The sequence below is a fragment of the Sinohyriopsis cumingii genome, chromosome 7 (genome assembly GCF_028554795.1).
Source record: "Sinohyriopsis cumingii isolate HCF-2022 chromosome 7, ASM2855479v2, whole genome shotgun sequence".
Classification (NCBI taxonomy): domain Eukaryota; kingdom Metazoa; phylum Mollusca; class Bivalvia; order Unionida; family Unionidae; genus Sinohyriopsis; species Sinohyriopsis cumingii.
In genome coordinates, this window is record NC_142967.1 from 6,927,996 (window position 1) to 6,988,943 (window position 60,948).

The 60,948-nt window shown below is 34.5% G+C and overlaps 1 protein-coding gene across 2 annotated transcripts; it reads right to left on the minus strand.

Annotated features, from left to right (window-relative positions):
• Positions 1-10,465: 10,465 nt before the first annotated feature.
• LOC149794691 (suppressor of fused homolog) lies at positions 10,466-58,058 on the minus strand. 2 transcript variants are annotated; one of them, XM_089964299.1, is made up of 12 exons: positions 57,861-58,058; positions 33,035-33,169; positions 25,352-25,485; positions 24,855-24,997; positions 23,768-23,853; positions 22,387-22,459; positions 21,802-21,985; positions 19,050-19,146; positions 18,309-18,452; positions 17,828-17,966; positions 17,308-17,376; positions 10,466-16,874 (listed from the first exon to the last, which is right to left on the minus strand). In XM_089964299.1, exons 1-12 carry the CDS (start codon positions 58,031-58,033, stop codon positions 16,803-16,805), a joined length of 1,449 nt encoding a protein of 482 aa, XP_089820425.1. In that variant the 5' UTR covers positions 58,034-58,058; the 3' UTR covers positions 10,466-16,802. The 2 variants fall into 2 exon arrangements, with proteins under 2 accessions (XP_089820425.1, XP_089820423.1); XM_089964297.1 differs by having other exon boundaries at positions 25,352-25,488.
• Between the last annotated feature and the right edge of the window lie 2,890 nt (positions 58,059-60,948).

The following is a 60,948-nucleotide window of genomic DNA, read 5'->3' on the forward strand; positions in this document are numbered from 1 at the left end:
TTTCATTGGTTAGTTATCGTTAATCTTTAATTTTTTGATGCATTTCTTTTTGATAGAAGATTTAAGGCTTTCTAGTGTTGTAACGGTATTTATGTTGTTTAGTCTGTTGATGAAATTACCTATAGCAAAGTGCTTAAGATTTTTTCAGGTTTTTTATTATTTCAAGCCCTACAAAAGGATACCAAGTTTGTCTTCAAAGAGGATTGAAGCTCTAAATTACACGGGCGTGAAGGAAAACATCGTTATGTTCATTCTAATCATGCTTGCCGTATCTCTTTGTGTTTTAGAGGTCATATTTCTTTTTAAGTAAATACACGCATCAATAGACAGACAGATTGGGTCATCATCCTTGAGTTTCACTGTACTTTCGGTTCTTTACTTCATACAAACCCCAAATTTATTAGTTTGAAGAAAAAAAAAGATAACATGCCCCTCAATACTGTAACACGTCTGTTCTGACTCTACCGATGTGAGTGTGAGTGTTTATGTTAAAATGTTTAAGTGAGATATAAAAAAAATGGTCAGCTTGAAAACGCGAACCAATACTGTGACGCTCAGTATTTTGATGTGGTAAGAAGAAATGGTACAACACACACAAAGAGGGCTTGTAAGTTCACATTTCAGTCTGTCTGCACTGTAATAGTAACAACGCAAGAACATAGGGATTATTATGCCACACAGTCCTAGAACAAAACAATGCATCACCCGTTGTAAGCCATTTCATTGGCTATACTTGTTTTCTTACCGCGTTCACTTCGAATTGACTTGAGTAGCTATTCACACAGTGACGAGAATGGCCATGCTTTACTGGGTCTATCCTATAGGCGATTTATAAAAAAAAATTTTTAAAAAATTAAACTAATGCACGAACAATGGTTCCATGGGCGATCCCATGGAAATTGTGTCCGTCTTATTGCAAAATACATCAACATTTAATTTAACCGTGCAGATCGCTAGAACAAACCTCTGATCATATACATTTTGAAAAGTGTTGTGTGACACGGATCGCCATTGTCGCTTGGTGTCTGCTTTCTTCTTCGAAAAGAGATCGTTTCGTCTTGACTATACAACTTTAATTTGACTAAGTTTTACGCACTACTTGAACTCATACATTTCACGTTGTAGGTGTAAGCCGTCGTTCTCAGTTTTCTGGAAGTTCGTTTTTGCGTTTCTCAGATGTGATACTATTTTTTATGGACCGAACGAAATTTCTTTTGGCGTGAATCAGGATTCGTGGTTTTGTGGCATCATTGGAGAGCATTGATGAAAACTCAGTTATGTCGTCTTCGAAATCGCTGACACGGATCTGAGCTAACACTTCAGGTTTTGTGTGAGGCGATACGGTACATCATTGCCTTTTACTTCCTCAATGAAATCGTTTCATCTTATTGCAAAATTACATTTGACTAGGTTTCATACGCAGCAGGTCCCTGTATATAAGGAGAGTGTCTTAGCGTCAGAGTATTCATTCCACTCTCAAACGATCAAGAAGATGGAAGAGTCAGCACAGATCGACCTGCTGGTCAAATATTTGCTAAAAGTCATACGAAAGCATAATTCACAGGCGAAAGTGGCAACAAAACTTACTCTTTTGGTCGTTGATTTGATGAGAGTCATACGAAAGTGTGTGCTAATGAAGTTTGCTATATCTGCAAAGGTAAATGGGTATTTGTCTCCAGAATACCTGCTTCGTCTAAGAAAGAGAGACAAAAGTCAAGAAACCTAATATCGTTGTCAGGAGAAAGGACACTGGAATTCAGAGTGCCCTACGAGAAAAGAGAAGAAACAGAAACAAGACGAAACAGAGAAGAGGGATTCAGAAGAAGAAGAAGAAATTGAAGATGATGAAGAACTTGTACCAGTAAAGACATGGAAATGGAAAAATTGACAATGTGAGTCGATGCGTTGGCCCTGATGTGAAATTTCATACTACCTTCTAGAAGAGAATAGACCAGAAAGAAAACGTAAGTGTCTCTTGGTCTTGACATTGTATAATAAGGATGGCGTGTGTTGTTTTTACTCACACTTTATGAAATTGTGCTCTTTCACCTCTCTCTATCCCTCTGGATCATGTTTTAGTTAGAATTGAAATGGAAGGATGTTTTCCTTCACGCACGCTCTTTAGGCATGCAAGTCGGTAAACAATAGTCAGTCTATTCATCCATCATTTTGTGTCTTGATGTTTCCTAAATCACACACTGATGCCATAAAATAACGGGTTAAATGGGTTTTGTAGTGTTGGGAGTGGGGGGTGGGGTGTAGGTGTTTGGCAGAGTTGGTCATTGCAGGTGAGGGCTTAGGTGCTTTCAAAAAACGTTTTCTTCTTCACTCTGTGTTGATGGAATATAATGGGTTATTTTCTTCACTCTCTGTTGATAGTATATATAAAGGGTTATTTCTTCATTCCGTGTGGATAGTGTATAATGGTTTTCTTCTTCCCTCTGTGGTGTGCGTGTGTGTGTGGTGTGTGTGTGTGTGTGTGTGTGTGTGTGTGTGTTCGCGTACGTTGTGTAGATCGTATACTTGGTTGTTTTTTTCTTCTTCTCCCGAGTGTGGATAGTATATTTGGGGTTTTTATGCGTTTGTGTTCGTTTGTGTGGATAGTATATTTGGGTCTTGTATGCGTTCGCGTACGTTTGGATGGATAGTATATTTGGAGTTTGTATGCGTTCGCGTACGTTTGTATGGATAGTATATTTAGGGTTTGTATGCGTTCGCGTACGTTTGTGTGGATAGTTTATTTGGGGTTTGTATTATCTCCCCTCTGTGTTGATAGTATACGTGGGGTTTGTATTATCTCCGTTCTGTGTTGATAGTATATTTGGTTTTTTTTTTTCCTCTTCCCTCTCTGTGTGTGTGTGTGTGTGTGCGTGTGTCTGCGCGCGTATGTTGTGTGTGTGTGTGAGTGTGTGTGTGTGTGTGTGTATTGGTCTCTGTTTGTCCCTATAAAACTCACTTTATCACTATCATATACACTCTACCTACCTACCTACAGTAGCGCGTATTCAGGTCAGCCACTTGCAACACTGTTGCCATTTATCCCCTAGAGTTCAGTACAGTGACGTCACTGACGCTGGAAATTTTGAGACTATAAATATGGACTTGGGGATTTCCACATTTTGTAGCTATACATATATAAGTTCATAAACAGGAACGTCACTCAAGCTGAGGCTATAAAAAGATGGTGGGATTTTCCAAAGGAATAACCCACAAGTTGGAGCTATAAATAGATAGTGGGATTTCATAGGAATTTCAGCTGATTATAGATACATAGGTATTTATCCACGATCGTCACACAAGTTGATATTGTAAGTAGTTACTAATTTTATCCATTTTAGTCTAAACCATTGTAACTTAATTTTCGGGGATATGTTTATTTTCCTTTAAATTCTGGGACAATTTCGTCATTTTAGCGTTACTTTTAGTCACATCCATTTTGTCGTTGAGCATTTCCTTGATTATAGCTATTTATAGCATCATTACAATTATGCAAATTTTTGAACACCCCAGCAAGATTTCAGGTCTTGGTAATGTTTTATATATAAATCTCACGCTTGTACTAGTGTATGTATGTTTCTGTCTCTGTTGTGTTTGACCCTCTTCCATCATTGTCCCTAGACAATCCCACCATGTTCAATTCCCCTTGACGCTATACAGACCCACCATGTTCAATTTCCATATGTTAAATTCCCCTAGTCCCTAGACAGACCCACACTCTATTCCCATGTTCAATTTCCCTTGACGCTATACAGTCCCACCCTGTTTAAATTCCTATGACGCTATACAGTCCCCTATTCCCATGTTCAATTCCTCTTGAGACTATATCGTCCCACGATTTTTCTCCATGTTAAATTCCCTTGAGGCTATATGTTCCCACGATTTTTCTCCATGTTAAATTTCCATTGAGGCTATATGTTCCCGGGGGGGGTCTGTAATGCTAATTCCCACTGAGGCTCTAGTATCCCCATTCACTACTGGAAATATATAAATGGCTACTGTTCAGTAATGCAGTAGTAACTGATATTCTACAGTGGAAATATATAAACGGCTACTATTCAGTAATGCAGTAGAAACTGTTATTCTACAGTGGAACTGTATAGACGGCTACTATTCAGTTATGCAGTAGAAACTGCTGTTCTACAGTGGAAATATATAAACGGTCAAATCATCGTTAATTCGATATGTATTTCAAGGAAAATGCATGCGAGTAAATATATATGTATAATAAATTCATTCACTATAGAAAAATCCATTATCACTAGTTACATTCCCCGTCTATTAGCTAGCGTGTACCGTCTATCAGCACTTAAAAGTAAAACTACTGAGTACACGGTAAACGCATACATTTTATCAATCGCTATGTACTGTTAATATATCTAAAGTATTTACTACTACACTATAAACTGTAGCAAAATATAACTTGTCCCCATTTCAGCACAATATAAATCGTAGAGGAAAAGCTATTCCAGTGAAATGTTGTTTCACTGCACTGTGAAACTATATGTAATCTACAAATTCCAATTTAACGCGTGCAGTGCACAGGTTTAACCCGTGAAGTGCGTGCTTTGCATACACCAGGAGTGTAAACTAGTCCAGTGGGCACTGGTTACCAACTCAATGAATAATTAAGAAGTAAGCTAACCGGTCGTACAAAACCGAATATCCATACACAACCTTGGGGCCCCGAATGTCCGAGTGGTCTACAGCGCTCACAGTTACGGATCACTGCCATCTCACCTCTGGCTACGTGGGTTCGAATCTCGGATTCGGCCAATGTGGGTATATGAGAAAGCTTGCCAGTAGCTTCTCGTGGGTCGTGGTTCTTTCCGGGGTTTTCCCGGGTTCTTCCTCCACCATTAATACTGGTGCGCTGAAAAATGGCGTTTAACCATACAACAACAACAACCATACAACTTTAATCCATGAAATCAATCAATTAGACGTGTCATAATCCTCATCTAACAGAGCAACCAGCAAGACATCACAAGAACAGAGTTCTAGAAGTGGTGATACCTGCTTGGGCCCTGAATGCAGTCAAAGGTTTAGGCCTTATTATTGTATCAGGGTGGAGCCTAAGGGGAAAGGCTAGGAAAGCAACACACCGGGCCTGGGAGGAAGACCGCATGCACAACAGCGGAACTGAACAGACTCAACCAATGCTGAGCGCCCCTTTCGTCCGTCGAGCCCGGGAAAACAAGACCTCCACCTCCAAAAACAACACCACCTTCAGCTTCAAGACTAGAAGCAAGGATACGATCTACAGTGCCACCAATGAGTTCATCTCAAATGGGGAGGAGATGGCAAGGCAAGGGAGAGAGAATGAGAGGTAAAAATAAAAGAAAGTAAATAGAGGTCCAAGAGGTAACTAGAAGACAAGAGGCCTAAAGGAACAACCTCACCCACCACGTATAGCAGCAGCACTACAGCCGGTGAGTAAAAATCATGGTGCACCGACAGCACAGCCTGAGATGAGAACAGTGACAAAGTAAACATAACCTAAGCAGCCGCCATAGCCCCTGCCCAACCAACTAGTGGCAAGCTACCTTAACATCCAGGCCGTGTAGTATAGACTGGAGATGTAGCATTGAAACGTCACACAGAAGACTTCTGGACAGTCTCGGCAGCCTCAGAGACACTGAAATGCGAGTGACGACTCGATAGAATACTGAAATCCAACTTCATAAAATCAGCAGAGAACATTAGTACTCTGGAGCAGAAATATACAGGTTGTCCAATCTCTCTAGCGATGCCGACTCTAAACTAGACATGAGAGTAAAATAAGATTTCGTCCAATCCATCACAGTTCGGCCTCCGATGAACAACCTAATGATTGCAGACATGATCGATCCAGATAGATCAAAGGAACGTTATAGACACAAATTGGAGCCGTCCGACAACCGGAAGCCGTGTTTGGTCTCACCATGAGATGATCCCTGTCGACCCTTTTTCAGGGCTAAAATACTTGACACAAATGCCTAAGGGTTTTCACTTTGGCTTGAACACCCATTTTGATAATAACTTGTTTTGTATGCAAATACGATCCATTCGTCCATCGTTCCAAAAGATTACTCGAAATTACCTAATTAAGACCACAAACGTTAAGGGGTCACAGTGACCTGGTATTGTTTTATTATCTTTCGGACAATTGAACGTACACAAGTGCACTAAATTCTAACATAGTACAAAGTATGGAAGTCTTTCAACTGGTTAACTTGATACTAATTACAATATGTGGCTTACACACACTTAGTTATAGGGAACAGCCCAAAGTAGATAACTACGCAGAATTTGATCGAAAGTACATTTATATCGTTTCAGCATGATTCGGCTTGCTCTTGGTGACTCCTGCCGGACTTCCCCTTTTCCTCTTCCGGGCATGTAAATTAAATATTGTGCTTTGCATGCAGTAAAGCATCGAGTGTGTACTTGCTACTCATTCGAAGGAAAATTAAGATGTGCACACAATAATTAATCCCCTGAAAAGCGTGCTTCGCAAGCATTCAAGGTACAGACGTGCATTGCCGGATGGCCAATGTACATTTAAATTCCAAGATTGAATGGGGCCAGTCATGCCTTTCATCGCCGAGCCTATTAGCACTAAGAAAAAGGATGATGTAGTACAACATTGTAAAGTAGGGAAGGTGGGGAGGTCATTCCATGTGATGGAGAGGGTGGAGTTCCTCCTTGAGCAAGTCGAGGAAATGTCCTGTTGCCAGATCAGAGTCATACTAGCAGGGAGCTGACTTCACTAACAACAGCAAAGAGGAGGAATGTGCATAAGAGAGAAGGGTAAAGAAGCAGGAAAAGAAGGAATCCGATTTCAGCTCAACAATGCCAACTGGATGAAGATCCAGCAAATATTCCGAAGATTGGGTCATCTAGACTGGATGCCGGTGGAGAAGAAGGAGAACAAGGGAATATTAGTATGTCTATAAACACTTCCTTGTGTGTGATAGTATGTTTTATATTTATATAGTAATGTATCTATAAACACTTCCTTATCCTTGTGTGTGATAGTATGTTTTATATTTAAGAGTATAGTAGTGTGTCAATGAGAGCTTCCTTATCGTGGTGTATGATAGTATGTTTTATATTTATATAGTAGTGTGTCTATAAACACTTCCTTATCGTGGTGTGTGATAGCATGTTTTATATTTATATAGTAGTGTGTCTATAAACACTTCCTTATCCTTATGTGTGATAGTATGTTTTATATTTAAGAGTATAGTAGTGTGTCAATGAGAGCTTCCTTATCGTGGTGTGTGATAGCATGTTTGTGTGTTTGTGTGTGAAAGTGTGTCTACTTCACCCTTATTTTACATCCTTCCATTTTCGTTGGATAGCATGGGTGAGGTAAGGTGTGTGCTTGGATAATAATAAAAAACGGGTGCTCGGCTGTATATGTGGTATGTTTGGATAGTAATCCATGTAACCAGGCGCGTTTGACACCATACAATGTTTCAACCTATGAAACACTTTTGATCTGATAAAAATGTTGACCCTATAAACCCTATTATGCCATCCCCATGTTAAACATATGGACCGCTTTAACACAACAGAGTTTCCCGTTTGACCCCATACCAGACTTTCCAGGTGAACATATGGACCCATGTTAATTTGTTTTATTTTTAAAAATCAACATTAATAATGGATTGATCCAAACATAACATGTGAATACATATCTTGACAGGGTACAGTGATCTTTATCACAAAACCATTACTGCTTTCATTTTAGCTCACCTCTACCATGTTCATGTGAGCTGTTGTACTGCCTCTGACATTGGTGTCAACATTGATAAAAACATATACAACGGGTATTTGTTTTAAAAAATCTGAATGTATTATTGAGCTGTACAACAAAGTCAGTGCAATCCCTCAAAATGCATCTCTACACACTTTCTCAGTCCGATTATCCGAGGGTCCCCAAGTGGCCGAGTGGTCTAAAGCACTAACCATTACGGATCACTGCCATCTCACCTCTGTCTGCGTGAGTTCGAGTCTCGGGTTCGGCTAATGTGGGTATGTGAGAAAGTTTGCCTGTAGCTTATCGTGGGTCGGTGGTTCTTTCCGGGGGTTTCCCAGATCCTTCCTCTACAATTTTTACAGCCCGTCATGTATATCCTATCGTGTGCTGAAAAATGGCGTTAAACCCTACGCCACCACCACCAACTGATTATCAATTTATTAAATTCTATTTTGAATTCATTCTTTACTATGTCATTCATACACTTGAAAACAGCATTTCCAAATGCATTGCTGCTATCAAATCATTTGTCCCGCAGAGAATTTTTGACAACTGATTCAACTAAAGATTATGTGGAACTAAAGCAGGGCTGTATGTAGGATGTTGCAAAATTTGGATGTTAGGCTCCTGCACAAAGACTGTCCTGACGACGGATTTACATGCCGTTGTCATGGAGCAGATGAATAACACGGATACCGGTGGGCGGATGGATGGTTTGGTATTGTTACAAATTAATGCCCGTCGTAACAGAATGATCATCCACTGTATATAGAGCATTTTAATCAATTGCCCCATTGAAAACTTCCCACGCAGCAATCAGCAATCGCAGACAACGGTCTTTTAGAATGTGGGCCATCTTCCATGGATTTGAGACCATCTTTAACATGATAAAGCCACCTCAAAATTGCACAATATGACTGAAAATAACAGCTTTGCACTTGATCCAAGTCGGCCTTGATATCAGTTTGAGATTGCCGTAAGTGCACTTGGATTTTACATTAAGCTTCAAGCTAACTAGCAGAACTGTTATCATTTTCCGAAAATATTTACGTTACGTCATACGCCTATATCTCCAGCTGTCCCGCGTGCTGTAGACAATTTTGTAGAATTTTATTTTTGTCTTTCGCTCAGCATTAAACTTATTAACGGGTTCAAAGAAACAAAAAATGTTATGACAAAATATTCAAAACTTTTAAAATACATGTGTATGTGTACAACCTCGCTGCATCGTAACTGTTCTTTTCCTCCTAAGTCTTTGTGTGTTTAGGTGATGACCAATTAGTTCTTTTTGCATCCTGTATACATACGGTTTTACCTCGGATGACGAAACTTTGTGAGAGGATGCATCGTGACGAGTATTACACAAGCATCACAAACGTAGGTCACTGATGTCCACATTTCATGCTTCACTGACTTCAGTTCGATCTCAAATATTATTCGCACCAGAATCAGAAATCAGATTAGTTTATGCATCTCTATCAGTAATACACCCTTGCAACAAAAATTGTTGCTGATCTACATTTCAGGTTTAATTGACTTGGGTTTTGTTTTTGCTTTAAGCTTATCTTCATATAGATTTTTACCTTGAGTATACATGCTGTTATACGCAGAATTATGAACTTAATGAGGGGATGCATATTAATGAATACAGCATTCTCATCTTAAAAGTAGACCCTAAACGTCTCATTAAAGTAGGTCACTGTGACCCATATTTCATATTTCAAAAACTTTGGTTACATTTTTTTGGGTTTTTAATGCTCCTGCTTGAATCACTGAAATAGATGATTGTATACATCAAATTAGTATTTTACACATACCCCAAAGAGGTACGTGACCTATAGTTTACATTTTGCAGGCTTTTAGTACACCTTTACAATCGAGGTCACTGTGACTCACATTTTATGCACGACTAAAATGGGTTTGGTATTTGTGTTTAGCTCATGACCAGATTCATCCATGCTAGTTATATCCTTTCATTCTGTGATAACTAGTTCTGTCTGTTGTTTAGTCAGTGTAAACTTTCCACAAAAATGACTATCCACTATACATCGTCTCAATATCACTAATCTGAATCTATCTACTTCATGATACTGTTTAAAATTGCTACTGTAGACTAGTAAAAGCTCTGATGAGGTGAGCTATGCAGTCAGTGATTATATTCAGGTCTTTGATATTTTAGGAATCAGAAAAGACAAAATAGCTTTATACACTCATCATTTATCGGAAACTGCTACTACGTAGTCTTAAAACATGATAGATGCATTGAAAAACATTACTCCAAGTAAGAATAGATCACAGTGATCTGCTTTCCGCACTAAAGTGATCAAATTTAGTACCATTTCTATGCAAGTTAGAAATTCAATTAAATACTTAAGCCAAGTCGAATTTTCTCGTTTTACGCTTTTTTAAAAACAGAATTCAAATGAAAGTCATTTAAAATTTCTAAAATGCATCTTTGGGTCACATATCTGGTTTGCGTAAATTTCTAAAATGCATCTTTGGGTCACATATCTGGTTTGCATAAATTCCTAAAACGCATCTTTGGGTCACGTATCTGCTTTGCGTACATTTCTAAAATGCATCTTTGGGTCACATATCTAGTTTGCGCAAATTTCTAAAATGCATCTTTGGGTCACACATCTGGTTTAAGTAATAACCTTCGGATTGCTAAAGAAAAGGTTAGGTATATAAATACACAAGATAATAAAACCAGAAACCTGGTAGTCTTTCATTTCCATTTTTATTGTGACTGTATTATGAAGTGTTTCCAGCACTTTAAATACAAACATGTATATTATGATAAATAAACCACAGCAAAACATCCTCTCTCACACACATAACATCCTTGCTGCCCATAACTACCATTGGTTTTATAAAACCAATCCCAAGAATTTCAATCAATTACACAATTTGTCTAGAACATACATGGCATGCCTTTGTCTATTTTTTTCTTTCACAATTCCATTACAATTGTTCTGATAATATAAACAACTTGCCATCATTTTTTTAAAGAAAAAAAAATCTTTTAATAACAAATTTCAGTCTACAACAAATAAAATACAGATAATTGTTTTTAAACTAATCTTTTCGTTCACTTATAAATGTGATCTAAAGATTTTGGTGATGAGAACTTAAGGAGAATTTGTCCATCGTGGTGGAAAGCAAGACAATGCACTTGCTTTCCGGCTGCAGGCAGTTGTCATCAACAATTGTGTAATATATTGGTTATAGTTTTTCATTTCAGTTTAAGCTCAACACGCAGACCATAACCTTATATTTCCAATCTGGGGTGGAAATCATTTCATTTGTTGAGATTAAAGTTTAAAATTTTTCTACATCAAGTAAAGATTAATGCATATTTAGCATGAATGCATGCTGATAATACACAGAGAAAACCCTAAATCCTATATATGAGTGAATAGGCACACAGATCATCAGCATGCAATAACATTATGCCTGAATGCAAAAGTTGTATGTAATACCATAAATATGGGATTCACAAACTGTCAATATGACATTTTTTTTAATTTGCATGATTTTTAGTTTGAAAAAAGTTTATCAGACTCCACTCAATCAACTGATTCAATTTCAAACATGCCTCCAAGATCAAATAAAGATCAGTAAATGTTAGCCTTTTATGTGCATCTAAAAGGGAAAATCTTGTGCACCAATATAAAAAGAACCTATTTTTTTCACAATGATCTTTCATCAACTATATACATTTTTCCATGTAAATTATAACGTGTACGTGCACTTGACAATGTTTAAAAACAAATTCTAAACTAGATATGACATAAAAAGGTAACAAGTGCCCTAATGTAATCACAGGTGCAATGTATTTTGAAAAGTACACATACTACAGCCTTTACTAAATAATTCTTACCTATAAAATGTATGTGGAAGATAAGTTTACAATTTATTGACTTTTGGTGTATCAAAAAAGCACAACAAATCAAAAACAATATCAAATATGAACTTTTAATAGGTTTAATAAAACTTTTCTTAAACTTCAGAAATGAAGTCTGTCTGGAAAACCTGAAGTTAAACATCTTTTAAGAATGTTATTGTGCTTTTCTGTTGTTTTTATCTTAGTTTTTGAAAGAACTTGGCCTTAAAAACAAAACTGCATGAATTTTCCTGTGTAATTTCTTAAAAAGGAAATAAGGTCACATGATGTGTTCATTAGTTTAGATCAACTCATACAAGATTACAATACATTTCTCAGATACAATTATAATGTGCAAGAATGCACAAGCATCGTTCCAACAAGAAAACATATTTCAATATAAAATATCTTGATGTCAAAATGACTGAATTATCAATATAAATGATACAAAAATTAAAGTGTCAAATAAAAACATAACATATTCTGAAAGGTGTATCATAAAACTATGGACATTGCACAATATTTCTGAAACAATGAAGCATTATTCATGTGTAGTTTGATTAATTTTAGTGATCCAACAAAGGCATCAATTAAAACAAAACCCCAAAATAATAACTAAAATTGATGCAATTTTGAATATAATAATTTTTTCAACAAAAAAGTTTCTGTCAAAACAGGAACTGCAATAAAACGCTTCCTTATGAATAAATTACTCATAAAAGTACGTGAACTAATGAAACATCCATCCTAAGTTACTGGCTAAATAAATGAAGGATTAAAATCAAAATTTATTTACATTCTCCCTTGAAACAAATGACAAAATTTACACAAGTTGAGAAAAAGTCAAAGTGAAAATTATTTTTTTTAAAGAAAAAGAACTGCAACATGGCAACAAACTAGTCTGCGTCTTTTTCTGTGGTTGATACATGTTGAGAATATGACAATCTTTTGTATATAAAAAAAAAATGCAGAAAAATATTCACATGAATTGTGAAATAAATCAATTTTAGTGAATCTGAGTATGCCAAATAATTTTTCTGGTCTCTATAACAATTGAAGTAGGCCACACTTAGATAAAAATATATTAAAAAATGGTCATATCTATATGATTTTCATTTAAAACTTCCTCTCTGCTACCAATTGGGTAGAGTGCAACATTTAAAAAAAAACTGTCAGATCCAAATGCAAGCACTGACTCCAATCTGCTATTGCATTATGTGCTAACAGGTTAAGGTTCATGTTCTTCTACTGTTTAATCCTAACAAACAGCATAACCCTGATCTGCTATTGTATCCTGTGACTGCATATATGGGTCTCTGCAATTTGTACTTCAAGCAAGACGTGTGCAAGTACACACTGTAAATGTACTTGGTTATTTGGTATGCTGTTTATCTTTTTTAAGCTGTACAAATAATTTAAGGTTTAAATTTGAATCTTTGTAAGTGCCCAAAATCTAAAACATTTTAATAAGGATAAGAAAAGTGCTGCATTTGCCCAAAAAATAACAGGAAAAAAATTATTACTATTTGTATTGACTTGTGGCACATGAAAATTTGCAAAATATACAGTGTTTTATGTATCTACATTAAATTCTGATATACAAGACTTCTTGTCACTATGTACCATTCTGACACCAATTCTTGTTTTGGAATGCAATTTGTCATCATTGATAAAGCATTAAAATGTGTCCTTTTCTCAATGTGTGCTTTAAATGACAAACTATGAATTGTTTTAATCAATCAGACCATGTCTTGACTGAACACACACACACACACGTATACAGGGTTAGTGTCCAGGATGGCCAAGTCAGCATCAAGGAAAACCCCCGTTAACGGTTGGATATTTTGTTTGTATGCAGAAAACCAGATGCCATTCCATTCCAAAAAATTGTAACATCTGGTATTGTATGTTGTACACAAGTGTTCAGATATAATCCCAGAGTGATGACTACCCATACCTCCCGGGCAGATAGTTACACATCCTGATCGAGTTATGTCTAGGCAATGGTTCAGCATTTATTACAAAATCTTGCCATATGAAACAACTTGCCCAATCCTTATTTCTATTATTTCAAGAATGTTGTAATCTAAATTAAAATAAAAACATGTTGCAAACAGTACATTCATGACTAACAACACTTCATCAATAAAGACCTTGATTATGAACATAGAAATTAATTTTTCAGATTCATAACTTCAATCATATGGATTTGATGGTTTAATTCCAGTGAAGACGTAATGGATAAATTATGAATTTTAATAATTGACCTGTATAGACCTAGACATAGTGGAAAGATGAAACACCTGACTCGAATGTATACCAACCAAAGAAAAACAAGTCTGACATGTCAATTTGTTTAGTGAAATTACAGAAATGCAAAACAAATGGGACTCTACTATAAATCGATTGTAACTAAACCTAGCTTTAAAATAAAAAACCACAAAATGTGTCGTTATGAATTATAATCATAATTAGTACTGACAAACTCCCTGCCCTCTATCCATCTGCATTATAGAACTATTACTTTCTAAATATATTCCTAATACATATGTAAATATACTATGTTAATGTTTACCATAAAAATACTAAATTTTAAAACAGTCAAATTTTAGTTTTTAAGCAGTAATAGTTTATGATACATGCCTATGCATACATTTTATTTTGTTATTTATTCCTTACAAACAGGCTATGAGCCAACAAATCAAACTGGTACAATATCAATCCTACAAGTTGTACAGTAGCCAACAAAATCAAATTGGTACAATTTAAATCCTACAAGTCGTACAGTATCATTCTATGTCGTCAATGGAACTTGTTTATTTAAATCAAGGGATAGTTAAATTTCTAAGCCAAGCAAAATTTAGCAGCTTTGCACATGGCTAGACAACACAGTTAAAAACTAAAGTTTAACTCTTTCATGCCATATTCAGATATGCTGGAAGAAATAAAATAATAATGATGCCTTCTTATGTAACCACAGCCTTTATCAACTGTGTGTAGGGGTTTTTGTGTGTATAGCTGGTATCAACTGTTTGTAGGGGTTTTTGTGTGTATAGCTGGTATCAACTGTGTGTAGGGGTTTTTGTGTGTATAGATGAGAGTTTAATTCATCAGCCTAGTGAGCAAGTTCTCATGCAGCTCCAGTCTTTACTTTCAATAATGTTCCTGGTTGGAGGGGGTGGTGGGGGACATGAGTGGTTGTTTGGGTTAGGGTACCGGTGCATGAGAGTTAGACAATGTGTACTATTATTCTTGACACAGATTTGAATCCCAACTTACAATGTGTACTATTATTCTCGACAGATTTGAATCCTAACGTACAATGTGTACTATTATTCTTGACACGGATTTGAATCCCAACTTACAATGTGTACTATTATTCTTGACACAGATTTGAATCCTAACTAAACTTGGTTGATTATATCGCTTAACGACGTCTAAATATAATGGAAGTGGAGTGGGGTGGGAAGGGTAGAGGCATAATACAGCAATTTATACATCCATGACTCTTATGAGTGGCCTCGCAAGATATAATATGTACAGTATGTGTATAATTTATATGTACATATAGGTACATTGATATTTACATCTTTTTCTGCTTTAAACATAAAAGACTTAATGTAATTCATAAATGTTTATGATCTATGTAGAAAATAAAAATAACAGTATCCACAGGTAACAAAATGCATGATCAAACATTAAAAATATTAGTTCTGACGACAGGTGTGACGAACCTAATAAAACAGGTCACATAAATGGGCATAAAAATAATGATAACTAAAACAGATTATCTCTGATGAATCAGTGCTTTTAAATAACTAAAGATGCATTTGTGTGCACATGAAAACATAACCATGCTTGCTCTTCAACAAGCTGATGAACTTTGGAACAGAAACAAATCAGCTTATCACTTTGGTCAACACCATCATATATCTAATTTTACAGGCTGATAAATCATTTTGGTGTAAAGAAATGCCGATATATTCAAAATTCAGTTCTTTCTTTCTTTTGCAGTGTAACCCCTTCTTTTGTGAGGATAATGCATGTCATGCTGTTTCAAAGAAGACATAAATATGCAGTACTGATTAATCAACAGACTGCCAATAGACATGTATAGACATAATATGCAGGAGTTTATGTTCCACATTTATGTTACCGAGGTACAATGCTGGTGACCAAGTGGCATTAAAGTTGCAGTTCACTGTCCCTTTATCAAGAAAAACGCAGTAAATCTGCATGTAACAATCAGTTACACAGTCGAAAACTTGCCTGACAATATAAAATGTTCAACTGTATTTACCTATTCCTAACAAGCATACAACAGACCTAGATGTCACTGCAAATTGTGTCAGCAGATTCAGATCTGTGCTGTTCACTTGAAATCATTAAATATGCATAAAGCATCCAAGTTTATACTGTTCAAAGTTTAATATCTGATACATGTCGTAAATGGCTAAAAACAGTGTGTATCCACGTCTTTAGTCTTTTTATGCTGACATCAAAGCTCAAATTAATTTGAAAGAGCAAAAAGTCTTTGAAGCAAGCACAGACACACAGTGTCTGAAAGAAGCAGGATTACCGTTCTCCTTTGTCTCGCAGCTTGACATAAAAGCAAATTTTTCCACTCACAAATCTTCCTGTTGGTCCAAAACAAGATATGTTATAATGAAAAAGTTTGTTCCAGAGGACATCTCTTGGTAACACAGTAATGCTTAGCACGGTCAACAATATATCAAGCATTCAAATCTTGTGACATGACATCAATCTTTGTACTTCAGTTATCCATGTAACAGAAACCCACAAAGACAGACGCTGACACAATACAACCACATGATTCAGCCTCTCTTGATCCTTAATATCAGAATGTCCTGCGAATGGGAACATCCACACAGGACTCCATTTATGGCTAAGTGGACATATAATGTTTGTATGTATCCTTGAAAACAGGTCATATCAATGGTTAAAATTGATAAGCATGGCAAAATGGGAACACTGCCGCTTTCTTCCTTGTCTTTGGATCCATTTATTGACAATATCAGAGTTAATGTTATACACACAGTTTTGTACACAATCTCCAATTTATTCAGTAAGAATTCAAATCCACTGTGACACTTCCTTAATATCAGGGATAGACACCACACTTAAGTCTCAGTGCTTGCAACTTTTCCCCACTCATACATCATCTGGCAAAATTGTGATGCACAATCTTCGTTCTGGCCATCTGAAAGTCTTTGGCAGCAACCTCTGAAACAGAAAGGAGCACAGATAAGTCTTTTTTCTAATGCAAATAAATATCTTTTCAACTGTTTCGTTTAAAGCATTCAGTTAGAAACCACCTGTCCAAAGGAAAACTGCATATAGGGTTAATAAATTTTTCTATTTTACAGAAGTAAACAAGACAGCAATTTTTATTCTTTCTGGGATCTTCATACACAAACAGATTTCTTGAATCCAAACCAGTCTGTGGACTGCAAGAGCTTAGAAAGTCTCTATATCCAAAGTTTATCATGACAAAAATTAAGGTGCAATGCTTTGTACTTCTGAAGCCTGATGCAATACCACAAATAATGCTAATGCGAAATGACTGTTCTTATAACCAAGTCAATATTAAACATGCTATACTCATATTGTGAACCCAAACAATCTGCGCATTTATCATCAAAATAGTAAGCCTTACTTCATCTGGATTTGACAGTTCCTCAAGGTCTGCTAACATCTCTTCAATAAATTCATTTGGAATTAAAACCTGAAAAACATACGGTTAGCGTGATTAGTACGTTTCTGTTTATCAAAGAAACCATCCCAATGTTCTTTAACACCTCCAATGTGTAAGAACTTCAGATCCGAAATTCATCTCCCTCTCTCTCCTAATCTATATGCAATAAATTGTGCCCTAAAGCTTTGCAATTTTTGTCAGTCTGGATTATCTCCCTTTTGCTTCAATACACTCAGTTTTGAATACAATACAATGAGAAACAATTCTTACAAAGGAAAACAAAAAATTGGTTTAAAGTACATTTTTAAAACAACATGGCAGCATTCTGAAGTAAAAGTTTTAAAAACTGCACATTCAATAAAGCTAAAATAAGGATACCCTGTTTCTAGAGCAGAACTGTTTACAAACTTGTCGACCCTAATAATTTCAATACAAATATTTAATACAGAATTATGCCATTATTAAATCACATAATATTTACCTGCAACCAAGGCCCATGAGCAGCAAATGGATGCTGTTCATCAGCTATGGAACCATGGACACTTGAAGACACTAATGTGATTGCAGAATCATTCATAGCACTCACATATGTAAAGTGTCGGCCATGCCGTAATCGCCCCCTGATAATAAAAAAGGAACAAATATGACTTTTTCACTTTAAATTAGTTACCTTCCAAACAAGAACAGATAATCATTAGAACTGTCTCTCTAGGACAAGTGTTCATTCCATCATATATTACTCTGAAGGTGTTTGAGGCATAGAGATCTGCAAAAAGTATTTATTTTCTTACATTAAAATTCTCCAATAATTTAAATCATCAGATACAAGTCTCACCATAATTTTGGAACAAAATAGTCTATTCAATATTATTTCCATATAATTTTCTTTGCAAAAAGATAAAAAAAAAGTTTGATAAAATGACCAAAACAAATTAAAATGAATATGAAGCTCTCAAAATTACCTTAACGCCAGTGGCAGGAGTGACCCTGCTTCTAAATTGAACTTCAAATGGACAAAGTCGAGTGTACGTGTTCGCAATAATTCTGTTGGGGCATCAGAGCTGCCAGAACTATCAAAAGATTGTTTCCTCGAGTGATTTCTGTTACTGCAAAAGTAAAATTTGGTTAATTTCCTCTTGTATGCAAAGTACCTTAGTTACAAGCCACACAAACTGTTATTACTGCAAAGACAAAACTGAATTTGTGGTGGTTGTTTTTGGGTGTGTATGGACAGTATTCAAGATTTAATACAAAATCAGATGGCTATGGTCTAATTTTTATAATGTTAAAAATACAAGAAATAGCCATTATATCGTGCAAATTTATATTATAGGTAGTATTTACATGCACAAGCAACTTTTCCAGACATACAGAGGAAACTATTCCAGATGTAAAATTTCATAAAAGAATTATATCAGACTATATTTAGCATTCTATTTTTGCAAGCTTGGCAACTGATGGTCATATGAGACTTATAAACTTTGCAAATTAATCATAAACTACTATTATATAAATTTATAGTCTTTACCCTGCAAGATTTTTATGAACATTTTATATTTTGCAGTACCATATATACTGAGTACAAATGCAAACAGCACAGACCCAGATCTGCTGTTCCATTATACACCAGAATATCTGGTCTGTGCTGTCTGCAGTTGGACTCTATTTATAAGCGAGTATGTAAAAAAAATAAAAGCACTTACTGTTTGAACTCAAGTTCTTGAGTATCTCTTCCACCATACATACTACCAGACTTGCCATTCAAACCTCTCTTCAATGTGGCCTTTATCTCTTCCGATTCTGTTTGTAATAAGAAATACCCTTGTCACTGCTGTCATAATCCATATCAAAGCTAAATTTTGGCTTCAACACTCAAAAGATAATGTTCCTATTAATAATACAAACTGCAAGTGCAACCAACAAGGCCCGCATGTCAAGCTACTGATAAAAAAAAATCGTTGCTGTAAAGTATACTCCAACCAAAGGTCAAAAATGAATGTTGCAGGATGACAAGTATGAGAATCTATCAATAGTCTTACAAAATCTATGCAAATACAAAAATCTTTAATCAAAATCTTAATTGTTGATGTTGAAAATGTAGTCAGAAAGGAGACTTCTTTGTTTAGCTTCCCACCTGACAAATACAGACCATAAGAAACAGCCATACATACTGCCTATACCTGACTTGTTTTCTTGGATAAGGTGGGTGTGGTCCCAAAATATCTTTCCTTTATTAAGGGTATCAAAAAATACTTGTTAATTATGAACAGCAGCAGAGATTTTAATGTGCCTGTTCCAATATATTTTTAGTTTACTTTTAGCAGAGGGCACAACGGTTATGATCCAACTTCACAAATTCAACTGTTGCTTACCTTAAATAAATTCATGCGAGTCTCCTCTTAATTCATCAAATCTGAGTATCGACATAAACACACTTGTACAAAATATACATAGCATGAATTTGCAAACTGTTACAAACAACGTATCCATTCCTCAAAGTCATGAACATTGATTTCCGTTAACATTTTTGGACAGAATTATATACATGAAAATTAGTAATCCTCATGAATGACTTGCATCTTTCTTTTCTTTTCATTTCTGCCAACATTTTCACCAATTTACAGTGCTGCTGTCTCCTTTTAAGCACACAGTTGTTTCACATAGAGAAACTATACTCCAAAAACCATTCTACATACATGCCAACCCCTGGCAATGAAAAAGTGTAATCCAAGCGGACAAAAAGAGTTATCCAGATAGAAAAAGAGTAATCCACATATAAAATGATAAAAATTCAATGAGCATATGTAAAAAATGATTTATTTATCCCTCTTTTTTAACATCAATTAGTGCTTAAAATTTTCATATATAACACATCGAGCTTTAAAAATCAACAGACTCATATTGCATTTCAAAACACTTTGTACCAGATCAGACTATGTTTTGCACACCAGTAGAGCACTAACTGCTGGGTTACAGAGCCTGGATCTGAATTCAGTTTTACTTTTCTTAACAATACTAAACAATCTCTCACAGTCAGCATTAGAATGGTAAAAGAACCAATATTCTTTTTATGACCTGACAAACATGATGAAATTTATATCTTCCAGTTACTGGGTCTTTTAGCTGTGAAGATGAAAAAAATCAACTATGTCCACATGAAGTACACTGTCAGGTATAGTGCTGACTTGATACTTCAGGAGTTCTCCTAATTTATCAGCAGCCTTTCCTGCAGTATGGTGCATCATATGACAGAGACAACTTGATATGAATAATGATGGAAACATTTTTCAAAACAGACAATGTAACTCCTTTATGAATAACAGTCATCACTGATGTAGTATCCGCTGAAAAACCCATACAGTTCTGCCAACTTATAATATTTAAAGTAATATCAAGCAAATAAAAAAAAGTTTTCTCCAGTGGTATCTACTGTTATTTCTGGTAATGAAAGAAGAGCACTCTAACTTTGCCCTTTTCATAGTCAAAGTCTCTTACACAGACTAGGTACAACTTTTTGTCATAATCATTACTCATATCTGTTGCAATACTAAACAGCCCAATTTTCATGGCATCTGCAATTTTAAGTGAAGTATCTTCTGCTAAACACCTAACAATATTAGATGATTTTTTTCTTGCACATGCATATTTTTTGCAATTTTGAAATCAGGAAATATCCATTTAAACAAAGGACCAATGTAGTCTTTAACCGCTAGGGGCAGTCTGTGTTCTATTAAGAACTCGGTAAATAACGCCTCTGCATTTATAAAATTTGTGTCCACAATTTAGTTCTGCTGTAAAAAATAAGTTACCTTAGTACTGGAGTTAGTAATACAAGCTAATTCAAGGTTTCTTTGTTTTACCACCATGACCAATATTAAAATCCCTTCCACACAGCCTGCAGAGGGCATGAAGCTGCCCTAGAATGGAATGCTGTACTGTGTAATTCATGTATTTATCTCTGAATTGATTTTTTGTCTTTTCTTAATCTGTCTGTGAAATTATCTGAAAAACAATTTTGCTCTACCACACGCATCGATTAGCATAACAATTTTTTATTTTTCTGGATTCTATTTGACTGTGGAATTGTTGCAAAATACTTTAATTCTGCAAAATTAAGAATAGATGACATCAGTGTATTTAAAACATTCAGGACCCATGCTACATGTCAGACATCTGAATGATTTATTGGGTTTCTCTGGTACTAGGCTTAAATATTAATTTTTCAATGTATGTGAGCTACTTATGAATAAAACAAGAAATGAGTTCAGGAAACAATTGTCATATTACTGTCCCTGAAAACTGACCCAAGAATAAAATGTAACAAAGGTATGGCACACAGATAGACAAAGGTAACATTATTGCTGTTGTGCTGTGATATGCAAACAGTTTTGCAACACTTTCTAACATAATACAATAAACTAATTAGCATTAATAAAGTCTATAATTTTAAATTACCCATAAATGATATGTCTGGCCTATCAAGACCACTACTGTCCCTCCTCTCCGAGTGATATCTGTTTTCTTTGTCATCCTCATAGTAGTTGTCATGTTCTCCTTCCCCTGGCTCTTCCCAAGAGCACCTGCTATTGACACCACTCAAATTTGAACCTTCTACCTCAATCCCACGATCAACTTTCTCCTGCAGCAGAAATAAACTGGCCATATATATAATTCCAAAAATGTATTTAACTTTTATATCAGTATTTGACAAACAACTTTTGGTATATTTAAAATACATTGTGGAACTTATACTTCATGCTTGTAAAAAGAAAAATTTCATGCCCATAGGGATCACTTAATTTACTCATGCATAACACATACCAAAATGCAAAACATTGCTGATGGTGTTGCACATTTTACTGAGTCAGATCTCATTGTTAACATACTTAGGTAATGCAGACTTTGGTCTCTACTGAAAGAAAAAAAAAAACTTCCCAAGGGCTCATAATAACTGGGTTCCTCTGTGTTTAACAGTCAGTGCTTACACAGATCTAATATAAATACACATGCACATACATTGTACATATCCATAAGTTTTACCTGTAGACTAGGATCAATTTCAAAAATTGTTTCTCCTCTTCTCATATCTGATATGAGCCAAGGACCACCAGCACTACAAAATAAACAAAATACATAATTATTCTCGGGTAGAAACATGCTTTTGTTAATTTATTCCAGACATTAGTTGGATGAATACAGTTCTAACAGCAGGAGTTATTTAAAAAGATGGATACTATATGAGCCAAAAAGAGGTCCTTTCGATGAAACCCTATAGTTGATACCATCATCCAGATAGGATGAGTAGCAATAGCAAGATTTTCAAAATGGCAGCTATGGTGGCCATAATGGTGGTCAGATCAGCATCATTTTAATTTATACTGTGTATGTGATTTGGATTTTTAACGTAGCTGTAACAATCCGAGTCATATCGCTCGATGTCTGCAGTAAGTTTACAGTGATTTCTAGCACTGAGGCATCATGTCACAAACATATGGCATCATGTCACACCCAGTCACATTATCTTGACACCTTATTGACCAGTCCTAACACTAACCTCTTAATGCTGAGTGCCATGCAAGGCAGCTGCTAGTACCGTTTTTAAAAGTCACTGGTATGACTTGGCCGGTATTCAAACTCTTGACCTCCTACATCTAAGGCAGATGCTCTAACCACTTAGGCCTTTGGAGTGGTCCCCATTTTAAATGAGAACTAGATATCACAAGAAGTCTTTTGGTAGGTTGAAAGTTAGTGATTACAAGATTTCCAAAATGGTTGCTGTGGTGGCCATATTGACGTATTTAAGACCAACTAGACATCATAAAATTCTGTTAAAAACCCCTCGCTGATATGACTGTCTATTCAAAGTAGCTATAAAATTTTCAAAAGAGCTGCCATTGTGGCCACAATGGACTTCATAATTGGTACCAGTTTCATTTAAGACTTCTTCAGACATCAAATAAAGTCTTGCAGTGAAAGACCCATATTAATATGCCCATCCATTCCGAAGGAATAGCAATGCTATGTCAACATGACTCTCCATTTAGGAAGACTTGTGATCAGATTATGAAGATGACCACCAAGACCACAGAATGAACACACATGAAGTTTCAAGGCATTCCTCCAGGTAGTTTACGATAAATTTGTGATAATGGACAGATGGATCCAGGACATGATGCTAGATGACAGACGACATGCCATTGCACAACTCTTCTGGTCTATGACCAGTAAAGCTGAAATCAAAAGCAGTTCTTTTTGTCTTGTTCCATTTTCCCAAACAGATGTGAGAATCCAGAAGATACAGAATTGTTACTTATTTGTCCAAGGCAATTTATTAATTTCTAGACAACTGATCGCTATAAAAGTCAAATTCTGCCATTCAGTTGTAATTTTGATATGAACGATAGTTTTGGATAACATTTACCTTGGTATTGTCCGAATCAGCTCTATCACTCCTGGACCATTCCAGTGTTGTGCTGCATTCAATTCCTCTGCACATACACCCACAATCTGTTAAGACAAATGCAACTTTCTATGTAAAAGATTAAAAATAATAATCCCTGTTCACTAAATTTTTACAGCATAACATTAGGTTTTTCATAGTAAAATCTGCTGATATTAAAAAGACAAAACCAGTCATCTAAAGATGATATCGCCCCACTCCCCTGCTTTGATAGACTCCTACTGGTCCTGCCCTCACAAATTATATACTATTTATGCTACTCTCTGTTTCCATGGTAACAAAAAAAAAATACAGAATGCTGAAAATTGAACTTGCTTGACAGATATACCAAGTCTGGCTGAAATACTCTGAAGAGTTTGACAATTATACTTTGGAAATGAAAATGTTTACAGTTAGACATAGCATTAGTCATGTATACACATATAACATATGGGTGGGATAAAAAAAATGCTGACATCAAAACTCAAGCTCAAAATTAGACAAATTAGATACAACTCTTGGACCAAATCTATTACAATGAAATTTAATATCCAGTAGAATAATGAAGTTATGACCCTCTTGTAAGTTAATGTTAATATTATTAAGTTAATAATGTCCAGTCTTTTAATATTAAAGCTTCACCAATAGGTCAGTGTCTAAAAAGTTCAGGAATATGAGGTCTTATGTATCAAGACCAAGTTGATATTAATGCACAATATCCCGATATTTTTATTAGATTTTATATTCACTGTCGCACAACTTTTACTCTGAGTGGTGTCAATTACCTGTACAAAATTTACAAAGCCAATGGGAGTAGTCATAGGTAGAGACTGGTGGACATAGCTATGGCAATTACCTGTAAAACATTTACAAAGCCAATGGGAGTTGTCATAGGTAGAGACTGGTGGACACAGCTATATCAATTACCTGTATACAATTTACAAAGCCAAAAGGAATAGTGATAGGTAGAGACTGGAGGACATAACTATGTCAATTACCTGTACAAAATTTCCAAAGTCAAAGGGAGTAGTGATAGATAGAGACTGGTGGACATAGCTATGTCAATTACCTGTACAAAATTTACAAAGCCAAAGGGAGTAGTGATAGGTAGAAGCTGGGCATCTTCTGCCATCAGCATGTGCTGTATTCGTGACTCACTTCCGTCTAATGGCATGTGCCATGGAACATGATCTCCAGCATATATTGCATTATCTGAGAAAATAAAGCAAACGTAAATTTCTAAAGTATTGCCCTTTTTGTCAATAGTTACTTTTGGTTATTTGTTATAGGCGAAGTGCAATCACATACATACTACATGTTATATATTAATAGCAGTAATAGCAGACCCAGATATTCCATAAACTAAAGGTTTATTTATATATTCAGAAGATGAAACCTTAATAAGCACAAACACATTTTGTAATTAACATGCCTTTCTTTCTGTTTTACAAAAATGACCTTTTTCAAAACGTACTTTTCTGGAACAGACAACTGCAACTTTCAACTCAATTCCAATACAATTTCTTAACATGTGATCTTAATTATCAAAGTATAGCTGACGTTTACCTGTTTGAAACACATATCTAGCTAATGCCTGCATCAGAGTTGCAGGCCATGTTGGTGGATTTGTCTCCCCTGGCTCTCGTTTTAATCTGAAGGTTAATTCAAACCCAAAACCACTGGGACCGTCTGTGCCATTGCTTCTGAATTAAAAAAAAAAAGTGGAAAATCTAAGAGTTCCATCATGAATCAGATTTTAAATCAGAGATGATTAAAGATGTACAATTGTGGAATCTAATTGCATAAACAGCATATAATGTGATAGATATATCGGTTTAGTTCTTACACCTCTGGTGATTTTCTTTTTTAAAAGAACTTTCAATGGAATTTCATGGACTTCCAACAATTCAAATGTTTTTATTTTTTTTTATGCAATGTGGTTCTTGATCTTATTTTAAACAGTAAACACAGCTTAATCCAGTCTGGACTGCATACCTTGCTAAATTTGTCACCCATTTCCATTTGGTGTCCACAACTTTCTCTCTTTGTCTAATAAAGACCACATATTTCCTGTGTATACTTGTGCTGTTATTGCAATAATATTTCCAGTGCTGTACAAGAATGGACAATGTAATGTACTCATTATAGTACTGCCCAGGTCTTATATGTAAACAGCATGTCGAATGTTCGTCTTCAGTGTGTAAAAATAAGGCAAGCTGTAAATAGTTTTACTGTGCTTGCATTACCATCAGATGATTGGCATGATTTTGACACCTACTCACGTACAGGAGGAGTACAACTGACTTGATTTAAACTGATCCTGCTTTCTCTACAGGGTTGCAACAGATCTGATCTACAACCTAACATTATCAATAGGAGTGCAAAAGATCCAATCCAAAACAAAAACATTATCTTAATAAAAATGTTTTTGACAGATTGGGATGAAAAAGGAAGAATTCAGGAAGATCAGGAAGTGAGAGGACAATCATTTTGTGAAACAATTCCTTTGATCCTAATAAATGTTTCTCAGTCAATTTCATCTGGAATACAAGGACTGTTTTTTTTTATACAAATAAAATAAAGGTATTGCATTACAGCTTTCTGACATCACGATAAACAGATATGGTTAAGACTAGATCATGATATAGTGAAAACTTGTGACAGCATATTGTGATATGTAATACATTTCAATAAGAAATCAGTCAAAGAAATTACAGTGACTATTGTACCAATTTTGAAAGACAGTGTAAACTGAAATTCTTAATTGTCTTTGCTCAGTGACTTGCAAATTGTTTTGTAAGCTAAGAAAGCTTGTATTGTTTTAGTTGTCCTCAATACCTTTCTGAAATGTAATGCATTTGGAAAATGTCCAATTAATTGGGCTAAAATATGTCATAAATGGGAATTAAACAAAAGGCTCCTGTTCCATCCGGTGTTTTCCATTATGATAACAGAATCAGCCAGTGTTCTAGTCAGTGACCAGATAAGGGGTAACTTACATAGGCCATATTTAAGAACAAACAGTTGTTTTGTTGTTTCGAAGACTTTAATGTTAGATGGTGTTCCACATCACTTCACATTCACTGATATTTATGGATTTGTATGCTACTCAAAACTAAGTCACTTTAGTCTGTTACAATTCATGATCCAGTCACTCCCTTGTTCTGTTCTGTCCAGTAGTGTGAAACCTTGTTCTAAATTTTCAATTTATATTACTGCACGTACAAGAACTGAAGATTTAAAAGAGGGTGGGGATTTCCCATTCCATCTTAAAAAAGGGGAAACTTTCTGAATAAAGGAGGGACTTAATAAAGAAATAAAGGTAGTACTGATTTTTCAGTGTGACCTTTAGAAATTATCGGGGTCTCAAAAACCATTTGTTCATAATTGTCCCCGATGTAGACTATTTCTGCAAACATCAATAAATACATGTGAAAAGCAACTCCTTTTTCAGGCATCTTTTATTATAACCTACTGGGCACGATAGAGGTAACTTTCTTGCACTTGCACCAAAGATGAAAGCTAAGGGTCAATAGTACAACCTAAAATGAACCCTGAAAGTGGTTTCTTTTATCTACTTTTTTATCCATCTAACCTTCATGTGACCTCTAAGAGCCTCTCCTTCCTATCTCTGACCCTTTAAAAAATATAAAGTGGGGTGACAATGACCTTCTAGAAAAATGGGAGGGGCCACTAATTCATTTTAATCTTGATACAATTTGTAATTAAATAACTCTGATATGAAATAGTACTTCCTACGATGATCTATTATGATCATTTAAACACCTGAATTGCTACTACGATGACTACCATGGCCCTGGGTGACAGAATGATCTAAGGTGACAGGTCTAATTGTATACTTCTCACCAATGTCTACACAGGTATATGTCTCAACTTGGCCAATATGGGTATGTGAGAAAGCTTGCCATCAGCTTCCAGTGAGTTGGTGGTTCTTCTTGGTATTTTTTTCCCGGGTTCTTTCTCCACCAAATATACAGGTCATCATGTATAACCTACCATGTGTTGAAAATGGTGCTAAATCCATTTTTTAATATAAAAACACACCAAAAACAACAACAAATTCCACATGCAGCTTTGTCTAAATTGAAGGGATGATGTTCATATTTGGGGGTATGGGGGGAACAGGACAAAAACACAATTACAAGTAGAAGAGAAACTTCATCTTTTCCTTTTGACTATGCTGGCTCAAGAGTGTCAAATAGATATGATGCAATCTCCTGTATGTCAGGAGGAAGTTGTCATGGATTAGTGGTGTGCATGCTGGACTTGTGACCAAAAGGGTAGGGGTTCAAATCCTACCATCAGATCTGCCCAAGATTAGCTCAGCTACCAAGGTGTGTCCCTCGGAAAGGCACTTGACTCAAATCGTCTCAGCGCTAAATAATCTACTAGTGTTGCTGTGTAGTATAACACCAAGACAAAACCTAACCAAATCTTTTCACTTATGAAGAACAAAAAAATGAAAATATGTATTATCTAAAATAGTTTAATACTTTCATAAAAATTTAACATAGAATAAGATATGCAGCATAGGACTCCAAGAGCTCCTGTGGTAAAGATACTGCAATATACCTTATATTCTTGCTTTTAACACATAGATCCTGATCTGTAGGTGCATTATGCTACAGTGGCTCAGGATCTAAACTGTTTGCAACTGGAATAAACTTATAAACAAGTATATATGGTAGAGTCATTTTTTAACCTATACAATATACCCTGCATATAACATGATGGCATTGCTCCAACTCTTCAATAACAGGCAAATTAAGACAAGTATCACCAAACTCAATTAAAAACCTGCCATTCCCTTTCAATAATACATTTTTTTCAGCCATGAAAAGATGGCCTAATTATAGTCATACTATAGTACTTACATATAAAATCTTTACATAGCCAGAACCCTGGACCAGTTATTCAAGATAGGATCAAAATCATTTTGTGATTTATTCATCATGAAAGTACTAAATCCTATCCAACATTGATATTGTCATAATTCTTATGATATAAGAAGCAAAATTATCCTTTTGTCTGCCACAACAATAAATGAGATTTCTTTATTAAAAATTGCTATTTCTCTGCTGAACTCATTTTTCACCACATTGACATTTGCAAGCAACACAGAAATCACGCAGTTTACCCCATTAATCCATTTATCTAATCATCCTTAATGTACTATTCATTTCTTGTAACATCATTATTTTGCCCAAATAATAATAATAATAATAATAATAATAATAATAATAATAATAATAATAATCATCATCATTATAAGAAGCACAACTACAAGCCACTGCATGTACCCATGCATATTCCAAATCCCATTCCACACAATGTATTCTTCAAAGTATTGCTGTTCCAAAAGCACAAGCTAAGTTAAAAACAATTAACCTAACAAAAAAATCAGCACTTTTATCCAAAGTCAGGTTTTGACTTCTGCAAGTCATGTTTGAGAATCTTTTTTAACGAAATGAATGTACATTTCTGGGTTAGTGTTGGTCATATTTATGGGAATTCATGGCTATATCATGCTGAAGCATGGGCAGTCAAATGCCTTGCCCGAGGACAAAGTAGCTAATCCAAAGCTGGGTATCAAACATGCACAATTCTGATCACACGTCCAATGCCTTAACCTCTGAACTACCATGGTTCTATCAATATAAATGTGAATAAAACTGGGCAAGCATGGAATAAAAATTACTTAAGCTGATGTTACTTACATCAACTCATATTACACATCTGGTACAGTACCACTCTCAAGCTGTCAAACAGAGTTGACAGCAGCAGAGGCTGCCAAGTGCAGCATACCAGAAGTAAATCTAGATCCATTTATATAATGACTTCATTAATAATCCAACTGTCTGAATGTTTTACAGCAGTATAAACAAGGTGTGAAAAGCAAGATTTGCAATGGAACACATCATTTGAACAGGAGTGTAAAAATGGATTAAATCTACCTTTAAATGACTTTACAGGCTTACTTCTTAATATTAGTGCCAGACATCTAATTTAGTTTATTGACAAAATGTGGAAGCTAAATGACATTCACCCTAATTAATCATGCAAGAGCTCTAGTGGTGAGTATGTATGTACATGTATGTATTAGCATTTTACAGCATTTCAGCACAAACGTGGTTATATCGTGCCAATTATGGATCCAAAGAAATTTAAATATGAACTGCATTAAAACATTAAGAAGATAAACCTTCCTAAATAAATGCAAATATATATAAAAAATAAAAATGTTAAACTTCTGTAAAAGGTATATAAAATACAATATATTTCTAACATGGTTCCCACACTTTTCTAAAGATAAATTTCCAGGTCATTTCCTGGGGTTTTCCAGGATGATATTAATTTTTTCAAGGTTCAAATATGAAAATTACTGAATGGAATTAAAAAACATTATAGATTATAAAACATGCATTTTCTCTTTCAAGACTCTCCAAGAACATCAAAGTCACAAAAGATGATCATGATCATGTACAAAACTAAAACAAATATCGCACGAAACAAGTTTGATTATATTCCTATAAATTGGCATGTAAAGTCATTTCAATGTACAGAATAAAAGTTATAACTTTATTTTGCTGACTGCATTATGTTGCTAACTGAATGAACATAAATTAGTTTTGTTTCCTTTCAAACCTTTAATTCTAAAGAATTCTATAGAAATATATAAATGCATCTTACAGAAAGTAAACATTTCCTATTACAGGATATATTTTTAAAAAAACAAATGCAAATAATTGAATCTTGTCTTGTAACAAAAGAGTTTAACCCTGAATTTATATGTGCCAATAAAATCCCAAACAAGATTTTTCAAGTAACCTAATCTCCTTATGACAATCTGGTTAAAAATCCATTATTTCAAAAACATTTTCAAAAGGGTTGATTTAAATTTAGACAAAAGTCTTTCAAAGTTATATAATGTCATAAAACAAGGACTGAATTTTCTGTAATATCAACTTGCATTCATTAAACCAGTCCCCAAATCTGTATTGATACAGAGGCTCGTATAAAATACAAGGGATGACATGTTCTCATCTCAGCTCTGCGACTCAACAATTTGGACTACAAATTTGGTTTAAAACAAATAGCAGTCTGTTTTCTAATCCAGGTTTCCTCCGAATATTCCCATCCCATTTTTCATATTTGGAGATTTGGGTTTGGGGTCATTGTAAGTGCATGTTGAAAATTTGGAATTTGCTGCCACCATGTGGTAGCAACATATGGTAGTCACTTACCAGTGGGCCCAGAAAATTTGAATGTACGTTATATCGACTTATACCAGTATGAAATATGAAAATAATTTATTTTCTCATAAATGGCAAGTATTAATCGTTATGTCTTTAGTCCACTGACAGACTAGACAAAACTAGGGCATTGATGAAACCTGACCCTGCACTTGCCATTTGCATTACCAGTCACATGACTTCACAAATCTCAAACGACGACATCGGAAGTCCAATAGTCATGTGATATCAACAACAAACTCCTTTTTAATGTTGTTGTACAGAAATTCAATTATATTAAATGAAAGTCTGATACTTTTTTTTAAAACAAGCTAGTCTGGTTTATCAAGCAGAGAGCACATGTCGATGTGGTGGTCACGTGATACAACAAAACTCCAGAAGTTGTTCTCAGAATATATAAATATGGAAACTTTTGTGGGTTTTTTTCATTCTGTTTTTATTACAACCAGTATACGACTTTCATTTAATATTTTTTTCTCTACATTTGAAAATGTGTTGTAAAGTTTGTGTACTCATGCAACTAGCAATGCAAATCGCAAGTACCAGGTCACATTTCATGAACGCCATAGTTTTATCTTGTCTTTCAGCAGATTAAAGACATAATGATTATAATAATCAAAATTTCTGAGAAAACAGGTCATTTTCATATCAATTTCATGCATGTATCACTCGATCTAACATTGAAAGTTTGCTAGCGAATCTGGTAAGCAGCTATGCTTTGCCACTACCATGTTGGCTTCTTGTGGTGCTAGACTGGTTTTCATGCCTTCCATGTAAGGAAAGATATGGATATCAAGCTGACTTTGAAAATAAAAGTCTACTAGATGAATCTAATCCACAGAGCGTTTGGATTTGCTCAGCGTATGTTTATTGCAAACACCCAAATGATCTGTACTGCATCCTCCAAATTGTCTGGTTAGAACTCAGTAAATTTAGCTCAATCAATCTAGCTACGACTCAATTACATGATTTTTTCGGGTGTCATGTGCTGGCAGAAAATTCCCGGGTTTTCCTCAGACTTTCATCAATATTTGCGAAATTCAAGGACTTTTCAGTCAGGGAAAAAAACCCTATCATTTCTCCTGACTTTTTCCCAATTTTCTGGTAGTGTGGGAACACTGTTGCAAACACTTTAAAATGTGATCAAAATTTATTATACAAAACATGTTCTCTCAAAGTCCAAGACTTGCTCAGGTGTGTGTGTGCACAATATCTCGAGAACATTTTGTCTGAGAACAGTTTAATGGAGTTTTTATTATTATTATTATTATTATTGTTTTATTATTAAGGATAATGCATAGAAGAATAGATTAAATTTTGGTACTTCTTTGTCTCAACATTTGCCATCATGCCACAATAAACACTAAATACTACAACGAACACTGAATACTACATATGTAAGTTGCTTCCATCACTCTTTACACTTCAGCTTTCAATGCTTTGTAATGGTAACTTACAGAGATAGCCTAAGGTGAAGGAGTTGCCTTCCCAAAGAATACAAACAACTTGGCCCTGTAGTGTACATAGCATAGTACATCACACAAAAGTAGCAATTTAGATTTGTGTCTACAGGTGCCCTTCTACACTAATTATTCAATGCTACTGGAACAGTCTCAATGATTTTGACTACTGAAGTGTCATAAAACCTCTCCTGTACTTCCATGAAATAAAGTACAAACTTTAAAATATGGATGGACATGTATACTCACCTACAAGTCCATCTGCAAGCTAAACAGACCCAGATGTGTGCCAGAAGATCTGGGTCTATGCTGTTTGTCAGGAGTAATAAGTGAAAAAACTCAAACCCTAATCTGCAGGTATATTATGCTATAGCAGAACAGTATATTTGTGTTCAGTTTGGCTTGACTTGTATCAAGTATATACGGTAATTATTTTTTTTTCTCTCATGAAATCAGAATGATAAGACTTCATTTTACAATGCAAAATTTTGAAAAATTGTGACAACAATACTTACTCATGTACCCTACCATCACCATGCAGATCTGAGAGACCGAAGCTAATGTAATGCCAGTGTGGAGGGATTCCCCTGTCTGGTTCTCCAGGATTTGCATACATACTGATATAATCCAGGGGATCTGGGCCTTGCAGCCTGAAATAAACATGAATATTTTAAATAAAGAAAATCATCTCATTATCCAAAGACTGGTCAATTAAAACTTTTTAAGCTTTTTATTTTTGCATTTGAGGTTAAAGGTTTCTTTTTAATTTCAAATAAACAAAAGTTCACTCTTCAATTTAAATTAAGCCAATGCTTTTTCAAATGTACAATGACTAAATAAAGGCACATATAATGAAAAGACTGCTCAAATCAATTCAGCTAAGGAAACAAATCCACTGACAGCACTAGGGACTTCATAAAACAACAGGAACAGTGTAGGCCTAGACGACACGCCTGACTGACACTTGCCTGCCATCCAAATGAAATACATGACCAGCTGACCAAGACATCAGGATTAACATGATGTTTTCTGAAGGAATCTATTTTTATACTGCAGACTGCATAGGTTATAAAAACATCTGTTTCAAGGTTTCTTTATGTTTGTACATTCATCCGATGGTAAATCATGATGGTATATCAGCACAATCTGTACAAATTTGAAATCTTGTCAGTCTGCCTTTTGTTGAATTTGGTCAAACTACCTTGAGACAAGCTGACAGTTTCAATGAAATTACATGTTTTGCTATCCACTGTATGCAACAAACAACATTACTGTTCACATCGAAGACATTCTATTTGGAATATGTGTACTTCTACATTTGTTGTTAAAATGCTTATTCTATTCTAGACCACACTGAAAAAATATGAATCTGTCAAAAAATCAAATGGATTCAACCCTTACAGCAAAACAACGATACAGATTTTACCCCAATGAAATTCTTATACTTCTGTAGAATGTGTCAAGGTCATCACCTCTGATGGCAATAGCAATGGATGATTAACTATTTAATTTGATCTTTATTGTTCTCCTAGTGAACAAGACCAATTATGAATACATATTTAATCAATGAATGGCTGTAAAAACAGATTACTAATCAATTCTCACTCTTCAATTGGAAAATAAAATAAAATGGTCTAATCAATTTGCAAGACAAGTTTTATCAAAACGTTTGAGTGCTGTTGGGTCAGTTCTACCATGGCTTGCAAGACTTCAAATGATGGGAAGAAAAGAGGCAACATGTGTACCATCTATACTCGCTTATAAGTCTGCAAAGAACAATGATCATGATCTGCCATTGCATAATGCACCTGCAAATCAGGGTCTATGTTGTTTCTTCTATTGATTACTCCTAAAAAATGGCACAGATCCAAGTGTGCCGGCACATCTGGGTACATGTAGTTTGCTGCTGGACTCATAAGTGAGCACATAAGGAATATATTATACACCAGTGGCAACAGTTTCATTGCATTATTATTTATACACATTGCCCCCTACAGTGCATCACACCTATGATAAGATGTGGGTGTCCTTTGTATTACATTAATGTGCTATCAATGATAACAATCTTACCCCCAAAAAAATGTATGTATTGTATGAAGAGTAATATAGGCCTTGCATGCCTCAATTAGCACTTGCTGCAGGAGGTGTCAGAATCTTGTGAATGCCTCACAGCAGTTTGATATGCCACTACCTAGGTGTCATAAATTTTACAGTGATAATGGCAGCAATGACAAAAATGATGTCCTTTAGTGTTGCAAAAAATGTCTGTGGACAATGTTGGAACAACCCCCTATCAGGCTGATTAAGATTAACAGGCAAAGGTTTTATAGCTTAGAGAACTAAGGACTACATACAAGTTCACAGTGCTTTTCAAATATGTCTAAAAATATTACAATGCATGTGAAGGTAAATCTTTACAAGACGAATCCCAACTATTTCTCCTCAATACTGCCAATATTATACTACTCTCTTACAGGATGAGACATCTCTCTATAATACCATATATATGCACTTACATGCAAAGTCAACCAGCGAATAAGAAAGATCCTGATCTACTGAGGCATAATGCAGATGCAGATCAGGGTCTCTGGCTTTTATGATACTTACTACCCCCAACAAACTACACAGAATCAAATCTGCCAGTGCATTATGCAATGGCAGATCTGGGTCTGTGTACAGTTAGTCTGCATATAGACTGTCTTATAAGCAAGTATATAGGGTACACTAAGTCTTGCTAAATACTCCTAGTGTAGAGAACAACTAGAGCTTTCTGTTTGAACTTATTATGAACCCTCCATACAAGAAAACCTCAAATTCTTTATTCTACATTTCTGATGCACTGTTCATGAATGATGCATTTCAATAAATGACCCTCACAAAAGTTACCTGCCCCTAATATCTATGCACATGTGACATATTTCTAGAGCAAACAATTTACAAATTATTAAGAAATTTGTGATAGGTTATGAAATGAAGAATGATCCTGTGAAAATGGAATAAATTGAGATGTCTAATGCAATACCTAGTCAGTATGGTCACTGACAGAAAACATGAAGTAAAAATTATGATAATTATTGGAAAAAATTGTTTACAACCTATATATGTATATACACATACACAGAGAAAACTGATACATCAGATTCCTATTTTTATTCAAACTTATCAACAATAATGCATCAAAAATCAAATGCAGTTCTTTAAATTTATAAAGCCATAATAAAAAAGTTTCACCATGTTCTATTTAATATTACGGCTCATATTTCTTCATCATCAAAAATTATAATGAAAAAGTTTCATGTAGATATGTGTCTGAAGTTATTACGAAATGGAATGTCTTATTTTTGAATATTCTTCCTCTATCTTTTGCATGCTTTCGTACTACCTCAATCATTGCCTGAATGATATGTCAAAATTCATTTTTCATTGTTTAAAAGGAAGTAAAAGGATATTTCTTGCAATATGCCTCCAAAAAATCAACAATAAGGCCAACTTAGAAAGCTCTTTATAACATCCTTGTGTGACACAGTACAATTGGAAATTTTTTATTTTTTCCTCTTAATTTATTTAGATATTAAAAAATGAAAACAAGGGCATTTTTCCTTTAATGATAAACTGTGACCTTATTAAACAAACCTCATTTTACTTTAAATGACTGTGCAATTAATACACTTTTACAGTAGTGGCTCGTAGGATCATTCAAGAATGAAGGTGCATGTAACAGGCCTTACTCAACAGTAATAATGGAGTAAATAATTGTGGAGAATCTACCCCCCCCCCCCATTATTATAACAGTCAATTTTGCAAATTCTGCCAAAGTAAATTTTATTGGAGAAATTTATTTTTATTTAAACAAAATGTCCTACAAAAAGCTTGATAAAGATTTTCTTCATAGCTGAGACTGAAATCAACTCCATATACCAGTACTATGATCTCCAAACGTAATTAGCTAGTAGCAATATCATCACTATTTCTGCCTCAACCTTTTCTTGTGAGACAAAATTCTCTGCGGCCTACTTTAACTTTTGAAGAGAGTGTGCACAGATAAAATGATTTTAGTAAAAACACTTTTCAAGTTCCAAATCCACTTGCATAATTCATTTTCAGTTTCCTTAACTGTTTATCAACTCATCAATAACGAGATGATTTCCTAACTATTTATCAACTCATCTATAAGGAGATGATTTCCTAACTGTTTATCAACTCATCAATAACGAGATGATTTCCTAACTGTTTATCAACTCATCTATAACGAGATGATTTCCTAACTGTTTATCAACTCATCAATAACAAGATGATTTTCATTATCATCAGAGATGGGTCAGAGCACAAAGCTTCCTTGTTACTTATGTCTAAATCCAATCCAGTCTGATTCAGAGACTTTCGTATCACTAGTTTATATACACCAACATTGTTTTAGATTGGCTAACAGATGGGAGAAAATTTTACTTATTTTTATGTAGCTTAAAGGATGCATGATTTTCAGCCCTTAAATGCCATTTTATCCCAAATTGCAAACTTGCCCCAATTTTTTTTAAGTTTTATAAATATTATTGTTAGGACCAGAGAAAATCTCATATCTGGATGCAAACTCCCATTTTGAACAGGCAATTTTCTTACCTAAAATAATAGATCTCACCGCAAAACATATACTTTTTAGCTGTATTCTTAAAGATCATAGAATGCCCACATTACGATACTAAGTATCATTATAAAGTTGCATGCTTCCTGTTTTTCTAATTTGACTTCGTTTAGACCATCATGAATTGTGATGTCGTCAGAGGTCCTAAAACAATGGCACTACCACGAAATGCAAAACTATATTTGGCCATAATTAGTATTTTTTAAAAATTGGTCAAGACTGAATACTTCCAAATGTTTTTTTATATTATATATAACATTTTAATGCATAGATTTTCTAGTGAGCATGAAATATTTAAATCTAATTTAGCTTTTTTTTTACTGAGCATATATATATATCGGTGAATTATAACATAAAAGGTCATAAGTATGTCACCGTAACCACCATTAGCTTCATAATTATCTTGGGTCTAGGGCACCTTGACATGTGACATGTACTTTATTGCCTGTGCAAGTATTGCAGGAATCTATGTATAGTAAAGAACTACTGACAGTAATATTTCCTGACACTAGCTTTAATAAGCATTTGTCCATGTGGGAAACAGTCGGGCAATTTTCTAAGCACTATAAACAGGATTTTGTACCCATCACCTTCCCAGTCAATACAGAAACTTTAATCAAAACCAAGAGCTTCATGACACAATCAAAGTATTGCTACAAAAGTGTGACTTTTAACCCAAGGTCAAACAGATCAGTAACCTTTATAACTATTCACACCAAGTATGAAGAAAATCTGTCAAACTGTTTAGGTGTGTGCATTTTGGATTTTTCATCTAGTTTAAAAAATGTTTTGGTCATATCACTATGATGTCTGCAGTGTGGCAGTTTATTGTGATGTCTAGCACTGGGGCATCTTGCCACCGACATGTAGCATAATGTCCCACCCAGTCACATTATCCTGACACCAGGCTGACCAGTCCTAACAACCACCTCTTAATGCTAAGCACCAAGCAAGGCCACTGCAAATACACCATTCTTATAAGCCTCGATTATGACTCGACCGGGGTTCTAACCCACAACCTCCCGCATGAGGCAGACACTCTAACCACTTAGGCCACTGGAGCAGTCAAGCTGTTTGGAAAATGCTAGCAAAGAAAAAACTGTACCCAACCTTAAAAGTAATTTTTATGAAACAGTGACCTGATCACAAGGTCAAATCAGCAAGTGTGCATGTCACCAAATTGTGTTAGCTTCATAATCATTCATCCAAATTATGAAGATCAAAGGATTTAATAAATTTAGGCAAATTAAAAAACAATAATAATAATAATAATAATAATGTATATTTATTTAATTAGAAAACTAATCTACCTTGATGCCTTCTAGCAGCTATATACAATAAATAAAGTGTACATAGCATGATGTAATAAATTTGGCTTGAAACTGAAGAATTAAATGATTCTAAAAATTAAAGTATCAAACCTTGAAAAAATGCACAGGCATCTGTGAAAACAATGCAAAAGTACGGAAAAGCAGGCCATATATATAAATTAGTAGACCTATTCAATTGTTGTAAGATTTCATCCATTTGAGACATTATGAAAAGAAGAAATGCTAGAAGGCTGCCTTATTTTACTGGGACTGTTATATACTAGTGGTCCAGTATACCTTTTTCTTTAACATATTCCTTCTTTGGCTTCGGTATAAAAACTTTTACTACTAATGAACCTTGGAGCATCATCAGCATCTCTTTGAAAAAAGATATTCCTACGTAGACAGGAATGGCACTTTTGGAGATTCTATACAAAATTTGGCTTTTCTACAGGCCCAGCCCTAGGGCAAGGTGAACGAAGCAATCGCCTTGGGCCCTGCGCTAACTCGCATGCAATTTGTTTGCTTGGGGTCCTGCTCTCATCGCTTGCTGCCTTGTGCCCCACACATCATAGGGCCAGGCCTGCTTTTCTAATAAACTATTCTTTCATGTATTGTCAATTTTTTTTCAATTATTTATTCACTGTGTCCTGGAATTGTCTAGAATTAAAAGGTATACCCTCTTTTGGAGTGTTAAAAAGTTTTGCTGTTTGAATTAGAAGTATTACTACAATTTATATTACAATAGTCCAAATATGTATGAATATAACTTTATAAAAGAAGACCCTAAACTGAAATGAAGTATATGTTTTGATTTTCCTCAGCAGTAAAATATAATTAACTTTTTTAAAAATATGTTTAAGGTGAAAAGACCAAGTAAGATTGTTATCTACGAGTACATCAAGAATTTTATGGCAGGTTTTGCAAGGTTTTGAGAAATTCCATTGTCAAACAGAACTGGAATTTGTTACTATCCAGCTTTGCTCATTTGTTTTATTGTAACTAGCAGGGCTTTTGTTTTTTCTGTATTTAAGATCATACTGTTTTCTCTGCACCATACTTTAAGTTAGTTAAGAGCATCTTGTAAATTTAAAATTAGAGTACAGTTTTGGCATCTGTAATTATTTACATCAGTTTTATGTAATGGTGTTACCTTGTCAGGTCTCCATGTCTGTGAAAATTTATTATGACTGACTTGCACTCTGAAGTCAAAGGAATAAGCATGCACTTCCAAGAGTTAAAAGTCTTAGCTTCACAATGACAAATGCGAAGTATGATGAGAATCTGTTGTGGTTTTAAGGAAATATAATCAAAGAAAATTTGCAAACTGTTTACCCAAGTGCTTGCTCTGGAAAGTTCATTCTATGCCTTGATTCCCACTAACATGGGTTCTGCAAAAATGACATTCTGATTTTTCTACATTATGCATCTCTGCATATCCCTAGCAGACCTAACAAAAACAAATTCCATGACTTTTCCAAAAATTTTCTAGGGCCATTTCACAAACCCCAAGGACCATTTATAAATAGGATGTTCAAACCATGTTTCTTAAACTAATGTTTGCTGCTCTATGAAAGTAGCAGTTATCAATTTTATTTTAACTCCAACGTTAGAAGCTGCATGACTGTAACAAAACTTTGTAACGTTATGAGAAATTCCTTGACTTTTCCAGGACCCATGGGAACCATGCACACCACTGTTGGGAAATCTATGTGTCCCTCAGAGAAAACTACTTTGCAATCGTCATGTCAGCAAGCATAACATGAAACCCTGATATGCAACATACTCATGAAATCTACAAAATTTTGTGTATTTTTAAAAACCAAAAGTTAAATAACTCCAAATTTGCTGCATTTCTTAAGAAAACTACCACACAGGAAATTTAATTCAATTTTAATAACTGTGAACTTTCTACCTTTCCATCTGTAAGAGAAATATGTGGCAACCTTTATTCCATACCTGTGGACGCTCATCCTGCTAATTTTGACTATAATTAACCGTATAAAATTTCTCATTAGGGTTCTAACTTGAAATTGAAAAACATTTTTATCATAAAAGATCTCAAGCCTGTTAAAAATACTACTACACATGCTTCAAAAATTAATTCAAAAGTTTTACTGCTCCATTTCAGATGAAAAATGCCATAACAATTACATAACACAGCTGTAACCTTGTTCAGTTGAGACCATAACTGGTCTCCACCCATCCCCCACCTAGTGGAACAACAACACTAATCCATTCTACGTGCTTAGTCAGGTCACCCATCTACCTGTAATCAGTTAACAATGAAAAACCGAAATCAATTGGGAAAACATTGCCTTGGCTTGATCTGGTGTTGTGTGTGTAATCAACAGTCTCAGTGAAGACCCCCTGTGGACTATAATCACTTATTAACAGGTGAAATACAGGTAGAATGTTTACTCAGCTTAGTAGAGCCACCCCCTAATGAGAAGTTGTCAAGGTAAAGCCACCTCCCATGCTTCAATTCACAATAGCATGTTTTTCCTCCATCCCAAGACAACCAAGTATGAACCCCCCTGTGGACTGGACAGTTTACACAGACAATGGCTCCTAAATAATTTGGCCAACCTGAGAATCATTTTGTTCACAAATGCAACAATACCTCCAAGGTACCAAACTAGTAATTGCGAATCGTGGATATTGTCGTAACCTTTACATTATCCATTTACAAACCACGAGGTAATAAATCCTGGAGATAAACTTAATAAGAATTATATACATAAAAAAAGATCAGTTAAAAGACATTCAAGTTGTTGGATTATTTACCAAGTTGAATCTAATATTCAGCCTGATGGGACCATTGGCCAATCAAGATTTTCAAAAAATGAGGTCACCAAAAATTTGAAGTGGGACCTTTCATCTTTCTCAGCTCACCTAGCGGTTCCTTGAAATCAAATAAATAAATGTACCCCAAAATGATACTAATTATTACTCTAATAGCAGGTTAAAATATCATCCAAAATTGATGACATAATGAATTTATATTGTTAGTTTAACGCTGACATGTTTCAAACAATAAAAGATACAAATCTGCCCCACTTGCAATGAGCATAACCAGAAGGCAAAATTACTGCCTGTCCATATGACCAGCTGGATCTTATGGCATATGACTAACTAGAAAGTATAATCTACAAACTGGATATTTCATGGTATTAGACACCAAGTGAACAATAAAGGTAAATATTTTCAGACTATTACTTAGGGTCCCTGTACTTATGATACCAAAGCATCATCTTTGGAGGCTGGGGCACCTGATCACTCTGCAGGCCTAACTTCAGGGCCATTGTACTTATGATACCAAAGCAGCATCTTTGGAGGCTGGTGCACCTGGTCACTCTGCAGGCCTGACGTCAGGGCCACTGTACTTAAGATACCAAAGCATCATCTTTGGAGGCTGGGGCTCCTGATTCTTATATGGACTATGATTCAGACTGGTCCTCAATGACAACAATTCTGATACCCTGCCTCTACAGGGGTTATTTTTGGATCTGGATCAGCTGGACAGTAAACATCATTGTCCCTGCTGTAAACAGTGGCCATGTTACACTGAATTTAATTTTTTTTATAAATAAATCTGACATGACATGAATCTCTTTATTTTGAGTTTTTCTTTTTTTCCCCATGTGTCATTACATAAATAACTTTAGTAAAGGCCATAATTCACATCTACACACATTTAACTTCAAAACAGTGACTACATTTTGTCTGCTTGTATGACAAAATTCAGGACCAGTTGGTTATAGAAAGGACCAGTAGCAGTTTCAAGTTTCTGGTCAAGTGAATTTTTAAGGATTTTTTGGGGGCAAGTTTCACACATTAGTAAAGGTACTAAAAAGTCAATTTATTCTAAATGCTATTAAAGTATTTTCCAGTCTTGTTGGTAATAGTTGTGAATATTTTTTAACCATTCCTTTTGTAATTCTTCTTTCAAAATGTTTATTACTATGCTACTAAGAAGGTGAAAACTGTAAACCATTTGATATAATAATGAATCTGACATTGGTAATTCTCTAGAAGTTCACTTCATTCCTATAGCAAAATTAAAATGTAAAGAAAATGTAATGATGCTAAAATACATGTATAGTGAGTTACAGTATCTATTGAGCTTTCTGAAGATGAAATATCAGAGACTGAGCAAACAACACAGAACTCTGACCAATAAGTGCATTCTGTGAAGGCAGATATGGGTTTATACTGCACACAGCTATTAACGTATTCAGCACTAAATGTATATGTAAATTAATATAATAAAAGACCTTCAAAACCACTTCAATTACTGTCAGCATGCCCCATCACGCCGCTGACATTATTTCTATGCAGGAAACCATTTATTTGAAAATCATTGTAAGAGTCATCTATTTCAGTGCATGCATTCTGTACTAATCTTTATTTAGAAGCATGTTTTACATCAATCAGGTCGATTTTGATGAGCACTCTAATAGCAATGTGGGGGACACAGTCAAGACTGAAAGTACAACCCCCCCAGTGGAAAACAAAATCAATCCAGTCACTTATTTATGAATCTATTTTCCACCCATTACTCAACAATGTCTCATTCTATGAATGCCAGATGCCAATATTGTTTGCCTTTTAAGTCTCTCTAAAGGTGGATGAAATGTTAATTTCCTGGCTCTAAAATTGTTAAAATTTCAACCATATTTGTCTTACTACTAACCTTTTTAAATAATGTATCATTTCATGGAAACAGGCGAGTAAATCTGTTATAATAACAACAGTCCAAGGGATTAAAAAATATGCTTTACTATACTTGTGTCTTTCTTTCTTTACAAAATGTATATACTTATTTAAGAACCTGGTCAAAAATGTATACCACCTCTAAAGACCAAATTTTTTAAGTATGTATGTTCAAAGATTTTTAATATCTACCATCTATAATATTTCATCTTTAAAAAGCTCAATAGATACACTATATCTAAGTTGTAAAATATCCAGGTGAACATCTGATCTTATCTGACATTCTACATACTGGGAACAATTATCAAGGTGTATACAGCCAAGTTAGGGAATGAGGACTCTATGGAAGACAGATAATTACCATTCATTTTAGCTGATCAATGCTGGGTGAACAGAAGCAAGCTCTCAGTGTTGGCAATAATATAGAGAAAGCCTACCCCCTACATTGCCCACTGTGGACCCACCAAGAAGCCAGCTTATGGTGATGAATAGCTGAACAAGTCTCTGGTCTTACAAAGCAAAAGAGAGGGGTCAATTTCAAAAGTCTATATAAATTGCCTAAATAGACCCCATGAGACTAATAGTTGATAAGCCCAGCATAAATTAATTTGTTTTGGATCAAGACCAGTAAACCCTTCTTGAATGTGCATTTTTTTCATTCAGGAGTTATGTAGATATCGGTTTGTCATTATCACAAGGTGTATGATGGATTTTCTATATGATGGTACTGGATTACCCTTTTAATCCTTCTTCAGCAAAATACAATTTTCAACTTGATGATTTTATCATTTTGACCCCATACAGATCTCTTTACTTACTAGTATGATGTTTATCTTCTTAATGTCCTTATTATAAAAAATCCAGACTTTGCCATTGTATCCGAGTTGACTATTGGTGAAGAGTTTTATACAGTGAACAACCAAAATTCAGGACATTGACAATCAAGAAGCTCCAGACTTTTGGAATGCCTATTAAGTCCAGTTCCCATTCAATTTGATACCATTATATATCTAACACAAATACTAAGTTTTACTTTTATCTTTTATTTTACACACTAGGGATGATTTCCCAGATTAATTAGTGCTGCTAGGTGGACCGTATTTCCCTTGGTGACCCAACAATATTTTAAAATATCCCAATGAAAGTTTTGCAGATACTGTGAGTTAAAATAGTTACCGTAAACTAATGGATTGGTTTGTCGTGTTTTTTTGTTAGCATATTTTCAATAATTAGAAACATGATGAATATTAAAAGTTTATAATCTAATTAGTTTCATTCAGTTTTTGTAAAATGGCAACCCTGAACATAGGTTACTGTAACAAACTCAACCACAATTTCCATAGCAGAAGTCTGTTTTTCATATATACAGATGATGCAATATTTGACAAAATGATAAATTTTATTAGTAAAGCAAATGGACACATCCAATAATTCATGTGCTCCAAAAATTCAATTTTCTCCTCATTTTTCAAAGATCATGTGTGAATTTTCAGCTAGAATTCCAGAGAAAGCAATCTCTAGTGTTCATGATCACCAAAGTTTGCTCCAATATTGGCCACGGAACATACATACAGAAAAATGTCCATCTTTTCCTTTAAAATAAAAATTGACACAAACATGAATGATTTGCTGTGATTAATTACTGCATTATACTGAAGTAAACAGAGGTGAGGAAAAGTCATGAAAACAATACAAGGTAAATTCAGTATTTGGCCCTGTTTAGATAAAATGTCACCAAGGCAACCATTTTGCCCGAATCACTGCTTAGTACAAACTGTAAATGTAAGGATTCTCTGATATATGTGCATTGTGAAAAGTTCTATGTTCATAGCAATTGATATGAAACCCTTGATAAATGAGGAAATTGTTTTTCATTTGGATACTTAACAGATACTGGTAATGATCAATACCCACACGTTGTGCTTCAAATTGCTCATTTTCAACACACTGCCAAAATAATTTGCCACAGCATGCTTAGATACCCATGGTCGATTGAGCAACACAAAACTGATTTTTTAATACTTCTAATGAACCAATGTTTTATATAAAAAGATTGTTTTATTGTAGGGAATATCATTTTGAATAGTGTTCAGTATTGAAGTTTGTTGACCTGTATCTGTTTGATAAAAATACAAGAAAAATAATTCATACCCGTATTGTGAAAGTAGAAGGTGCCATATAATTGTAATCCAGTAAAACAGAATAATCATAATGCAGCACACATTTATATCATGTAAGATAAATAAACTGATAAATTTGTTTCGTAAGACACACACACACCTACCATATATACTCACTTATGAGTCCAAATGCAAACAACATAGACCCCGATCTGCAAGCACATCATGCTATGGCAGATCATCTTTGTTATTTGCAGTTTTTCTTGACTTGTAAGCAAGTACATATCGCGTGTGCATGTATACACACACACACACACACACACACACACACAGCAACATCCATTTCTATTACCACCACTATCTAAAGCAGCCACTTTTCTGAAAGAAAAAAGAATAACAAAATGATCTGGTTAATTTTGCTTTAACCTATACACAACATCTTAAAATGTTTATTTTTTAATCTGCTATTAAGAGAGACCTAAAAATAAGTTGCAGTAACTTTGAGTCATAAGGGATGGAAGTCGGAAACCAAAAGCCTGTGTTGTAAATTCCCCAAAATACTCATTTCATGATAAAATATTTCTCTATTTTAGGGAGTGGGTCCTGAAAACTGTATTTTTGGAATCATCCCTGTATAAAGAAAATTATTGGTTATATTTTAGCACTTCATGTTTTGTTTGTTCTGAATTGTTTAGCTGACTATAGTTTGTAAGCAATTTAGCATTTTTTCTTCTTCTGTATTTCTAATCAGCACCACATTGCCTGTATCGGCCTGATGTACCCTTAAACCCTATCACATACATATATATGTACATTCAAGATAATCAAGTTAGATTGTAAACTTTAGTTTTAAAAATACAAGCTGAGTTGGCTGAAATGTGAAAAGACAATGACAGGTATTTCCAATACTGGTATCAAATCGATGGCATTAACAGGAAACTTGCACCATAAATCAATGTAGACATGGTCGAGTTTGCCCATTTCTGAAGCCCATTTATTTTTATCAACACGCCCAATGTTATTTGACAAATTTAGACCCCACTGATGGTCTTATTTACTATCAACCATTATGTCCTAGCATTTGCAAATGGGTGTATTGTCAGGTGGAAGCAATTGATCAGCCTGAATTGTATGACAGGATTAGCTTGCTCATTGATCTACTTGAGGGAGGCAGCAAAACTGACCTCGTGTAGGTCTCCAGGGAGAAAAATTGGATGTGAAATGGATTTAGAATTATTCATGCAGAGAGGAAGCCAAGTATTTTGCAAATGTTAATATTTATATGCGGCCCCACCACAGCACCCCCCCAAAAGGGGGTGGGTAGTGTTTGAAGACAATGCAGTAGCCAATGGCACATTATCCAAGTCAGGAAGAAAATTTTCACAAACAAGAACTTAATTTTTTTTTAAAAACAGTGATACTTTTGTCAACTGCTAAGCCATTTTCCTACAAAATTAAAAAGTAGAACACAAATTTGCAATATGTTCAATTCTAACTCTGAAATAAAATAGAGTTATGGATATGAAAAATTCAACCCTTTTGATTAACAGATATTTTATCTACTCTAACTTCATACCAAAGGTTTTGAAATTAATAAAGTATTACCATGATTCTAACTGCATTTTACAAATAAATACATGCTAAACCAACCTTTGTTTGCCTCACCTATGACAAATGTCGCAAAAGGAAAGATGTATCTGTCACAAACAATGTCAATCCTTCTGGCATCTACTTTTGGTTCGCATAACAAGTTTTCATCGGGGATCATCAGACTTTTCCCACAAAAGATATGTGAGAATATAGCTCTAGCTTGGGGGCCAAGAAAGGTCAAAATCACAGGAAGCAATTGTTTAACTGTAGGTGGGTGCATCCAAAACCTCTGCCATTTTTCAAAGACAAAAATATGTCATGGATGTATGTCATTGCAGTTGTTTACATGAAATTTCTCAGCAAAAATAAAAAGACAAAGAAAAATGATCTATTGTGACCACCAATGCTTTTTCTCTGACATGAGTCACTATAGGATTGACGGAGTTTATGATTGAAAAAACTAATTTGATCTGTTGTAACTTCTCATCAGTAGAACCTTGTTCTGTACCCAACCCCAAGTCCCAAACAGCAGCTATATAGAAGCAAGTCATGCCAACAGACAGGTTACCAATTCAGAATTTGACATCATTTGCCCACAAGAACTGATATGCACAGCCATTCTGCTTTGGACAGCAGAATTGGAGTGTACACAATGAGGTGCATTCAAGGGAACTTTGTCTTGTATTCTAAACCATATTTCTCTGCACAAAAACAAATTTAAAAAAGCCTATTCAAAAGTAACCTCTGTTTATTGTCTTAATCTGCATCTTATACTTCCATTTTTCATTTCAGTAAATTAAAACGTCAGTTTGTGAATTGTCATGGTCCTTTATTATACTCTTCATTATTCACAGTTGTGAGTAAATTCATATATTTTGAAATATTTATATTTGTCTACCTTTTCTTGCATTCATTTAATGTTCACTGGTTCACTCATTCCTTCTTTTTGTTCACTCTTACTTTTACCAACTTATATGCAACCTACCCCAGGTACTCTGGTGATAATAATCGGATAATGCAACCTACCCCAGGCACTCTGGTGATAATAATCGGATAATGCAACCTACCCCAGGTACTCTGGTGATAATAATCGGATAATAAAACAGGCAATCAGGTACCCTTTTAGTTCATGTCAAGAAAACATGGTTCCAAAATCAATCAATGATTGTATCTGGTGACGTCAGGAGTGAATGAGACACAGAATAACATGTACAGTTCATGGCTCGTTTTGTGAGACTACTGGCCACTGCAATGTGCACACGAAACACTGAACAAACAAGTTTTCACTCTGTGATATGCAAGGTGTGAGAGGATAGAGCAGCAATTTAAAATTAAGTTTTAAAATTAAAAATGGGTAAAACATGAAAAGTGGGTGGGTATTCTTAATGGCTGGATGAAAATAGTGTTCAATCTGTGTGAAATAACATCTGATCAGAACCCATCACACAGATGAGCAGTTCTTTTACGTGCAAGTAAACAATGAAAAACATACACTTTTGCATGCAGTTCAAGCCATTGTCAACCTACAACAAAGTAATTCAGGTTTGTACAAATGTAATACAATTTCCCTTTGATCGGGTACCCAATCATTGAATTAACAGGCATTTGGTTAACAACAAATTTTTTTTACTGTTGTAATGGTAGCCTGAAATACAGAAATATACAATACAAATGATTTCCACTTGTACGGAGATAACATTGTAAACACCCCAGCAAGCTGTAGAAAGAAATGTATTTACTAGGCTTTAAGGTAATGTCACCCTAGAAACATCATCTTCAGTTGACACTAGATACTGAAATTTAGCCAACATGCGACAAAGTTTGTCCATTGAGTTTAAGACACGGCTCACTCTGGCTATTTCTAGGCATCTTGACAAAATGCATGCATCACATTTACATAATTTGTAACCTGCCAGTGGTTAGAGCATCTGCTTCAGATGAGGGTTAAGTCATACAAAAAATTTATAAAAATGGTACTAACAGCTGCCTTGCTAAGCATTAAGAGATTAGTGTTAGGACTTGTCAGCCTTGTATCAGGATAATGAGACTGGGTTTGACATCATGCTACATGTCTGCGGCATGATGCACCAGTGCTAGACATCACTATCAACTGCCACACTGCAGACATTGTTGCTATAAGACTACAAAATCATTAAAGCTATGTTAAAAATCAAAATCACTGTAACCTGCCCTATTATACAAAAACAAGGTTATGAAATTAGAAGCAGTTATTTTGCATAAACTAACAAGCCACATTACTGAAAGGAAACAGGACATAAAAATGTGTAAATATTAAAACAAAGAAAAATGAAGCAATGAAGAGTTACATATTCTGAGCACTAGGGATGCAAAACAATGTCTTGAAAGTATTAAAATATTTACAAACGAATTAAGAAACCAAGGACACACAAAACAAACTGTGGTACTTAAAAGTCCCATTCAGCCACTCATCTGAATTAAATAGTTGATCTTACAAATCTTTTGGGCTCATTTAATTCATTAATTTTAAGCACAAAGAAACTATCTGTATCAACGTTAATCAAATAGTCCATGAAATAGTCCCTCCCTGACTTTAAGAAATGTATAAAAGAAATGAAATTTAATAATATTCCAGAAATGAAATTTAATAATATTCCATTAACTAATGATTTGTATCAGAAATTAGATATTCATTCCAAGGTTTATATGACTTTGTTTAGCAATCAAATCTGTATCTCTCTAATACTGACACTAGAGACACATTTATTACAATGCCATACCTGGTAACTTAAAACTATTGCAAGGTCCTAAAGTAAAATAATTAACAATAGCATTAAAGTTGTTAAATTGAAACCGTCTACAAACAGGCTTAGGAAACAGCTACCGGTACTTCCCACACCATGCAATCAGGTCCTACTGGTGCCATATAATATTTTTATATTTCTACCCCCCTTTAACTGAGAAAGCAAACAAGAGAATAAATTTAGACTACCCACACAAAACATCCACAAGACTTTTCAAATTAAAATTATACCCCCCCACAAAACTGGGCCCAAGATGTAAATATAGGTCAGTAAATTACAGAACGCACTGATACTGAATAAGATCAAATAAGAGTTCAATCAACAATACGGATATTTATTTTCACCCATACTTTAGTGCAGTACAAATTTTGTACTTGCTTGTTCAATTTTTTTAAAGAGTATATTAAACAGAGAAATAGTCAAACATTACAGGCACATATCCCTTGGTGTATTTCTATAGTCATCACTGAACTGGCTGCCTCGGTAATGAAATAACTTTCAATGTATTATTCAATTCATTCTATAATGTGTATTGCTCTCATATTTTTACTTATTCAAATTCTCTGGAAAGGTTCAAACTAAATCATATAGATATCAAACTGAAATCTAAAAATAGCATGTTCCAAATACAAGCTTTGCAGGTTCAATGCTCTTTTGAAATGTTGTACAGCACATTTTAGGCCATCCTGTTTTATGCTTTAAAATAGCATCACTTAATCAAGCTCTTTATTTATCCACTGGGGCATGAGCAAGTTTCCTTCAAACTAGAAATGTATAATAAAAACACCTGTTCAATTCATGTGCGTGATTTGGATTTTAACGTAGCTTTAAAAAAAATTCAGTCATATCGCTACGATGTCTGCAATGTGGCAGTTTATAGTGATGTCTAGCACTGGGGCATCATGCCGCAGACATGTAGCATGATGTCCCACTCAGTCACATTATCCTGACACCAAGCCGACCAGTCCTAACACTAACCTCTTGATGCTGAACGCCAAGCAAGGCAGCTGTTAGTACCATTTTGTAAGTCTCTGGTATGACTTGCGCGTGGATTGAACACACAACATCCAGCATCCAAGGCAGATGCTCTAACCACTAGGCCACCGGAGCAGTGTGTCCAATTCATGAGAAGCATGACTCTGAATAAAACTGTATAACACCATCGCGCAGTGTGCTGGCCGATCTTAGCCTATGTAGTTTATTAAGCAGTAGAAAGTGACAGCAGATTCGGGTCTATGCAAATTATAGTCGGGCCTGACTTCTAAGCGAGTTTTTTTGTTAATTGCTTAAAAATGTGAAAACTAAGACCAGTACTCCAGAATGCAAAATAGATCAGGTAAATGTTAGAGGCCTGCAAGTTTAACATTACAAAAAATTACACATCACCATAAAAAATTTATTGCATGGCATTCCCCCATCCCATCTATATGTATACAGTGGAATAATAATGTATATGTTGAATTTTGTTTCTGTTTGTTTTATACTTCCAAAAGGAAGGTGGAAAGTTAGAAACAGAAGTTTTATGCTTTGAAAACTTGGCAACAAAAATAGCTTAAGCACTGTAAATTCTGAACTGTCTACATCAACTTCTCCCTAGTTTTGCCAACACCACCTTATTCCAGCTAAAAAAAAGTCATTTTGCCCAAATATTTGAACCAAGCATGGACCCTTCTTTCCCCAACTCAGGTGAAATTTCCAAAACCAAATAATAAACAGTTTAAGTGAAGTTTAAAATATGCTGGAGCAATAAGATGGAATTTATTGTCTGCAATTAAAACAATAAAATCTGTTGAATGTTCAGGTTTGAAAGAAAATTATTATACAATGTTTGAATTGTGCATTCTGAATGATTTGTGATACTTTCGGTGTGATCATTATTGTCTTCAATTTTGTGCATTACAGTATATACTTGCATACAAGTCAAATCAAATTGCAAACAATAAAGATCCTGATATAACACAGCATAATGTGCCTATAGATCAGGGCCTATCTTGTGTGTTCTGACTACTATTAACAAAATGCCCAGATCTGCTGGCACATTATGGGATGGCATATCTGGGTCTATGCAGTTTACAGCTGGACTTGTCTTACATGTGACTGCATATGTTTATGCTTGAGAATCTGATGTAATAAAAAGTGTTACATCTCCAACAGTATTTTAAAAAATATACTTATTTTAAGTTGGCTATTTAATAAATTTTGAAACACTAGATTATGGCAATTTATTTCCACATGAATGGATGTAGCTCCTCATTGGCACTGTAAAAACGTATCTTTTGGGGTTGAGAAAAAGATGTAATGTGATCTTTTTCTTCCAGCAGAGAACTTGCACACCCGATTTATTCAAGGAACACAATGCACATATTAAAACAACTCTTGTTAGTTGCAAGACTTGAAGAATCTGAATGACCCAAATACTGAACACAATGGTCTAATTGTTTTAAGAACAAAATTTTCAAACAACATACCAGGTAACATGATAATTAGGTAATTTAAACAATATAAATCAACCTTGAAAAGTCTATCTGAAAATATACCCCACTACCTAAAGATCAAAACAAAACAGCAGAACGGCAGTTTTCTTGAATTGTTCACTCTAATGGACTCATGCCACGTCTCCCAAAAATACAAATCCCCTGCTGATAAAAAATGTATTGTTCAGATGACCAATTTAACAGTCAAAATCATCTTCTCTTGATAGGTTTGGATAATAGACACTACTTTTTGACAAGAAGGGTATAAATGAAAAATGAAACTTGTCAAGTGCCCCATCAATACAAAGGCACCAATAAAGAATTCTGACTGAAATGCTCAATTCTAAAAGTGTTATGCTGCAGAAAGCAAAGTTATAGCTAACAGGCAATTAGGGTTCACAATTCTTCTAAACAATCTGAAAGACTAATTCAAGGTGTCTTCTCACATTGGGGCATCATGCCGCATGATGTCCCACCCAATCACATTATCCTGACACCAGGTCGACCAGTCCTAACATGAACCTCTTAATGCTGAATGCCAAGCGAGGCAGCTGTTAGTACCATTTTTTAAGTCTCTGGTATGACTCGGCCAGTGATCGAACCCATGACCTCCCGCATGCGGATGCTCTAACCACTAGGCAAATGGAGCAGCATTTGTTAATGTAATAAGAAGGATATGCATCAGCTTCATAATCTATTAACAAAGGCAAGATTAAGTAACTTATCGAATATTAGTGATAGATCACTCAATTTTGGTTGAATGGATAAGCAAGGGTTGTTTGAAAAGCAATAAACACACTATGAACAGGCTAAAAAACAACAATTTCCACGACTTTTCCATTTCACACAACTCAAGGACCACAACATCTTGCACTTTTCAATCAAAAAATTTCCGTGTTAAAAACAAGTTTTATAACCAGCGCTCAGCACTATGAAATTAGCAGTCAACAATTTTTATGAACTACACTGTCAAAAATTCCATGACTTTTCCAAAACTTTGAAAGGTTTTAAAAAAATTTCACTTTTCAAGGTACTTGAAGTTTATTGTTTTAAATTCTTAAACTTTTCCAGGATTCCAGGACCAGTACAGAACCCTGTATAAAGTTTTCTTGGTTTCACCACCACCAAGGACAAACACTACTTTAAAATCTGACTCTCAAACTGGTCATCATTTCTGTGCTGGAATCCATGCAAAATTTCACAAAATGAAAGGTTGCAATGATTCCCTCTACTCTCATTTGTGCATCAGAGAACCCCAAATTATTTATTTCAACCATTCAAAGGTTCTGACACTAAATGAAGATTCTCAAGCCCATACAAATTTAATTAATAAAATCTCTCAATAACATTCAGCCATTATGGAGTCGGCCCACAACAAAGTCATCCTTCCCTTTGATCTTGTATGGCTTTCGTGACACTTAATGCTACTGAACAATAAAAAGAAACAAATTTATTATTATTGATCACTGAAATAAAAAGCAAAAATGTTGCATGTTTTGATTTTTATGGTTAACTGTTTACTCTTGGAGTTAATTAAAGTGCATGTCAACATAGACATTTATTCTCATTTACTTCGATTAAATTAAACAGTACTTGTTGTTCTACAATTTAAAACTATATATCTCTTAACCAAATCAATTCAATCCTGGCTGTTGAATGTTCTGCACCATAAATGCATACATGCCAACCCCTGGCAAGGAAAAAGTGTAATCCAAGTGGACAAAAAGAGTAATCTAAGCAGAAAAAAAGTAACCCACATATAACATGATAAAATTCAATGAGCATATGTACAAAATCATTTACTTACCCCTCTGATCTTTTAACATCAATTATGGCTTCATATGTAGCACTTTTAGCTTTAAAAAGCAACAGACTCTGAAAACACTTTGTATCAGCCGAGACTACAAATATTTTGCACACCAGTAAGTGCCAACTTGATACTTCAGGAGTTCTCCATCTAATTTAACAGCAGCCTTTCCTGCAACAAGGTGCATTAAAAGCAGGGACAACTTGATATGCACACTGATGGAGACATTTTTCAAAATATAGAATACAACTCCTTTATGAATACCAGTCATCACCTGTTATCAGCTGAAAACCTCATATGGTTCTGCCAACTTATGTTTATTCAAAGCATTATCAAGCAAACCAAAAATGTTTTCTCCAGTGGAATCTACTGTTAATTCTGTTAATGAAAGAAGAGCACTCTGACTTTGCTCGTTTCACTGCCAAAGTCTCTTACAAAGGCAGAGTACAACTTTTTGTCATCACAATCTCTACCCTTGTATATTAACCCAATTTTCATAGCTTCTGTAATCTTAAGTGAAGTATCTTCTGCTCAACACCAAACAATATTAGATGATTTTGTTCTTGCACATGCATATTTTTTGCAATTTTGGAATCAAGAAACATTCATTTGAACAAAGGACTAACGTATTCTAAAGCTACAGCGCTAGGGGTGGTCCATATTCTATTAAGAACTCGGTAAATAACACTTATCCATTTATAAAATTCATGTCCACAATTTAGTTCTGCTGTAAAAAAAAAGTTACCTTAGTAGTGGAGTTAGTAAAAAGAGCTAATTCAAGGTTTTTTGTTTTACCATCATTAAAACTCTTTCCACACAGCCTGCAATGGGTGAGAAACTGCCCCAGAATGGAATGTTGTATTATGTAATTCAAGTATTCATCTTTGAATTGGTTTTTCATTGTTTTCTAATCCATCTGTGAAATTATTTGAAAAGCATTTTTGCTCTAATACATGCATCGACTATATGATGGCTTTTAGCACCAAATACCTCCAGATTGGTTCTGTAACATATGAATCAGAACAAGAATATGCGAGCAAAGATTAAAAATTATGAAACCAGTCTGTTCTCTCCAAACTAAGCCGTACAGATGCTATAAATAGAAACTAAGGTCAAAAGTTTGAAAGTAGAAACCACCATGCTTCTAGGAAATAGGGCAGCCACTATAAATAGAACATAATTCTGTTAGGAAAGTGCATACAAGTCTATGGACAAGCGTACTCTTCTGTCATAGTTATGCAGAAGCCATCCTTCCTACAATACGGTATGTGGCATTAATGAGATGTTAATATAAACTGAGAAAACAAATTATTAATTCTTTTGGGAGGGGAATATACAAAAAACACACAGACCACATGTTTATGCATAATGCATAATTTTGTGTTAAAAAAGTGTAATGATTGCGCCAAAAGCATAATGGTTGGCAAGTATGTAAATGTCATCAAAATACCTCCGGATCAAAACTGTTCTTCCTAAGGACTTTTTACAGCTAGTAAATGGGTCAAGAAAAGAGAATGTCAAAATATTTACTGTTGACAATAAATTTGTATAAATAAAATCTTTCGTTATTGTTAATACTGAGAGAAGGAATAAGACAGACCAAAGACAGGCAAGATACAAACTATTTTACCAAAATATAAATACATATAAATAAGAAATGCTTCCTTGTCTCTTATTTTAATTTGTAAAAGCACAATATTTAACTTAATTAAAACAGCCATACAAGAACAGAGACCTTTTAAACTTATAATACTGGAAAATATTAACTGTTGATACAAAATTTTACGGTATAATGATGGATAGAGTTACTGTAATCAGATTCATACATGAAAAGTCACTTGCTAATTCAACTCGCTGAGCAATATGCATAGCAGCAGAACAAAGACCGTTTGAAAAAGTCGATTATACAGTATCAAGTTAATGAATCTGGAAAAATGATCTTTTCCCCAACATTTCTATTGCAAAAATATGACAGTTGAAAGGATGTACGAAAATGAAATAACAGTTGAAAAATGAACATTACATCCACATTACTATTAACTAGTTCATTATGTGTATCAACCCCAGTCTAACATGGACAGGATGACACTTTACCTGGAAATGTGATGAAACTGTTGAGCAAGTGTAGAATGTTCATTGCAGCATTAATACATGTCATCTGATTGAAATATATTTTATATATTGTAAAAGCTAATAAAATTATCCATAATAGGCGTGTTTTCTTTATATAATTGACACTATATTAATGTAATTATTACTTTATAATTATCGAAAGAAACAGATTTCGCGCGTCATTGGAAAAAAGCTTTTAATCATGTCGCGGTCTGCCTTGTTATAAAATGCGGGTTATTAAAACTCTATGAATATTCAATATAATCACAGGAGATGTAAACAATTCAATGACTGTAGCATGTTCCTATGATATTCCTACACAAAGAAATAATCCCTCCAACTTAATGCAGACTGACCAAAAGTTTGGCAACTTAAATAAATGCATCATACATATATCATCAAAATCGGCATATTCCAATCTTCATTTTGCTACAAAATTTATATATCAGAAACTTTTATAAACCAACTGCAATGAGCATTGAATTTGTAAAACATTTTAGTTTGCCCATGTTGACAATGTCCACTATATTTGAATTTTCTAACAGCTGATAACGATGACAACTTTTCCACAACTAAACTTCTTATTAACTTTGGTGTGTCAGAAAAACCTGCAATTAGGTTTTGCAACATTGTTTCAATGACAATTATAAATAAACATTCCATTTTTGTTGTTTTCGAAGTTGTTTTACATACATATGAGCGAACTAATGCGAAGGTGATATATTTATATGAAGTTCAATGTGATAAAAGTTGTGAAAAGTTTATATGATTTTCATTTATAAATGAAAATACTTAAGTCGGACAAAAGATGTAATGAGCAATGAATCCAGCAGGAAAAATGCAATCAGAATATCAAATTTCATAATATCTCAACAAAAAATAACGTTATAACATTTTTTATGGAAAGAACATTTTAATTCGGTTCCATTACTGCCACACATAATCTGAATACATTTGTATAAGACACAAATTCTAGAAATTTGTAAATATTTAGGAACTTAAAAGTTGCATAACTTTATTTCTAACATATTTTCACAAAAATTAAACTGTTTTGGAATGATGTTAAACAGATCTATATGAAGAAATCAAGTGTTTGCAGTTATTTCAATTCTGCTATGGGCCAAGTAGTCCTGGAATGGGCCACAAAGGTTCATTTTTATTTGTTTTCTATTCAATCTGACCCCCAGTCTGATAACAATGGGGGATTTTAACTAAACATCTAGGGGACAACACTGGGTTGGGCAAATTCATTTCCAAGCTAAAATTATCCATTTTGATTAAAGCAGAAAATTATCCGGGTTGACACTCGTAGTGAGCATACTATACTTCAAGTACAAGCTGCCATAGGTCATTTGCTGCCGTCTAGTTCAGCTGGGAGTAATTTTTGAGAATCTGAGTAGAAAATGTCAGTTTGTCAATCAATATTACTTCAAAGACCATTATGTAGCTGCTACAAGAAAGACATGCTACAAAATATGTGCTAGAGTATACAGATATATTTAGATGAGGCCTACCAAACATGCAACTTCCATAAAAACTGAAGAGTACATTTAAAGCCTATATGTTTCTATGTAACATTATCGTCTATAAAATCAAAAATATGTAAAAACCGACTCATAATATTAGCTATTCAATATGCAGTTAATACATCAGGCCCACAAATAAAAATAATTTCAGCGTGTCTCGATACGATTTGACTGTAAACAGCAACGTGGATACCTTGTAAATACACAATAAACACAAAATGGCTTCCACAGTGTTCCCATATAAAGTACAGGACAAACACTTACCAATATTTTACCAAAGCCGTAACTTGTAGCGGATTCGGTTGGTCAGGATATAATTTCCTACATGCTGAATAAATTGCCTCTAATCCTGGAGGTGTCAATGGAACTGAATAATTTGGATAATTTGAGGAATAGTAGACTCCTCTGTCATCCATGTCTGTCTGATTGTACGGCATTTTGAAGCTATTCAGTTCAACTCCCACGTTGCTCCCACCTGGCTAATAAGTTTCAAAATAATACATATTCTTATTATATCAATAATCTGTTAATAAATATCGATTCTAATAAATATAATTAAATTTTTTAAAGCTTTGTAAGCTTGTCAGCGATGAAGCTGTATGCACATCAAAGTGAACTGTTGTGTTTTATTGGTTTTTAAACCGGCTGAGTGTGATAAATAAATGTAAGATCCTCATTTCCGGTAGCGGACCACCCAAATACAAGTGGTACACAAAACCCATGTGATCCAAACATTATTTAAAATTTAAAATGGAAAATATTATATATGCATTATATTAGTGTATATAATTACAACATATAAGCAATGATATGCATATAGTATAAAATTAATTAACTTACATGACATTTTCAGCAGACTGGTTTTCTTTTCTAATTTTGGACTGGTCTTAGGAAAAATTATAATTCCTAATCCATACCGATGCTGCAGAAAAGTAGAGTATTCCTATTGACTCATTCTCGTCTCTTCGATGCGCCTCAGTGTGGGTCACCTCCCTCATAGGATATTCCCAAACTTGTTTTAGATGTAAGGGGCGTATAAGCCAGTCAGAAGTAGAGTATAATTTGATTATGAGAATGAAACAAAAAAATATTCTCTATATTAAAAACGTCTTTATGCTGACTAATAAGATAACAACATGCTGTATAAAAAATATTTACATTTTGTATAACTATCGAACACGACAAGATACTTGCGAATATTATATTCATGTCGGAATATATTTAAATAATTAAGTAACACTGGGCAACTATTCACTATATTAAAACGTGTGTGGTCTTTAATATTAAAGATGATTGCTATAAAATTTGATAATTGTTATTCATATCCTCGCGTGATCGGTTTCGAAGCCCTAAAGAAGAAATCGCGGAATAATTCGTAAACAATGTAATTTTCTTAAAAGTTCATTTACACTTTGAATCATCAAAATACCTGATCTGCTAAATATTAATGGCTACAGAAATTTGTTTAGTGGCCGTTTATTTACGAGTACCACGTTTTGCTTTCCTTTTTTAAAACGTAATCTGTTCGGACGGGTTGATCACAGTGACACTAGCGGCCATCTCAGAGATCATAAAAGAAATGTACAATCACAAGAAATGGCAACAATCGCGAATATAACAATAAATAATCTTAATATCAATCAATATTTTCTTCTTCTTAGTATAAGTCTTGGTCATAACAACGATGCGGCTTTCCACCATTCTGAAAATCATACAAACGCCACGTAATGCATTTATGACAGGGTTAGAAACGTTTAATACTGTTTTGTTTCTAAAATTACGAAATGTTGATGTACCAAAATAAAAATATTTATCTTTTAAAAAAATATATTGATTTCAATATATTATATTACTTTTTTCATTATTAAAAACTGGGAAAAGGAAAGAAAGGAAAAAGAAAATGTCATTAAATTCAAAAGCGAAATTGATAACTATTTATGAGTTTATATTCGGAAAACAAAATCAGAAACGGGCGGAGATAAGAAGTCCCCTAATTTTATTCATTTGACAGTCGACATCAAACAAGTTGACATTACGAAAAAAAAATGATATTTTGAATGTGAATAAAAGTGTATTAGGGAATTCGATGTTTTGTTTGTTTGATTGGGTTTTATTTCACTGTCACGCATAATGTGTATACTTACGGGATTTAGACAAGCGCGAATCATTTTCTTAACTCGTAGTAAAGCGTGACATCACTGTCAAGAAAACGTCAGACAATTTCGTCAACAACTACAAGTTAGCACGTGATATCAACGCAATAAAATGGCCGCTCTGAAACATGACGCTCCGATACTGATGTCAGAACGTTATTGTTTAAAGTTAATTTTAAAACATATCAAAACAAGTCACCTAATTTTAATTTAGTGCATAAAACATATCAAAACAAGTCACCTAATTTATTTGTAATTAATATAAACTTTCCAAACAGGACAAGACATTTGCGAAGCACAAAAAGTTTAAAATAATATTACCAAAGAATACACTAATTAAAAAAAGGATGGAGTTTATTATGGCGTTTATGTTCAGACTGTAAGAGAGAGATATCTTGTGTAAACAGAGTATGATTAGTATACTATCACCAGGTTTTGTGCTACTTTTTCTTGTTTTGACTCTCGGCATCCACATAGAAAAATATTTTCACTTCATTATTGTTTTTCTTCCTAAGTTTGTGTGCATATTAACTTTGTCTATTAATCACGTGTTAAGTGGTCAAGTTCGAATTTTCGAATGATGTTTTAATTACAGTTTATAGGGTTTACTCACGCATTAAATAGTTCAGTTCGAGTTTCTATTGTGTTGTACTATTTACCTCTGCTAGAGTTATGACCCTTGGCGCGACTAGAGACTTTGGGGTTACATCATACACGTTTTAAGATTTTCCAAATAATTTTTAATAAAAAGGTTTATGAAATAAGAAAGCAAATATGTGATCGTGAACAAATTTATTAATCATTTTGATAAATTACACTGAACGGTTTCAATTATCAATATAAATAACCATACATCAAAACCTGCATTTACTGGCTTAGCTAAATAAATAAAACTTTAATGTTTTCGTTCATCCAATTTTCGCTAGTGTACTGTACTGTGTGGATGTATAATATTTATTTTCGATATGATTGCATTCTTGTAAATGTTCAGTATTTTCATTATCTTATCTGATATCTTTAAAATAAAAAAGAATAATAAAAAAGATATGCTCAAATTACTATTTTAAAAAAAGCTGTGAATGTGTTTCCATTGTAACGTTCTATTTAATTTTCCATTAAATACAACTTTGAAAACGAAAAGTACACATATCTGCTTTAGTAGGAAGGAAACCAAAACTGCATTACTCTGTTTATTGCAA

What these genes read in the sequence shown, in the direction of transcription:
- LOC149794691 (XM_089964297.1), bottom strand. Translation starts at nt 58,033, where the DNA reads ATGCCGTACAATCAGACAGACATGGATGACAGAGGAGTCTACTATTCC. An exon ending in GGTGATGGTAGGGTACATGA is followed by an intron (nt 25,489 to 33,034) that starts GTAAGTATTGTT and finishes TTTTTAATTCAG; the next exon opens with AAGCAATGGCACAGACGGTC. An exon ending in AAATTGATCCTAGTCTACAG is followed by an intron (nt 21,986 to 22,386) that starts GTAAAACTTATG and finishes TTTCTGCTGCAG; the next exon opens with GAGAAAGTTGATCGTGGGAT.